Here is a 72,089-nt window from a genome sequence, read left to right as displayed (position 1 = left end):
TATATATATATGTGGAGGAGACACCGCTCGTGTCTCCTCCATTTCCTTGCCGCCCTCGTAATGAGCTGCGTCATACTTTCCGAAATCATGTTGTGCCAACAAACCCGAACTGTCCATTCGTCCACTTAAATGCGGACCCTTTGGACTGTATATCAAACACAAAGGACGTTTTTCACGCTCAGCATGACTTGCAAAACGCATCAGGTATGCGAGCTAACGTCAGGAAGCAATGGGAGGTAGATGCGGCTGAAAAGTTTAACTCGTAAAATATAGTTCCCAATATTTTGCCCCCTTGTCTGGTGTTGTGCAGCACGACGCACTCAATCGCTATCAAGAGCAAACGAAAATAAGATGGCCGCTGGGACGTTCCCACTGATACTAAGCATGACTGTCCAAGGTCGTCCCCTCTTAGCAGGAACACGCACGCAGGAGGCCGCCCTCTTCAATGTGGCATATTGCGTCCGACCCGCGACCGCAAAAGTAGCAGGCCATTTGCAGCACCACCGCCAGGTATACCTCTATATGCGCTTGTCCCGTTTTTCCCCAATGTCTGGCCGCGTCGGACTAATGAAGCTTTGACGATAGCGGTCACATGCTCGTGTTTTCGCATTAGGCGTTTTCAATGGCGAGGTTTCTCGGACGCTTACCTTCGGCACTGAGAGCAATGGTGCGCTCGGTCGGGCTTCACCTGCTGACAGTGTTCGCAGAAGCGTACTCCACCGCTGGGGCCTCGCGTCAGAATGCCCCTATGCTCCGCCAGGATATCGAGAAACTGTCCGCGGGCCTCGTCGTCGGCGCAGTGCTCTAGCAGCCGTTGGTCGCTCTCGCTGAGGCCGAAGTGGCGGGGAATGGGCGGCACTGTGGTCACGGTGGTCTGCACGAACGACCACAGGCACAGCAGCAGCAGCAGGTGGAACATGGCGCCGAAGGCTAAGCGCTGCGTATCGTCCTTTACCAGGGAGCCGCAGAAAACAAAGATGTACACGTAGTAGGCCCACGTGAACAAGCCCACTACCATGGCGACCGGAAGCCAGGCGACGAACTCGGAGTTTGAATGGCGGAGGGCCGGCTCTGAGCTACCCGAGGAGGTCGTCATAGCGCGTAGGGTGCTTAGGCACTGCCTCTTCCGACTCTCCTGTGGATTCAACGTGGTTGAGGGCAAGCGCGATCTGTTTCATCTTCATCTTCTCCCTCGGTACACGTGGCACATACCCGCATTGGGGGATTGGCCAGAGTTCATTGCACGTGTAAGAATAGAATTCATGATGTCGATTTAGACTGTATGATAGACAACTTATTAATTGGAAATTATTGTTGCTAAAATAGTTATTGAGGTGATAGGAATAGTAATCACTGAAGTAAGGATTTTTATTTTAGGAAAAAAATGCATTTTAAATTTGTAAGTATAATCCATACAGATCAGCGCTAATAAATCTTCCTGTAGCAATATTATAATAATGAAGCAAATCACACACCGGTTTTACGGCATACTCTTTGACGGTTGCACCAGGCGAGAGGGGGACAGAAACTTTAACGGCATTCCTAGGTGAGCAATAAGAATTTCTAAATGTACATTAAAGCATTAGTGTACACCATTGGTCAAGGGCAAAGTATGACTGCAACATCCTGTAAATGGAATAATGTCATCAGCATACACATATGTAGACACCTCTTAGACCTCTCCAAGGCTTTTGACAACATCCACCACAACTCCATAATAACCGCCCTTTCCCCGTTAAATATTGGACATAAAATGTATTCTTACATCCGTGCCTTCCTTACCAACAGTACCTCTGAGGTTCGTATAGGCCCCCACTCCTCCTCCCCGTACACACTTCAAGGAGTGGGTACCCGCCAAGGATCTGTAATATTGCCATTTCTATTTAACGCCGCCCTCATCCCACTCGCTGCTTCTCTCAACCACATGCCGCACCTCTGATGCACACTATACGCCGATGACATCGTCCTATGGACCACCACGGGAAACGATGGGCAAGTAGAAGGCACTCTCCAGCAGGCAGCTACCCACATAAAACAATCGCTCGCAATATTGGCCTCACCTGCTCCTTAACCAAATCAGAACTCCTAATCATACGCCCAAAACCTCGAACCCTCCCTACAACATCCATCAACATAACTCTGGAGGGCCAGCCTAAGCCCGTGGTGCTTACCTTGGTGCTTACCAGAGGTAAGCACCACACGTATCCTTGGGCTCCCCTTGCAAAACACCGGGCACAATAGTTTCACTCAAAAAGCTTAAAAGCGCAACAATTACACTGGCGCATCTCATCCGGCGCGTTTCCACCAAACACTATGGGCTTAAAGAAGATGACATCTGCCTCCTCATATCTAAAACTTTACCGGAAATAGACACCTTAGAAGCCCTTCTCAGAAAAGCATACGAAACCGCTCTCCATCTCCCCCCTCATACACAAACCTCAAAACTCCTACAACTAGGACTCCAAACAATATACACGAGCTTGTTGAAACTCGCAGACAAGCTCAATACCTACGACTTACTAAAACTGATACAGGTAGACACATACTTGATGGACTGCGTATTCGAATACTCGCCAATAACCCACAGCTTCTCCCACTCCCTAAACTCATATTCCTTAGCCTCCTAGTCAAACCATTCCCACGCAACACACACATCCCGATTATCACACCGCACGTAGAGCGGCCCGCGCACGCGCCCTCCAAGAATACTACGGTTCCGAGGAGCACGTGCCGTATGGGTGGACGCGCCTTGCGCGGGCACGTGCTCTGCAGGTGCGGTTGTGGATAACACGGGGTGCCCACTAATCTCTATCTCCCTCTCACCCACCTCCATCCACTCCAGAATCAACAGAGGAAGCTGCAATAGCTGCTGCTATTTCTGAAAGTACTGAAGCCGGTACATTCTTTCCAATTCCAAAACTGCGTTGCTAAATTTCGCCAGAGGCAGGATCCATGACACCGCATTCCGCATGCTATAATCGATTTCTCCAGGTGAACCTTCCCGCCAAGTGAAGCTGATATGGGTGCCTGCGCACTCAAGAAATCCTGGTAACGAGGCCGCCAATGTCCACGTCCGATGACTTATAAACAGGGCGGCGTCAGACTCGGGCCTGGACGACTCGAGAGAGCGCATGCATACCTTCAGCGAGCTGACGCAGGCCTATTGAGCCGAGCGTCAGCTCTACCCCCCCCCCCCCCATCATCTCTTACTATCCACCACCAAATCCTAGTGCGCCGTCTACAAACCCAAACCTTAGCTCCCCACGCCTTACTATCCCGCATGCACCCAGGTGCCTTCCCCCCATCTTGTTTCTTGTGCTTTCATCGCACCGCTACACTAACAGATATCCTGATGAAGTGCCCGGCTGATCCTCCCCCACCGAGCTCGGAGCTCTCCACCTGGGAGGAATATGGGAGGCCTTGCTGCGCGTGACGGACCCGCATCGGCAGAAGACCGCCATCACGCAGGCCGCGGATGTTCTGCAGCGCGGCAGCGACTGTGCAGCGAGGCCGCGCCTGGCCCGGGCTTGCGGCCCACACCTGTGGACAATAAAGTTCTCTCTCTCTCCTCGTTTCCCGCGGGCGCGAGGGATGGCTTGCTCTCGTTACATGATATAACTCGCCATTTTAGCCTGGGAAGGCGCATCTTTCCTCCCCCACATAATTCATTAGCAAGGCCCAGGAGATAATACTCTGGCGCCAGCTACAAACCCGCTCCTTCCCCTACCCCAACGTATATTCGTATATATTCAAAAAGCAGGTTGACCCTCAATGCAAAGAGTGTGGCGTCGATGCCACTTTAGACCACATTACATGTGGTGCGCGCCCTATCCGCCACCCTCCGATTTGCTACCAGCTCCATCTCTGGAGGAGTGGCAGGCCGTGCTGCGCTGCTCGGACCCGACCATCCAGGCTCGGGTCACTGAGTGGGCCGTAAAGATCGCTGACAGGACGCAACTGGCGGCTATCTGGCGCGGCCAACAATCAAACTGAACCCTCACCTCTTAAAACCGATTAAAATAAATGTTTTCCCATCCATCCATGTCCGAATAGAACTCAGTAAAAGGTTGAAAAGTACGGGAGAGAGAACCGCACCTTTGGGCACCCCTCGGGTTTGTCGAAATTTAGGTAAGGTACCCCAAGTTGACAGCAGTAAAATTTCCCGTCAGTCAGGAATGCTGACACCCATGCAACAAAGTAACCTGGGAAGCCTAGAACTTAACGCGAATACATTAGGAATAAAGAAAAGAACAAAGCTCCTGGGAGAGTGATGCTCAGCTCGGACCCGACAGCACAGCTTGCTCTCATCCAACTGGATACTTGGAAAATAAAGTTATTTCATTCAATCAACCTACTTTTCTCACCCTTTTTCGGTTGCACGCACCCTTTGTTTTTCGCTTTCGACTTCGGTGTCATGGCCAGTCGTGAAGCCGACGCCATTTTGAAGCCTTGACGACAACACCCTCAATGATGATGATGATGATGTTCTGGTGGCCGGCTCCTTTACAATGGGTGTACGCAGATGTATGTCCTGGCCAATCAGCGAGTGGCTATGTCACCTTATGACTTCCGGGCAAGCGCGGAGCCACCCGACTGTCAGGCGATGGAAAAACGTGTGCAAACATATAAAGAAATAATCGAAAATTGTAGATTAGGAAGACGTCTGATGCCGCCACCGGATCCTAGCTTAAATAATAAAGAGGCCATAGCCTGGCGGCGATTGCAAGCCGGAAATTTCCCGAACCCTGTCTGGTTGTTTCACACCCAGATAGATGAGAGAAAAAATGATAAATGTAAAGCCTGCGAAGCGAGGGGGACCCTCGACCATATACTTTGGGAATGCCCTAAGTCTACGGGTGCTAGGAACAGCATTAAAAGTAGAGAAGCCTGGGTAACCCTGCTGCGAAGCGACGTCCCCTCTGACCAGCCAGCGCCTCCTTATAATAAAGGAGGCGCTGGACCAGCAAAAAGCCGCCTGGCGGCTGAGGCCGTGAATAACCAATGTATATTCGCCATTCCTTAGTCGCGGAGGTTCCAGCCCCCGTTCCTTAGGCCTGCGTGCCTGGAGCGGGGAGTAGGGGGCCTCCTAAATCGGTGGAAATTAAAGTTTTAATCAATCAATCAATCAACCCCTGACAGAATGCGCTCATAGAATGTTCTCGCAAAAAATAACGGCATCAGTTGGCTGATGCCAGCGCATCGAACATTGTGGTGGCCTGCCCGCAGTGCAGAGTGCTTGAATGGACTAACAATCGCGGACGGGCCTCCAACAACCTACTGTTTACTGTACTATATAGTTTATTATACCTTTATCTTAACCTACCGTGCCATTTCTCCCTGTCGCTCATCTCTGCGATTTCATCTCCCTGTCCCTAGCTATCACTTTCCGCAATGGCAGTTAAGGTGCTTCAGGTGTTCAGATAACAGATGCCGGGGCTGAAAAATATATTTTTACTTGTTTTGTTTTATAATAAAGACCCACGTAATAGTACTTAACAATATCTGAACAACGCAAAAAGATGTGAATTAAAAAACTAGGTACTTACGAAGCCACGGCACGTGGCACCAAGTGGGCTTGCACTGAATCACAGCGCACAATGAACACATGGCGCAGCTACATTGCTGCCCGAAAACCAGGTCATAGAGACCTGCTCCTGTTTCCAGCCAGAATTTCCTCATCATAATAGTTGAGTACAATCAAGGGCCAATAAGCAAAACCACAGCTCCAGTCGTGCTCAGCTTCCTTCACTCAAAATGTCGGCACAGTCCGCCAATTAGCAAGATGAAAACAAGTAAAAAAAAAAGGGAAAAGCAACGCAACGTTCACTGGCGACAACTTTTTATTTAACTTTTTTTTCTTCGTGGACGCGCACGTGATGCTTCTCTTGGAACGCTGATTCTTTCGCCTGTCTCCTGTGGGTACAGAGAGCCTCTCGGAAGAACCTTGGCAAGACTAGCGACCGGTGCGGAGCTGAACGGTTAGAGAAATTTCAGGAATCTGCTGCGGCTGTGGAGGGTGGCTTGCTCCAGGCTCCGTCCCCTGCCCATTATCTCCTTCACGGCGCCCAGTGCGAACTGACCGAACCTTTAAGCGAAGCAGAACGCGGCGACGTGGCCGACTGGCGGCCAACGAACCACTCCAGGACGGCCGTCCAACTGCATTTCGGCGTGGTGGAGCCAAGATTTCGAGCGTTGCGTCGCTGACGAGGCTTGGCGAAGCGGCAGACGCCGCAGCCTCCTCGCTTGTGGCAGGATTCGGGGTGCGTGTTGATTCCGGACGGGCAGAAGGTACTTGGGGCGGCCAGACACGTCTTGGCGGCATGTTGGGCGACGGTTGACGAACCTAGAGAGGGTTTCCTGAAGGGCGTCCCTGCTCGACTGGGCGCGTCGAAGCTCCTTGGATGGAGAGCCCTACTCCAAGGTGTTCGAAAACGTCATCCGCGCTATGCCAGTCAGGATCGTCGGGCTAAAATCTGCGCGCACCCTCGCGTGCCACCGCTAGCCTATAGCGCACTTTCACTCAAACGGCTGTATCCGCCGAATTTAGGGGTGGAATTTAAAAATTCGAGCGCAGTTATTAAGCGAGGGCCCTGATGTGAAAGAAGCAAATATACGTAAGATACAAGAGAGCTATGATGTCAAAGAAGCGAATATGCGTAAAATACAATTTTAGGTTGTCATATATTCGAAAAAAAAATTAAATGAACCTAAAACAAAATGAATGAAGCCCATTCCGGAGCCCTCCACTATAGCATCTTTTTCTCTCCCACGTATACCCCTTTCCCCTTACTGCGTGGTTGTCCACCAAGAAGAGTTGCAGATACAGCGCCTTTCCTTTGCAGTAAACCAACCTTTAACCTACACTGACATCACATCATCTTCACCCGCGCTTAACCCGACCACGGTGGCCGCGTTTTGGTGGAGAAATGCAAAGATGTCCATGTGCTGTGCAATGTCAATGCACGTTAAAGATCCTCAGGTGGTCAAAATATTTCGGAGCTCCCCACTACAAAACATTTCTCCTTCTTACACTTCCTTCCCGGCCAGCGCGGTTAAGGCGTCCACCCAGAAGCTCGACACTTTTCCTCTAAACCAACCTACAGTTCTGTGAAACAAAATGGTGGTGGCCTGCTAAATTTAGCGGCCGCTCTCTGCAGTTTGGCTGGCTCAGCAAATCTGGTGCCTTCGTGCGCCACCCTATTTGAGTTGGCACCATGCTAAGAACGGCTTTCGTTGGAGGCTCTCTCTCCACTTCTGTTGTTGTGGCTGTAGGAAGAAGGAAAAGAAAATGCACGGGCCTGCTACTGGCTCTGTAGCTGAGCCACCTCCGCTGCCTCGTGCGGACAGAAGAGAAAAATATAGAAGAAAGGAAAAGGAAGAGGGAGAGAAAGACGCGCGCCGCAACAACAGCCGTAGTCCACCACCGAAGCAGTGGCGGGTGCAATGACAGCCTACAACAGATAAAAAATCGGTGGCTGGCTAGCCCCCGCCGCAAGCGGCATTGACCTACCGTCCCAGTCAACCTGCGAAGCGCGGTGTTGACTATCGTAGTGAAGCTTTTCGCTTCAAAAGGCGGCATGTTGAAGACGCTTCGTGTCTACTCTTATTTCAATGCCATGTTTACGGCTAGCATATGCTTTCGTGCCTAAAAACTGTAGATGCTTGGGAGTGAAAGTGGAGAGAAAGGGGAGTCGGTAGTGGAGGGCTACGGCGTAGTCGAAATTACTATTTCGACATCCAAATAGTGTCACGTGGTACTCGTCTTCCGGTGACGTAACCTAATTTCCGGTGGCGGGAAATTTGAAATGTTTAAACGTGAACAAACAGGAAATGACGTGTTTTGAGTGCACAAATGGATGGGAATGGTTAGAAAATGTGTAAAAAGGGGTAATCAACTAACTGCAGTCTGAAATTTTTCACGAGAACTGCAGAATCTGCAGTGCAGAAATGTGAAAGCCTGAGCGTTGCTGCTGCACACGGTAAATCGCGCACCCCTTGTCCAAACCACCAGCTTTCCGTTGAACACATCAAAGTTCACCGGCGTTCTATAACTGGTTTACAGGAAAGGAAACGGGCCATATCTGTCACTCGTGGAATCCCGCTGGCACACCTCGCAGACAACACAACAACGATCACGCTTACGCATTTCTCCACTGCAGATTCTGCACTGTTCTCGAAAATTTGTCTCTCCAAGTCATACAGCCGGAAAACCTGGACTTTCCCAGGACTGCAGTGAACTTGCGAAATATCAGTGACAGCTAAGAGATCGACTAGAGCGCACGAACTTGAGCTTGAACATCCGTTGAACGCGAACGCCCAGCGCACTGGAGAGATTGCTCATAGACCTTCACTTCACTTTTCACGCTTTGTGGCGACATTCTCCCCCGCGGCGGTGGCAATTTTCTGATCGGTGTCCAGTCCGCACAGCAAGATACTTGAAGCCGAAGACGTGGCCGCTCGACGACTAGCAAGTCACTGCGGGGCGGGCGTCCAAACGCGTCCTTGTACGACGTCGAAATGTTGCGATTTGCATAGGTACCTGTGACAGCTAACATGGCGCAGAGGAAGCTATGGTCTTACTTTTGTCAGTGTATCAGCCATATATCTGCTGTGCACAAGAGGGGATGTAGACCCAGAGGTGTGATATAGAGTGGTCATTAACCTCAAACGGATTTGCTGAAGGACGTCCCTGACCATCTTTTTGGCAGCTGCTGATGCTGCGTGCAAGTGCTTCTCCCGGGATTCGGGCACTGTCTTCATTTCTAGGGCGGGTGGTAGGGGTTGATATCAGAGCAGTAGTCGTTCTTGGGGGTCAGCAGTGTAAAGAAAATCCTTCACAAATTAAAAGGGCGCCTTCAGAAAAGCAAGCATTGTACACCTCTAAAGGTTGTATGTACGCAAACTCCTGGCTACGTGGATGTTGAGTCCTCTTACATGACAGGCATTTGCAGGCGGTCTCACGCATCACTGCCAGTCTACAGCTCCGCTTTTAACAATCGAAACTTTGCATCCACTAAGTCTGAGCGAAGCTGAAACATAATCTAGCGCAGGTTAATAAAGCGATGTATATGATATCACAGTAGCTAAAGTTTTTGAAGAGCTGTTAGCATAGATACCATGTAGTATGAAAAAGTGAGTTATAAGTTGATTTTGAAGCGATAGCTTCACTACGCGAGGTAAAGCCAAGGTCACCATGTGCTTCTGATGGCCTTCAAACAGCTTCGAGGCCAAGTTGGAACTTGTCACAACCACTTTGGGATTCTATGTTTACATTCTATGTTTACATGTATCTGATGATCCGGAAGATTGCATTGTGAGCTGAAAGTTTGTAGAGAAGAAGAGAAGGTGCTAAAGCCAAAAGACCGGCGGAAATGCTGGAACGTGAGGATCGTCTTATGAAATGCCACTGTGACAATGCTACAAGCTGCGAGCGACAAGCAGCACAGATGGCCGCCGTCGCTTCTGCGTCAACACCGACAGCAACAATGACCAAATTAAGCTATTGCTTCACACTAGGTTTAACCGAAGCTAAACCACAGCCAATTTTAATTCACTGCTCTTGAGTGCAGGTGATTATATTTCAATTTTCCTCATGTCTCACATGACCTAAACTAATCTTTCACATCATAACCATCGCTTGTGAAAGGAAAACATTTTGGTGACAGAAGACATTCCATTACAAAGCATTCAGCGATAGCAGCTGGCGAATACCACGTAGTGATTCATGCCTACTAATATCTTACGCATTGTTAGAAAGACGAAGTGTGCAGCCTAACTTTTATGTCTATATACTCCTTTAACATTCCAGAGTACATGCAGGAGGCACTGATGCACTGCTGATATAAGGGAAAGGAAACCCAAGCTCACGATACAGACGAGTCTTTCAACAAGCTTTATTCACAGCTTCTTATCATCACTTAATATAGTCCGGACCACAAAAAAAAAAAGCAGCAAGGAGCATGCCCATTTTACAGCACTGTGCAATACGTGAAACGCTAAGTAGTGATGTGCATGACAACAGAAAAACGGTCCCTTACATAAATGCTTCTACAACGAAGCATAAGCAATGCCTTTGGCCGCCAGCAGTCCCCGCAGCGCAGGCCCACAGGCCCACAATGTTTTTATCAATGCATGCTCGGCCGTAGTGTGGCCAGACGAGGTGAAGAGAATGACAAGAACAGCAAGGCGGTTTGCCAGGCACGCAATGAGCCTTGGTAACTTGTGTTGGTACAGTTCAAAATAAGACCAACCGAAACTAGCCAAAACACAAATACAACCAATCAGATTAGTTGGTTCCAATCGATTCCGGATTTGGGTCACGGCCCAAATAGTTGCGCTGATGTGGCAGTGATTCGTTCTGCCATCGGACAACAATAAGTCCGCCTTGCGCGGCAACAGCCCATTATGTAGCCCTTTTCCCAAGCATTTCACCCCAGAAGAGCCGCGCACCAGGCCGGGGGAAAGCTTGTACCCATTTAAAAACCGGTGGGTAACCGGCGGCACCAGAGATCGAACCCAGTACCTCGAATGCGAAGCGGATGCTCTACCACAAGGCCATACTTTTTGTCAGCTCCAATCGATCTCATTTAGCTGGGACGCGATAAAGGAAGAGCTTATGATGTGGGTGATCCTACTACAGTGACAGTGCAAAAAGCAAAACCTGCACTTCCCTCGCTGCATTGCCGTTCACTTGGTGCTCACTATTGCCCTGCCTGAGGGCCAAGCCTTTGTTCGCCTTCGTAGGATGTAAGCTTGACTCCCATGCATTTTTTTGTCACTCCGCACCAAGTTTCCGCAAGCGATTGCAACAGTCACACATACATGATGTGAGCAATGTCAAGCAGGCTTTGCTGGTGCTGCCCACTATTTCCCAACCAATGTTGGTGTGTTCTAAATATGATGTCATGGCAGCCCACAATGATGCCAGCGCCACCACTTGAGCTTGTGTGGTCTCTGGTTAAGTACTCAACGGTTTCCCACCTGGGCAGATCACATTGATTGTAGGTATCTGGTGAAGACGAAAACCAAGTCCACATGCTTTTGATTGCGCTCATTTATTGACTTTACTTCATCACAGCATGGCGTATTGATACATTTACACCTAGAGGCAGGAGTCAGGGTGCAGTGTACATGTAAATTGGAAACCTTAGGTACACTAGATGAACTAGCTACTACACACTGTTGCCGCATCTAGAGACAAGAGGTTGGTACACACAAGGTCACCAATTCCCATGTCCCCTACACCCTACTCTTGCCTCTAGGCATAACAGTATGAATATGCCATGCATTGATAAAGCAAAGCCAATAAAAGACTGCAACTAAATTTCTGCTGTGGAAGGGAAGCATCAAAGGCTAAATAATAGGGGTGCGCGAATATTGAAATCTTCAAATACAAATTGAATATGAATATGGGAAAACAAAAATGCCTTTGAATATGTCATCAGTGAAAGGAAAATGTATGTATGTATATACATATATATATATACACATAATTTGTCTTTATTTCAGAAATTACATGGCATTTGCAAATAACATCAAATTAAAATTGCACAGAAGTGCATACCATACTAAAAAAATTTTATATTGCATTTCGTGCATAAAAGTTTTGTAAAAGGACCTGCATAAAACCTGATGGAGCTGTCATATCACTGCTGAATACAATAAACTCGTTAATTCAACCTTTAAGCAACCAGAAAAAATGCCCAAATTAATCGAAAGCTTGATTTAATACACTGGTACTAAAAAAACTGCCGAAAAAAATTTGCATCCCAGTAATTGTGTGCTGAACACCTGCACAATGGTTATCTGTATATGAGAAAAAAACTGAAGTGAGAATGTTTTTGCCCTGGTTTCGTCATGTTTTGAGGGTGCTACACTAATGTCAACAATAGCCCTTTGCATTGCAGTAAAGTGCGCATTGCGGTGAATTCGAATACAAATCGAATAACATACATTCGATTCGCATTAGAAATTACAAATAATTGTCCGCCCCCTACTAAATAATTAAGCAAAAGATTTCCCAAGAGTCATGGTTTGAACCGAGCAGGGTCTTCTGTATTTTAAGAGTGCGAGCCCAGTTATGGAATGAGGTCCTTCCAGCTTTCAAAAAGTGCCAATTTAGTTCAGGGTCAATGCACCTTCACCATGGAACTTGGCAGAAAAACTCAGTGCCATCCAACAGACATCATATAAAGCACCTAATGTGTGATGATTTTGTGTTGCATAGTCCTACCAGCAGAAGTTACAAATTCTACACAGCCCATGCTACATGCCCCACATCACCTGAAGTTATCCCACTAATCAAAAAGATAAATAAAAATTCATGAGCAAGCTGTAACTGCCTTATGCAAGAAGTAATTCTGATTACAAGGTTTTACACCCCACAGCCACCCCAAGAACTTTCACAGCATTGCATCAATTATAGTCCACACAGAGTAAGCTTCAAATACGTTTTAAGAGTGAAGATGCTTGCTTTATTTTATTAATCACTACTGGGACCACCTTTGCAAAAACGTCATTTTTCTTGAACATCAGAGCTCTAAAAATTGTGTGGGATGATTTTCAAATCTCCAATTTTCACATTGTCATTTTTGTCGACAAAATTTCAGCTTAGGAAACCTATCGTTCCAATACTACTGATATCAGCATTGAAGCGGGCTTTCTGAAGCAATATTTCATGAGAAACCCAAACTGTGCCCTTAGTTCTATTCCTTCATGCTAAAAGAAAGATAAAAACGATGAAAAAAGTTAAATATGGTGACTATTCTAGTCAAATGTATTAAAGTTAATGCAGAATACACTGGCCGCTCCTTAGGCTACATTGAGAAAATTATTTTTTTCCGCAACAATATTTTGCTCAGCTAACACCGTCACCCTTGTCATGTAGGCCGCATTACATTGTTCACACTTATTCTCACATACTGAAATTTAGCAGAGATATAGTACCAGCAAAGTTGCCAACTAGCCCTGCAAGTACCAATTAAATAAAACAAGTGTTTCAAGCGTTGACTCTTAAATGTATTGTCTCCCTTTCAGAATAAAACATTTGAGAGAAAATTTACCTGTGCTAAACCCACCTTGCTCATATATTTTGGTTGATAAGAGTGGCTCATTAACAAGGCAACAGATGGATTCTAATCAGTATGTGTCGCTACGACAGTGTGCTGCTACCTATGCTACCTCTATACATTAATTTAAAAAAAAAACATAGCAATCAAGCAGGTCACTTTTGTTGTACACCATAAAGTATCACAAATGCCTTCAAATTAAATATTCATGGGATGTCAATTAGTTGATGCACAACCCCGTTGTGTGTCAATACTGCTCAGAGTTTGCTAATCTTGACATTAGACTTAAAATCTTATTTCGTGACAGTAAATAGCGCCGGAATCAGGGAAAGAATATTGTGCACCTTCATCCCGCCTATTAGCGCTTTATCAGCAGGCTCACCACACTGCAGTATCAAGTTACGAAGTCCTTCATCACAAGCAGAAACAAATAAGATTCCCCAGAAGCTCATAAAATGTGTTCAGATCCTGTAAGTGTAACTTTTCTTTTTTTTTTTTAACGAAACGTTAAAATAACCTACCAAGATCTTTCCGGGGGGGCTGTTCCCCTTTAGGTTTGTTTTTAGGTGATGTTTTTAATTCTTAATTGCCGCAAAAGCAGGCAAACCCTTACTAATAAAAATAAGACCAGTTTCTATTTCTCCCACGTCAACAAAAGCAACAGTCGAAGCAAGCCTGACAACAGTAAACTTAGTAATTTGTAATCGGACCACAAAAATTATATAAAGCAAGCCAGAACCATTTAACACGGCATTAGATATGATACTGCCACAGTGAAATGTTATCACGGCCACTGTCGCTCCTGGTGCCCGCAGAACTAGCTTGTACCGTTGTGAGCAGTACGAAAAGAAGCTGGGAAGTGCAAGGTAGATAGTCACAAATTGTACTTGCAGCCATCCATGGCAGTTGCTTTTTGCAATAAATTGGAAAGAGTGCAGCGGTCTTACCTGCTGCTGACCCACCTGCCAGTAGATGTCTAATAACATAACATTATTAAGGCTCGTTAACTGCATTAAGGTGGGTTAAAAATTCCAAGTATGCCTGTGGCAGGTGGGCAGTTTGCAGGTGACAAGGTCAAGCACTGATTGGTGGCCCTTGGATCCAGAGTCAGGTACCCTACCGCCAGTCCACGCAAGCAAGTTCATATGGCTTTGTTAAAGGTGAGGCTTTATATTTATGACAGGTGGTCTCTCCCCAAACATGGTAGTTTTTGACTATGCGAAAAGCTTCGCCAGGCTAGTCAACTCAGAGTCTCACGTGTGCTCCTTGTTAGAAACACATATAAAGCCCCGGTTAACCAAGCCGTATGAACGTGCCTTAGTGGCCTATACGGGTAACGTGAATGCAATGGTCCTGGCAGGCTGAGCCTGACATAACCGCCCCATGTCAAATGAGAGACACAAGTTGGCACCTCCTGCCAAGTGACCGCGGTCATGGACACGAACACGGCACACAGCAACGAGGGTTAGACCTGGCGTAGTATATTGCTTATGCAATAAAAGCCACAGCTGCACATGCGCAAACCACGTGACGTCACAGGAGAGGCGCAGGTGGTCGGAGCCGCCGCTGCCGCCGCAACCGCGACTCCGCCGATTGACCTTTAGCCAGTGCCGTGCGCTTTCACCGGGCTGTGTTTATGTCTACACCGAAGTGTAACGGTGATGATGATGTGGAATCAAAATAAAGTTTAATCTTATGTGATGTACGGCCGTAATCAAGGTTTCACCGTGATGATGAGCCATAGAATATCTATAAGGTGCAACCATGAACAACAAGGTAAGCCACAAATACACCAAGGAACCACAAGCTAAGCCATCACCAATTTTTTTGCCAGCACCACGAAGCATTTTCATGTGATAGCGTTAAAGGTCACGCAGCTGGCAGCTGGCACGACCACACACTGAATGGATATAGGGCTGCCTGGTGTTACACTTGGCAGGAACAGCCAACTTGGGTCTCTCTTTTCATATGGGACGGTTATGCCAGAATCAGCCTGCCAGAACCCTTGCATTCGCGTTACCCCTAGGCCACTAAGGCACGTTCGTACGGCTTGGTAAAGCGGGGCTTTATATGTGGGCTGGTAGCCTACGCTATCGCATCATATCCTTAAAGGCGAAGCTTAAATGTCCACCTTAACTTCATTTTATGCTATCATTACCAAAATCGTGATGCAGGAAAAACTAAGCAAAGAAACTGAAAGGAAGAAAAGAAAAGAAAAAACATTTATCGCTACAAATGCATGCACTGTTGGTAAATGCAGTACTACCTACATGTTACCACTACCCGTGGCTGACAAAGTGTCCCACATATACAGTCGACAACCAATTTTTCGGACACCCTATTTTTCGGACATACTTGATTATTCCACATGTACAGTTGACGACCGATTTTTCGGACACCCTATTTTTCGGACGTACTTGATTATTCTGACTTTTTGCCGACACCAAGACATACCTCGTAAACTCAATGTATTACATGGTCAAAATTTCTGACACTGTAGGGAGGGCTAAGAAAAGAAACTGAAAATGAACGCATGAGTTGTGGTCGCTGCCTCTGCGGAGCAAGCATTACTCAAAGACGACTGGCAGCACAAAACTGATGCATATGCCCACGTTTATTGCCTCAAAGGCCACAATGTGTTGCGAAATTATCTAGTTGACAGTCTAATTACTTTCTGAATTAATAAGCCAGAGTTCTGTTGTAAATTTTGGGACCACCGAAACCTTCAAATTAACCACATCTTTAATTATACTGATTTCAGGTGATCAAGGCTTTACTGTATGTACAGGAAGAAACAAGGTTAAAAAAAAATGGTCCATTGGGACCACATTCATTCGGCACCACCTGCTTCAGTCTTTTGCCTCTTCTGCCCACTGGCACCACTTTCAGCATCTGCGCTGCTGTCCGCCTCTCTCTTCACAGAAGAGGACGATTCGGGAGCAGCCGGTGCTTCTGCAGGACCAATCTTGGCATCCTTCTCTTCGTCTTCACCGTCTAAGAAGTCATCCCACTTCTTTAGCCGTGCCTCGAGCTCCTCTTCAGTCTCGAAAATTTTGTACTTTGTTCGGCCGTTCCACGTCTCAGCTGACAGCTGACGTTGTGCGAACCACCTGCCGTTCATCCGACTGATGCAGGCATCTGCTTCCTCGGGCTCTTTAAAAGTGATTGTTGCAACACCTTCGGGATTTCGCTGTAAAACATCGAAAGGCACAAAGGAAGCAAATTTGTTTAGCAGAAACAAACTCGTATGGCTCAGTCTTTTGCTGCCTTTGCCTTCAATCAAAGTGCAGTTGCTATTGTGCGTCCTCACTGCTTAAGCTCACACATGCTGGAATGCTCCGCGGCGAACTATAGTTGATCTCGGATATATCGATAACGTGATATATAAAATATGCCACAGACGACCTACTCTACAACCCAGAAATGTGAATGTGGTGTACGCGCACTCAGTGAGTGAAAGCGCGTGCACCAAATATTTGGTAGAGACAGACTGGTGCGCTGCAGCTCGCGCTGCAGCGCTTGGTACAACTGCTGTTGAGCTTGAGGCTCACATCAAAGCCATTGCAAACAGTGCTTTGGAGAAAGCCACCACTGATCATTTTGTAACACACGAGAGCTCTAATGCCCCTATCACATGGGCAGGGCTGAACTCCTTTCAACTCTTTTCACCCAAGGTCGTCTTTATCTCGAGGGAGATGTATGCAGTGTCAGATGGCAGTCTTTTAGGAAAGGAAGATCAAGGAAGTTCCTAGCGAAAGGTGATCGGTCACTTCCCTTGAAGGGTAAAGGGAGTACTCTCGTTTCCAATACGAGTTACTTTTGAGACACTAAACAGAGTAGAACCTCGATTATACGTCCCCCGGTTACAACGCATTTGACAACCCCGGCAAAATCTCCATAGAGATAATGTATCAAAAACCTCTATAATATGACGCAATTTTAGGCAGACCCCGCTTCATACAAAAGCTGGCTTGTACTGTTCATAAAAGAAAAAAAAAAGGAAAAAAAAAAAACGTTCTGGAAACGCAGGCTGGCATACAGGTGCACTGCAGCCAGTCGATAACATGTGCACGTTATCACTCCACCTATCAAGATACGTGCCCAAACCACTCCGGACGGCAACCGCAGCCTCAACGGCCATTTTATTTTATTTGTTTGCTGTTGTTGGAAACCAGCCCTCTAGCGGCGAAAATGTGCTGTGTTTAATGTTAGTACGAAAAAAAAAAATCAATTTCAGACGTAAGAAATAAAGGACACTTTGCGGGACCCTATAATATAGCATAATGCAACATTAAGAGGCCAGCTGGAAGTAAACTTAGGCCTGCCTAAATTTTATTTCTGAGATACGAAACTGTTACGCTCAACCACTCCGGATCAACCTGCTCGGCGCTGCTGGTAATCCACTCATGCCGATTATCCGAACGTGATCTGCGTCTTCCGAAGAAACAATGCGATTCTGAGCCCATGAGAAAAAGTGCAACGTTTTTACTTTGGATAGATTGGGATTTGGCTGATTTGGCTTCCCTGGTACCCATGTTGCCAACATAACATAGTAAAACCGTGGAAACCGAAACCGAGTGGTGGCGGACTCAATATGGCTGTACCCCAGCGCAGCTTTTACCAACCAAATCGCAGTATTCGATTATAACGCGAGAGTAGACTATGAGAGCCAGAAATCATGAAAAGACTCTCGTTACATTCGAGTAAATACAGTATGTGGGTTCGACTGTACATTCACAAACTCTTCTTAGACACTGTAAGCCACTTATGCTATCCCTCATTTGTTTCAGTTTATATGCTTTCTATGACCCTTCTAAAGATTGAAACCAAATTAAAACGCTTCAAGGAAAAAAGAAAAAGGATGTATGGGCACATTTGTCACTACATCTTGAAGGCACGAGAAATGCAGAAAAGGAAAAAAGTCACAATTTCAAACTTGAGAAAGTCTTACACCTAAAGCGGCAGCCTTCCGATACCTGCCACACTGCCCCCTGGCACACTTACATCATACACGACGACCTTCTTGACCTCTCCGAACTGGGAGCACTCTTCCCGCAGGTCCTTCTGATACTCCAGGATAAGGGTAGGATCCGACTGCAAGAGGACAAAAGGTCATGGTGTACACAAAGTAGTGTGATGTCTTCTATGCTGCAATTATTTTGAACATTAATCATCACAGTGTGAAATTTCATAAGTGCTCCCACCCCAAAATGATTATAACAGACATGTGCATAGTACACACGTCGGTGTACACACGTACACAGTGTTCTAGCTACAACAGCAAATAACTCCAGACAACAGAATGTCACCGACAAAAGGCTACAGTAAAACCTCGTTAATTTGGCCCCCGTTAATCCGGAAATTAGGATAAATCGGCATGATCCCTCCCTCCCTTCGAAAATGTACATAGGTCTGTTGCAGCAAACTCTCGTTAATTCGGCGTTAAATTGTGTTCGCACTGGTTCAATCAGACTAGAGACGGGCCGAGGCTGCCGCAGGAAATGTTTTCGGAGCATGCATCGCTAGAGCCATCATTTCTCAAGGACCGAAAAACGCCAGAAACTGCTATTTCAAAAACGTACGGCAGGTGGTGCTGCTCTACACTTTAAAAAAAACAAAAAAAAACATCAAAGGTGGATTTTGGGAGCGCGCTACAACCATCATCTATCCACCCGTAACTGCATGCTGCTAACGTACAAAAGGTGTCGCCGTGTGTGAAATGTGTAGTGCCCAGGGACTCTGGTAGTGGTAACGGTGCTACTGCTTTCTGTCAACGTGCAAAGTACTCGGCTAAGTATCTAGCAACAAAAGTGAAGATCCTTAAAGTGTTGAAGGACGGCGCTTTCACAGAACAGGTGATGCATCAATTCGACGTCAAAAGAAGCCCTCTATCAACAAACATCAAGAATGAAGCACAGATAATGGAAGCTTTTGAAGATGAGAAGTTTCACTTAAGTTGGAAGCGCTTGCGCCGCAGCCCATCCACCTTTGGAGAACGCATTATTGCGGTGGATCGCTGCTGCACGTGATGCGAAGGGTTCGTTTGCACATTTTGAACACAGGCATGGCCTTGTTTTTAAAGCCGTGCACGGAGAAAGGGGGGAAATGGACGAAAATGTGGTTAAAGACTGGCAGAAAATCCCGCTTAAAGAACACGTAGCAGCCTACAATCCGAGCGACGGTTTTAACGCAGACGAAACTGCGCTCTTCTGCAATGTCTCCAACCTGCAGGCGATTCGGCTTGTGTTTCTGCCTCCTAACCAGCGCCGCGCTTCAACCTATGGATCAAGAAGTTATCCAATGTGCAAAAAAAAAAGAATAATTAAGTTTAGAGATGCGCTTTCTGAAGAAACCCCACGCAATTCAATATATAATGTGCACATTGTCATGACCACACTCTTGCATGCTAACCATTCCAAGCCTAACCATTTCCTGAACTAAACTGTGCCAATGAGTGAAACTTGGTGAGGTGGCAATACAGACAAATGCACTCAATGGCTATCGGAATCAGAATGCTCACCACCCTCTTCAATGCGCAAAATTAGCACTTTTCTAGAAAGGAACACAAATTGTGCAAAAAAGTCTAGAATCTTGTAGTGATACCTCTTTAATTCAGTCTCTTGCAACACGAAGAATATTTGAATTAGGCATGCACTTAAACTGCCTCAAGAGAAATATAAATTAAAGAAAGAATAAAGAGTATGAAACGTTGAGTTCCATGCACCACTTTCAAGTTGCCATTGCTGCACTCTACATTACTTTGCACATGAAGCAGAGGCAACATGCCTTTCTCCATCCATCTAAGGCTACAACACCAGCAACAACAAAAAAAAAAAAAAAGAAACACTGTAAGTGCAATCATTTCATCAATGTGAAGTTTTGTAACCTGCATTGCATTACGCACACCAATGAGGTGCCTACCGCCAATGTCAATCCCAAATTTGCTCACCCTGTCACCAAGACAATGCTTCTCAGAGAAATTAGGGCCTGTTTAAACCTACGAAGCTTAGTTTGGTAAAAAGTCTCTAAAGTGAGCAGCTGCTACCTCCAGCTGCACTCCACTCACCACCTTCCTTACTAGCTAAAAAAAGAAGGCAAATGGAACTATGGCAAAGATGCCGTCATTCACAAACTCCCTGCACTACTGCTTGACACAGTGCCTTCATGACATCTTTAGGTGCACTTAAGCTCATTCATAACGCAGTAAATACAGTGAAGCGTATATGTAATAAATACACGTATAATGAATTATCGGCTATATAGAACTCTTCCAGAATATTTTTGCTACAGGCATGTATTCTTAATTTAGTATTGTGAACTGGAGTCGACATAAAATGGATATAACGAACTTCATGTTGGCCCTCTTCAGTGGCAGACGGCAGGCCTCGTTACACAGCACGAGCATTGTGTGGTGCAGCAAGCATTCAGGACTACCTCGCGGGCGCTGACAGTGCCACAGGAGGCTCACCAGCAAGCTGAGTTGAGAGCCAAGAAATAGTCCGTTCCTTGCAATCAGCGACAGCAGCAGCGTAACTATTTCTTGCTTTTTACTTTTTTAGCTGCAGGGCACTAGTCATGGCCGGTAGTCTGTGGTTGTGTGAAAAGTGTCCATGGAAGCGCTCTGTCACATGTGGCGTTGCGTGCCTTATCATGGCGGTGATTGTGAAGAAGAGAACGGCCTATTAAGGCGAAAGCTTTTCTAGGCTCATAGAACGAAATCTCATGCGCGAGTGCAGTGCTTGAGTGCTGCGCGCGATATCTGTGCGCAAGATCTGTCATATTCCGCAAGATTTGTTTTTGTCTAGCGTTCCTGACATTTTCAATACTACACTTAAATGCACACCAAGCGACAGCAGCGATAGTGTACCATCCAAATTCATACCGCCAAACGCATATGTGTGACAGATACTGTGCCTTTCCTTTTTTGTAAACCAATTATAATTATATGTAGTACTGCAATGAACAGCGATAAGAGGCAAACGATGAGAGGCAAAGGATAGGAAAGAAGGGGTAGACTTTGACATCTAAGAGACACTCTAATATTTTCTGCTTCCCGATAAGTACCTTGACAATGAACAACGTGGTCATCAAGACAACAAGTGCACAGCGTCTTCGGCGACGTGGAGAAGACCCTGGACAAATTTGATGTAGGGGTTTTTACGCAAACAAATACAAGGACAAGAAAGGCTGGCAAGGTCATGCTCATAGCCTTTAAGGACGGCGCAGAGTAGTCTCGATGGATGTCCAAAAAAAAAGGTTAAAATGATTACTGAAGCATACTACACCTGCTCCATTGCTGTGGAAATTGCAAGTGGCCATCAAAAATAAGAGATATGGCATGCTCGCTCATGTCACATGTTGCACAGATGAATTTGCAATTCTACCGCATACCCCTTATTCGCCTCATCGGACTTTCACCATTTCTTCAGCCATGAAGTCAAGTCAAAAACATGGCTTTTGGAACAACCCTTTGACTTCCACAACCAAGGTATCTACAGTAGCATTAAGAGAGGAGAGAAATATGCGTCACTGGATGGAACCTGTGTAGAGAAATACTAAACAAATCTGCCAAGTTTCGCCGCTCGCACTCCAAAGAGAGTGAATAATGGAAATTTTTATTGAACAGCCCTCACATGATTGCCTTTTCTAAGTTTTCTACGCTGTCCTCAATTTAAGATGAAAGCATGAGTAGCTTACTAAGCCCATGCAGAGCATTACAGGAGGCATTGAGCTCATGTTTAGAACAATACAAAATGATGAGCGAGAAAACGGGCATTGACTAGCAACTGGAAGTTTCCCACACATGGCGGTGGAAGTTGGCTAGGGAAGACCACAAAAATAGTACTTAGGAAGGTTGTTACCAGTAAAAGAACTCCGAGAGGTGGACAGAAAGCGCATGAGCAAGAAAAGAAGCGGAAGTGAGTGTAATACGAGAGAAAAAAAATTTCAAACAGTGCTAGAAGAAAAAAAAAATGAGAAGAGAGTATGATAGAAGCAATGATAACACAGACCACATGTAATGTAGGGAGCAAAAGTGGTGTACACCCCTCCAGCTTCCGTTAGAGTGCATTGCTGCGGCACTTTCTGGAAATGCTTGCTGTCAAGAGAGGTGAAAATGTAACCACATTTACCTAGAAGCATGTCGAAACTTACACCGCGATCTGCGGCCCTTCGATGGCAACAACGCCAGATGCTGACCTAAGAGCAGTGAGCCACGCAATGACGAGCGGTATAGCCCCTTCTGCTCCCGATATGCACACGCATGTCATGGAACAGCTTCACTACTGTTGTCATGTGCTCCTAGAAGGCGCAGGAGTTGGCACAGCTCTACCACTGGCTGGCAACCACTAAAGCACTCTGTTGTTGCTACCAAGATCCATGCAAGCTTGCATTTGGAATACACCACCAACATACAGTCACCCTTACGAGATAAGTCAAGGCTGAGCAGTTATGCACCCTGTGAAGCAAAAGAGCCCTACCTCAAAGTCCTTCGGCTCGAACATGTTCTTAAGGACCACGGTGCACTCGTTCTTGTCACGCATGCCCCGCAGTTTCTCCGGCCGCCAGTCAAACAACCTACACGCACACACACGCACAAGACAGGCTTAATGGTGGCCAAGGAAATGTGCCCAAGCACTAGTAAACTGGTACAACAAAGAGTACGAAGATGAAAACGCTGGCCCTTTCCCCATTGATACTAGGCCGAGATTACACAACACCTTCAACCTCTAGTCTCCAATACTCTGAAGAGCCAGCAGCATATGGCAGCATGTCATATTGCACCACCTGCTGCCATTACGCCTGGTTTAAAAAAAAAAGGGCTCGTGACAGTTCGAGCAATATCACTGCCACTGTCACTAAGCAGCAACCAACCACTTCTGATGCTCACTGTGATTTGAAGAGGGATGGCCGCAAATAAGTGTTAAACCACCTACAACAAACGAATCTTTGTCGACGCCAGAGAAACTCATGCAGCAAGTCCAGATTAGATGCACTAAGCCGCCGAGACCAGGCAGCCATTTTTACCTACAACAATGGCTTAGCTTCGAGGCCAACTGAGTGCAGTCAGAAATGCTTCGAACAAGGTTGTTAATTACATTCACAGCAATTTTAAATCCCAACTTGAAAGACCCGTGCACACACACAGACATAAGGGCATGACTGCAGTGTTGAGCAACAGCAGCGCATGAAAAGAGGGTCTTCAATGGACATTTTTATTCACCCCTTTCCATGTCGCATTCTTTTCCAAGAGTGATGCACCAAAAAGGAGACAGCACTTTCAGTGACCCAAACAATGTATGAAAACTTGTGAACATAAGGTGAAAGAAAGAGATAGAAGAGTGACACAATGGCCTTGACTGGGACTTGCCTCTGATAGCCATGAGCGAGCCCATGGAAGGATAGCAGTAAGGGCCCCATATATTTGACAGCCCGCAGCGGACCCAGTAAGAGAACAATAGAAAACTTCGACAAAGTTATAACAATGGCAGAAGCGACCTTGAGAAGCATTGCAGGCATAGGAGCCCTTGCACACAGGGAGCTTTCGCAAGTTGAACACAACTATGCACCACAAGAAATGAGGGGCTGGCATGGTTTGTCCCCAGTCAAGTGACAAACACATTGGAGAGATGATAATACAACAAGACTACAGAGACCTGCTACAGATGGCGGCATCACCTTAAGCGTGACAGAGTCACTGGCAGCTGGCCCACCAATTGGCCGATGCAGGTCGTGCAACTTCTCGTAGCCATATCCCTTCCAAGCGCATGCGAGGAATACACATCTCATGTCGGAGCTCCTTTTTTTCAGTGTTTTCATGAAGGCGACAACACGAGGATAATTCGAACTGCACAGCTTGATCCTTTCAAACTCACTGAAGTCTCTGTCCGCTGATGTCTACGTAGGATGCAGTTTCATCAATTTAAACACTTGTATCAGTTCCAACATTAATAATTCAAACTAAGCACCACCATTAAGAGGCTAGAAAACCAAGCAGAGCGTGACCATTCAGCGATGCTGTGCAACCTCTACAAATCATAAACACACACGCTGGAATTGTGAAGGTAGCACAAACATTTTAGTTAAAAAGCGAGGTCAGTCGCAGAACGGCCGCATGATGTTTTCATTTCCTCTCTTGCAACTCCATATTGCCCGAGTAGCAAGACAATGAACTAGATTAGTACAGTCGAACCCAGATGTATCCTTGAAGGAGATCGCGAGATAGTTTGATATATTGATAATTTGATATACAGAAATCAGCTTGAGATGCAGCTTACGATCGAGAAAAATGACACTGCACTTGTCACGCAATCAACCCACTCACATAATGAACACAACCTCCTCTGCTTTTGCCGCTGAGAATTAAAAAAAACAAAACAAAAAAGCTTTAGTCAGTGCCACGTCCCTCTGTTTCAGCCGTCATATCCACAGCTCATTTACTGGCAGTGCCAAGATGCTGCACACCGATAATGTCACGGCATGTTTGTCTTTTGATAGCTCCTGCGGTGGCAGGGAGCGAACTTGACAGAGTGCTCATGATGGCTTGATTGCACAAGCCTTATCACGCCACGCTTGCGGTGGGTGTAGTCCACTGCCACGAAATCATTGGGAAGCATGATACAGTCGAGTCCACTTATAACGATACCGGTTTTAACAATATATCGGTTACAACAATGAAAACCGGCTGTACCGTCCACTTTTGTATGTTTTCTATGGTAAAATAACCCGCTTACTACAATGCCCCCTTGCCACATTATCGGTTATAACAATGGAGTCTCCCTCCCGAGTTCTCGTGCCAAAAGGTAGTTGAATGCGAAATCTTTGAAAAGAAAAAAAAAGAAGAAAGAAATTCTAGCTGCTGCACCCTCCCCGCCACACGCTCATACAATAGAACCTGTTTTCTGGCCTTCTCCGCATTGCAAGCCCGCGCGCCTTTCTCCCGCTGCCCTTCCACCCCGCGCCCATAGTTCTGCGCTGCGCCACCATCCGAAACACAAATGGACTTCGCCAAAGCGCCGACAGCGCTGATCCATGGCCTTGGCTGATTCGCTGATCTGCTCGCTCACCCTCTCGCCCCTCATTTTGCGCAGTTCTGCGAACGGATTTGGTTGTTTGTGCAAGTTTATTGCGTCGAAGTCGTTCCTGGCTACGCGGTTTCTTCGTCTTGTTTGAATCGCCGCCGAAACGTAAGATGGCTGATCCATCCGCTGATTATCGGATGTTGCCGGTGAAAAGAAAGCGCGCGGCTATCGATTTGGAGACGACAAGTGCAGTATCGCGAAGGAGTACGCACTATCGCAACTGACGGTGTCGACGATCATCCGCTCCTCTGAGAAGTTGTCCTCGTTTGACAGTGGGTGCAACGCGTTCAACAAGGCGCCTGACGACGACAGTGACGGCGACAACAGCGACGATGACGTGGTAGGGCAAGCTGCCTCAACATTGTTTTCGCAAGAGGCCCTGCAGTTGATTCAGTCCCTCTGGGGCATTATTTTCGCGAGGGACCTTCCGCTGCACTATGTGGTGTACCTAGATGCCATGGAGAAGGATGTCGACACGCTTCGCGTGAGGCAAGCAAGGTTAACGAACATGGGGTTTTCTCGTGCTAGCCAGTGAGATGTACGTGGTGAGATGCTTGCGGCGATTTCACCCCAGGGGCCTGCGTGCTCCAACCTCCTCTGCTTTTAAATAAAAGTTTCGTCTTTCTTTCTCTCTTTTCACCCCAGCGTTACTTCGGGATTTCTCAAGCTGAGGGGCAGCCGCGGCAACCTTCTCGTATTTTTTACAAGACCCCTTTCGGGGCCACCAAAACGATGTCTCGGCGGAGCTCGCATGTCACTTGCCGTCCGTGACCCCTCTCTGCAGTTGTTATGCTTTTTTCGTGCAAACCGTTGATAACAATTATCGGTTATAACAATGGAAATTTTGTGGCACTTGAATATTGATATAAGTGGACTCGACTGTAGCTGGAAGTGCCATTTGAAGCACACAATGCTGAAAGCCGGTGTCACATTCGCAGCTGACCGCGTGCTTTCGTTGATTCATGAATGCAAGGATGGACGAATCTTGCAAAAAAAAAAATCAGCCGCTTCTTAACATACGCAGCCGCCATGGCTTAATGCTACGCAGCATGCTCAGCACGCCAAAGATGGATGACTGTCGCAAGAAAAAAAAAGTAATAAATCTGCCGTTTCATAACATCCGCAGCTGCCATAGCTTACGCACGTTCAGCACGATTACACGAGACGTGCATCGCACGTCAGCCGCCATGCGCAGAGGGTTCACAACACATGCTAGAGAAAGTGTCCGACACTCTGTCTGCTACGGGCTGAGCTGGCTTGGCGCATGCTGCTGCGAATGAAGACCGGGAAAGAGAGACGAAGGAGAGAGCAAGCTCGGCAGAAGAGTGGACACACCCTTGCGCTTCGCTCTATCGCGTTTTTCCCCTCTCCCGAACATCACGGCTGCATTGGCTGCGCTCGCTCCGTACCAACTGTTGCCAAACCAGTTCCCTCTTGTTCCTTCAAGCACATAGCTTACAAGCGTCACGTGCTGGTGAGCGGCAAACGACCACTGCAGATGTACATGCTTTGGGAAAAGGGTGCGGCACTGCCCTAACCAGCCGTCGCCGAACTGTTCCCACTCATTCCTTCCACGCGTGGCTTGAAAACGTCATGCGGCAAACGGCCGAGGGTGATGTGATCGTCTTTGGGTAAAGCGCACCTTCCAGTGCGTAGTGTGGAGTTTGATATATCGAACAACGGGTGAAATTGAGTTCGGCTTAGAAAAAACACGACTGCTGCTGCTCAATTTTACCAGAACAGCAGACATCATAGCTTGCTGAGAATTTATATATGGGGTTACGGGCTTCCAAGTCCACCGGGCTCGCTTCTAGCAGCCGTATTTATGCATAAATTGTTGCTCAATGAACTATGAAATTGATTGTTTCTCATTTATGTTAAGTATCTATTCACAATATTTTCAAACCCAGCTGTTCCAGCTATGGAAAAGTTAAATATAAAATGTATAATGACGTTGCGAAGGCGTCTAAACAGGGAATCGTGGACGCAATCGCAGTGTTAAAAATATTAATCAGAAAGTGGCTATGAAGCTTTCATAGCCTCCAAATACTTATTTAGGGACTCTACGATTAACTATAACCAGTAGTGCCACAAAAGTGAGCAGAGGTTTCCCATTAGTTGTTCAGTTTTGAAGGCAAAGAAAAGGCTTCCCACAATGCTCAGAGTTTAGAAGAAAGGGTACTGGCTGTTGCCTTCTGCGAAGAAAATTTATGGATTTACAAAAAAATATAGACTAGAATGATCTCACTACTGGAGTGCTTCCTGACGGCAGTGAATTCATTTGTGTTCACTTTTGTTAGTTTGAAATTTGGCCAACTTTAACTTCGATGACGTCCTAGGGCAAATTGAATTATATGGACTTTTAGTGTAGCCCAAACTCTGAAACCACAAGCTGTTTTTTTAAGTAACAATTATAGTTTCGCCTATCTCGCCCGTCAAATACAAATACAAGGGGGCACCCATAACGACCATCCTTTTTTTCCTGAACACTGTTCACTGAAAATTCATAAAATTCTCAAATATTATATAACCACATTTCAGCATTTTTAAGACTTCGTGATGTAGTTTGGCTGGCATGGTTGCAGTGTTTGTGGGTTTTTTTTCCTGCTAAGGTTTGCACTCAATGACCAAATGCAATTGTTATAACCAATAATCTACTGTTACAGCATTATTATAAGTGGGTTATTTTACCATAGAACCCATGGTAAAGTTGACGATGCTAGATTGTCCATTGTTATATCCAATATAATGTTCAAAGCGGTATTGTTATTAACTGGATTTGGCTGTAGTTTACATAGGTAAACTCATCGACACATGCGTCAACAAAGAAACAGGCCTACGCATTACGATATACTGGCTCCCTTGTCTACATAGATTAGTGCACAGTCGCATCTGCACCAAAACAGTACCAAGATCCCATTAAGTGTTGTACAGAAGGCCAAACTAGAGTTATTAGCAACCTTTGAGCAGGTAGGCCGCTCTGGCGTAAAGGTGAATAAGCTGCAGCTTAGCCGTGATGAGGTATCTACCGCATATTCGATGAGTCGGCGTCACTATCCAGCCTTCACACTTGACCGTGGTGGCCCACTGTTTACAGCAACCTTCATCAGCAAGAAACCTATGCAAGGTTACTAAACTTCCCTTCCTGTGCCTTTCAGCCCATGCCCTGGCAACGAAACTACTATCAGCATGGTGCTCTGTCTTTTCCTGGCAGCAGCAAACCACCTCACAATCACAATAGGCAAAAGCGACTTAAGTGTTGTTTTGTCTACCGCGCGAACGTCACTGACGACGACAACGCCACTGCATCTTCGTGATGCAGCCAGAGTGAAGGAAGTCTATAAAAAGAAATTATTTTAGGTTGAACAGATATGCAGCTGTAGTATCTGTGAAGTTTGTAAATTTTTAACAAAAACTGACCAAGAAAAAAAAAATGGTGGGCATTGCTTTTTGGACACCCTTCACATCTAAGAACTCATATTTAATGACCATAAAATGAATAAATTACGCTTGAACTATTTTCTTAAACACTGAATGTGATGAACTAGCAAGCACTTATGCGAGCTGGATGAAGCAAAAGTCCGGCTTATGAAACTAAGCAGAGGTTGAAAAAAAAAAAAAAAAAAAACATGGCTTGGGCCAATGTTTTGCACTATCCCAATTTGATTTACCGTAAAATTCCGAACAAGCGCCCCCACCCATGCAAGCGGCCCCCCCCCCCCCCTAATTTCACTGTCAATTTCAAATTTCCGCGCCGTTCCGGGAAAGCGCCCCCTCCCACCCGCCGCCCTTGTCACGCATCACGCCCAAGCAACACCGGTCTACCACATCCCGTCCAACAATCCAATCCAATCCTGCTTTTCAATCCACCCGCATGCATGCACGCATATGCTCGTTCGCACGCGCCATTTGTCGACTTGTTTTTGCTTAGAGAAGTTCGCGATGCCGATGCATTCGTACACAGTGGCGAAGAAAGTTGAGGTTGTGCAATGGCATCGGGAAAACGGAAGAAACGTGCACCAAACATCTCGGCATTTCAAGCTCGACCGCAAACGGGTACGAGAATGGGACAAAGATTTCGAGAAGTTGCTTCAACAAAACTATGGGAGAGCAAAACTCCGAAGAAAGTTGAGTAACGGCGCGCCAGTTTTCAGCGAGTACGTGGACAATGCGTTCTTCGAGTTCTTCGAGGGGGAAAGAGCGGCAGGACGTGCTGTTAGTAACCGGCTTCTTTCTAAAGAGGCTGTCAGAATAGCCAAAAACATGCAGTTGGAAAACTTCGTTGCTTCCAGCCATTACGTAAGTCGATGGAAGCAGCGGTTCGGCGTATCAATGCGCCGTTCTACGAACGAAAGTCAGAAGACGCCCGAAGAGTTTGCAGAGGCAGCTAGTGCCTTTCGATCTGCCGTAAACTCCCTGCGACGGCGCAACGACTACGCATTGTACAACATAGCCAATATGGACCAGACGATGGTCCGAACAGATAACCCAGCGAGCAGGACGAACAACGTGGTCGGCGAAAGCACCATACGGATAGCAAACACTGGATGTGCCCGACGCGGCTTCACAGTTTGCCTAGCCACATGCGCCACCGGCCACAAGCTCCCGGCCTTCATTATTTTCAAGGAGCCAACCGGGAAAATTCCAGCCAGGGCCTTCGCGAGCCTTCGCATACCAGGTGAGAATGATTTTTTTTTCTTCAGTGGGGCGAGGAATCACGATGTCGTAAAGTTCGTTCTATCAAAGCGCTGACTTTTTTTTTCTTTTCTTTCACTCGTAGGAAATGTTCGTCCCACCGCCACAAAAAATGGCTGGATGACATTTGAAAAGCTGCAGGAGTGGCTATCAAGAATCTGGGGCCCAAACGTCGATGACGTGCGGCATTTGCTGGTACTGGACCAGGCGCCCATCCACAAAACGCAAGCTGCGAAGAATGCTTTTAAGGAGCGCGATACTGACGTGCTCTATGTGCCTGCGGGGTGCACGAGCATCCTGCAGCCAGCTGACGTGTACTGGAACAAGCCGTTCAAGTCCACCCTACGGTGTTTGTGGGAAGAATATATGCGCGAAGAAGAGAGGACGTTCAAAGGAAACCTGAAGAAGCCGTCGCGCCAGCATGTGCTTGATTTTGTTGCCCAGGCATGGGCTGCTGTACCCGAGGAGACTGTGGCACGCTCCTTCAAGGAATGCGACATCACTAACGCACTCGATGGCTCGGAGGACGGCGACCTGCATGGCGGACTGGCAGATGTTGGAGTCGTGGTGCCAGATGACCGGGGTGGGCTTCAAGCTGAGTGCTGTGAACTTTTCTTTGTGACTGACTCGGAGGAGTCTTTTGATGGTTTTCAGAGTGATTGATATAGTTATCATAAATCTTTCACTCAGTATCAATGTAGTTCACATTCCTAAAGGTAAATAAAATTTTCAATCCATGTGCACTGCGCTTTTTTTCTTCTGGCGGGGAAATGTCGCCGCCATCTTGAATTTCGCCGCCGTTCCGGGATAGCCCCCCCCCCCCTACTTTGCCAGTGATTCGACTTGCTAGAGGTGGGGGCGCTTGCTCGGAATTTTACGGTAGTCACGTTTTTATTTTGAAGAAACATATCAAAATTCATTTTGTCACCTGCAATAAAGCCTGCTTATTTCTGCTGTTGTGAAGTTTATTTTTTTTACTTGGTAAAAACTAATCAAAGGCCCTGTTTCAGTGTGTAACTCTAACAACGAAATAAAACCGAAGCCCTTCTGTGCACCAACAGCCACACTAAGGTTCAAAAACAATCACCTTTGTACTTGTCATCTGGATGACTACACTCACTGCAGGATGACGGCCTCTCCCACTCTCCCGTATCCTGCCAGCTGAAGCCCCCTTGTCCCAGCAAATTCCTCAATGTCATCTGCAAACATAATCTTCTGCTATCCCCAGCTACGCTTGCATTCTCTTAGAATATAGTCAGTCACCTTTAGCAACCATTGGTTATCTTGCCTTCACATTACTTGCCCTGTCCACCGCTTTTTTCTTCTCGACTTCCACTATGATGAACATTTGTTCCCTGCCCCACTCAGCTCTTTTCCCATCTCCTTATCGTTGTGCCTGTCATTTTCCTTTCCATAGAGGCCATTACACACACTGCCTAAAGCAAATCATAGCCATAATTAACCAGAATACTTCTCAATACTGCCAGCACCTTCCAAACAGTAGGCGCTAGGAGTGGTGGGATCATGACCCAGTTTCCACAAACACCTTCTCAGACTATAGATATGAAAAATTTTCCAGTGAAGTGCTAGTACAGAGATTCGTTTCATTTCCTGCTCCCTGCCTCAGTATCAGTAAGATCAGTATTTGCCCAAGTCCTTATGAGACCCGAAAAAATCTGCTACCATTAGGCCATGTAGTTCAGTCGCTTTAAGACAGCTCATGGAATGAAGGAAGATGGGGTACAAACAAAGCAGATGAGAAAGGCACCGTCATAGAATACCCGCATACCAAGCTGCCTGATTATCAGTATATTAAGCAGTTCAAGTCAGAAAAAAAAGAGGCGAAGTCAAAAGAAGGGGGGGCTCGTCGCGCTTACTTCTCGATCTTCTTCTTGAGTTTCTCCTTGTCCTTGGCCTGCTTCTTCTTCTTGGGCTTCATAGTCGGATCGTAGGAGCCCTTGAGCTGGAACTGGGCCCGCTCCACACGGATCTCCTTATCTCGCAACCGGTAGCCATCAATGATGCGCAGCGCCAACTCCACCGACTCCACCTGTTTACGAGAAGGAAGGGGGGGGGGGGGGGGGGTAACTCTGCGTCACACCAAACAGGCTTGTCCAAACTCTGCGTCACACCAAACAGAGTGGCCTGTCCAAACTCTGCATCACACCAAAACAGGGTGGCTGCCCATGATATACGGTGCAGGCACTAAAGGCTAAGAGACGGTGGGCAACGCTTGCAACACTGAGATATGTGACTGCTTACACAGCACGAATTCCTGCAGCATTAATAATTAAACAAAAATAACATAAAGCCAATGCATCTGTGAACACATAATTTCGAGAAAAATACTAAAATCTGCAATTTTAACAGAATCATGGGAAACTGCAGTGCAGAATCATGTGGAATGATAAAAGCTAGCTATGGAAATTTCGCAATTGATTTCAGTTATGTTTGATTTCAGCACTGCCAACTGTTAGTGCTTACTAGTCCCAAGAAGGCATCATCGTCTTCTTTAGACGGCGCTTTGACAGGGGCTCGTGATAAGCAATCTACATTTGAATGCTTGAAGCCAGACTTGTAGACCCCAGTGATGTGGAAATCTTGAAGACACAGACTCCAATGAGCTAGATGGTGGGAAGGATCCTTCAAGTTGGCAAACCAGCCCGGAATGTGGTGATAACTTACAACCTTGAATGGCCAACCGTATAAGCACAGACAGAAATTAGAAGCGGCCCAGATGAGCACGAGGTACTCTTTCTTAGTCAATGAGTAATCGCCTTCAGCTTTCGAGAGCGACCTACTAGCGTAGGCGATCACTTGCTCAACCCCACCGTTCCTCTGAACAAGCATGGTGCCTAGACCGAGGCTGCTTGCATCCTGTGTCTGCATTTTCGTCAAATTGTCCTAGAATGGGGTGAACTGCAAGCAACACTGGAGTTTCTTGAAGGCTTTCACTTGCGGCACTTCCCATCTAAACAGCTCATCGCCTTGGCAAGCTTGGTCAGTGATTCGGCAATGTGCAATAAATTTTTCACAAAACATTTATAGAGGGCACAAAGTCCTAGGAACCTGCAAATGGCTTTCTTTTCGTTGGGTTGAGGTGGCAGGGCGAAAGCCATCTCCTGCTGGTCGGGACGTACACCATCTCTGTTAATTATGTGGCTAAGGAACAGCAGTTCTTGGTAGGCTTAAGCGACCCTTTTCAGGCTTAAGAGTAAGTCTGGAAGAATTGATTGCTTACAGTACTGCCCTCGGCCTATGCATGTTCTCTCCAAAAGTGGTCATGAAGATAATGACGTCGTCTAAATATACTACGCAGCTTTTCCACCTTAAGCCTAACAGCACTGTGCCATCTCCATTACTCACTGAAATGTCGCTGGTGCTGAGCAAAAACCAAACAGCATTACCTTGAACTCATAAGGGCCATCTGGCATGATAACAGCGGTCCTCTAGTGACCCCATTTGTCGACTTCTATAAACCAGTAACCGCTCTTTTGATCCATCGATGAGAGGTACCTGGCATTGAAAAGCCAGTCAAGTGTGTCGTCAATGCAGGAGGAGGGGTACACATCGGTCTTTGCTACACTGTTCAAGTGGCAGTAGTCCACACAGAATCAAAGTGTACCACCTTTCCCATCAGAATAACAGGTGACATCCAGGGACTGTTCGATGGTTGGCTGACGTCATGGGTACAGTAAGTGGGAAGGTCGGTTTTAATATCTGGCCGTGTTTACGTAAGTGGAGTGTGAGGAGGATAGTTCTTGTGCACAGCCTTGGCTCTAGCTTTCAGTCTTTCTCAATCACGTTCCACGTGGGTGTTTTTGGGAAGGCACCAGAATGTGCAGATTATTACTGACAGCAGTGGGAGGAGTTTGCGTGGCTGTGGTATGGGCAAGGAAGTTTATCCCGAGTCGACGTAAGAGTGTTTGCCAACCTCTTGCGGTATGTAAAAGCCTATGGTACTGACCTCTGAGATGCCTTCCACCAGCTTTTCAAGAGTGTCATCTGCATAGGCAAAAGGCCTGAATGAGGCAACGTGTGTGTGCTTCCCTCATGCCATAATGGCAATTGGAGAGATGCTTGCTTAATTAGTGGAGCGGCTACTGAAAATTGCTGTGCTGGTTAATTTTATGGTCTCAGCATTGGAGCTGTTGTCTGAAATATTGAGTCCCAGGATTTTGATTTTACTGACCCTGCAGACAGAAGTGCATGACTTGAACGTTAGGAGGGTGCTGTTCTTTTAGGTCCATGCCCAGAAGTTCTGATTTAGCTGCCAAACGGCTTAGGCCAATGCTATTGCTTGTGTGGCAACAGTGTTAGCAGAAAGCTGTGACTTTGATTCAATTTCGTCACGGCTACTTGTACAGACTCAGATGGTGATGTCATACGCAAAAAAGGAGTGACTGACCACAGGAAGCTTGGCAAGATTCTGCACTGACAGGGTAGCAGTAACGCTGAAAAGAAACGGGGGATGAAACTGCACCCTGGCGCATTCCGTTCCTTTTAAGCATGAAAGGTTCAGTTTTTACTGTGCCTAAGCCTAATTGTAGGCAGACAGATCTGTTGCCAAAAGAGGCAGCAGCATATCCCGCTTTGAAGCCTAACCTAGATGGGGGGGGGGGGGGGGGGTTCTTTCTCCATATAGCTCCATTAAGGCAATTTAGGACCATATGCTCCACGAGTTTGCCAGTGCTTGAGACGAGAAAGATGGGTCTCATGTTCATAAGGTCTAAAGGTGTCAGGCTTGGGAATGAAAGCTATCTTAGCTGACCTCCATTACAGGGGCAGTGATCCTTCACTCAATGGTGATTGATCTAACTAGTGAGAGGGGCAATGATTTAGCGTCGAAATTTTGGAGCCCTTTTCTAGTAATTCCATCTAAAGCTGGGGTGGATGTGGTGCAAAGCTTGCCAAGCGCCGTCTTTACCTCTGCCTCGGTGATGGGAGCGTCCAATTCTGAATTGGCAGTTTCTTTGTAGGTCAGTGATGGTTCCTGTTTTAGAACGGGGAAGTAGTATATGGCTTTAAGACCTGGTTCAAGGTCCTGATCTTGCTGCTCTACCTTGTGTAGAAGTTTGGTGACTTGTTTATTATTTTCCGAGCGGGAGGAGCACGGGTTTAACATATAGTGGAGGAGGAACCACGAGTTTTTCCCGCGTAGAGTGCCATCTAGTCAGTTCCATAACAGATTCCATTGCCGTAATGAGAGCTTGGCAGCGTGTCTGGTGACGAGCTGGTGCGTCTGCATCATTTTCTGTTTTAATTTACGATTATGCTTCGATCTGAGTTATTGTTTCTCCAAATTTGATATGCCTGCCAGAGGTGGAGCAGCCTGCTGTCTACATGGTCGCCAATATGTTCTGCCAGGGCCAATTTTCCACTAAACGCTACATCAGATTGGAGTTTAGAAGCCCAGTCAATGTAGCTCTAAATTTCTTCGGTCAGGTTGTGGTTCCAGATTTGCCAGAACTTGTACCAATCTACAATAAGTTTAAGGTGGAACTGTGACTGTAAACTGGCACATGGTAAGGTTCTTGTTAGGATGTGATGATTGCTGCTTGACTCCTGTGTGAGCCCAGTTCACTTGTCGGATGTTCTTAGCAAAGGTAAGGTCTGGGCTGGTTTTCCACTCACGTAAACTTTTCTTTTTTGCATTGTGGGGGAAGAGGCTCCTATACGATCAGTCTGTGACTGGTCATCTATATCAGCCTCCGATGTGGAGGGCGGGATAGTTAGGTAGGGAGAGGTCGTTGGGGGAGGAGGAGAGGGTGGTGTGAGTGTATTTAAACATTCCAGCACCAGAGCCAACTATCGCTTTAATTCTTGATTCTCTCTAATCAAACATTCGATAATCTCCTGAGCCTTAGAATTCTGTCTAGATTTTGGAGTGCGGTCTAGTAGAGTAGGAGGCTCGCTCTGCATAGCACACCTTTCTGAGTTGATTCCCCAGGTTTCGGCTCTTTGATCCAGTTCGTCCGGGACTTCTGCTTCTGCCACGGTTTCCTTCTTGAATTCTTAGAAAAGTCTCCTTCCCAAGCTGCAGCTTCTACTGCTGCTGTTGCTGCTATCTCTGTTGTGGACGGTAGCGACGACTATTGCCATGTTAGAAGCGTTTCTTGCAGGCTTTGTCAAGTGGGTGCCCCCATAGAACAGTTGGAGTGCTGGGGTAGCCCGACGGGTGCTTCTGACCCCAGCCTGGGCAGGTGCAGCGATTCGGCATGGGGCACACATCACCTCTATAGCCGGCTTGTCTGCAGTTTCGACAGGCCTCAATTTTCGGGGGGAAGAAAAAACTGGGTAAAGAATGCCAAACATTTTGACAAAAAGCAGAAGCTCTTCAGCTTTGAAGTGGATAAGCACTGAAGATGAGGTGGCTCTATGTCACTAGCCAGGACAATTGGTCAGAAGGGATTCACCAAGCATAATTCTCTAAGCAAGTCCCGCGGCGACTCACGGCTCCAGGCATAGCAGATGAGTCCTGGTCGAGCCCCGTCCGTGAAGAGATGAGTGAAACGCCATATTGTTGCTGCGTATCTTGAGATGCTTGACCTTGGCGTAGTTGGCAAATAGATCTGCGTTGGAATATATTCTTGGCCAAGTTGGTGCCCATGACTGTTGGCTGCTACAGCTGCCCGTAACTCTCTCGCGTTGTGTTGGGCCACATTAACACCCGCAGTAAGGTGGAAGCTGATTTTGAAGTCTTCGACGGTCAGCCGCGGCAGTGGTCTTTTGTGGAGACAGGTCACACCTCTCTTATCGACCTTTGAGCGAATGCTTGCCGCAGAGGCCGCTTTCCCTGTCCGCATCACTCCGGGTTCCTTGGATTGCTTCTCGAGCAGGCGCATTCAGGCGCTAAGCCCTTCACGCCCCTCATCCAGGTTGAATTCCATGGCAGGCAGATCCCGGCCTCTCGCTACGTTATTGCATTTCCTGCCGAAAAAGCTGGTAAGTGCGTGGAGCATAATTACACACTTCGAGTCAAACTTTTCGAAGTTCTGGGGAAAAAATAGGAGTTCGAGGCACTCACCAGCAGCTTTGGCGAGGTGTTGGCATTCAATCAAAACCAGTTGCGGGGTCAAAAAGCAGTTTTGCTGGTAAAAACTTCATCAAATGTGGAGCCCATGCAAGGCACAGCTTGCCTTATCGGCCCCTTAGCAGCAATTCTACCACAGTCCCACAGCGCCCCCCGCATGATTGCGCAACATTTCAGTGCTTCTATATCTCCAAGCAATCGGAATTTACTGTAAAACTTTCAAGGTATTTTTTATTATATCTAACTCGCATCTTGGTTTCCATTCTGCATAGGCTTTATGAGTATTCAATGGAAAACTGCACAGGCTTCCAAAGCACCGTCGAGTGGCGCTGCTGCTCCTGACAGGGAGCGCCATCTCTGACAGGAAAATAGAAACTGGGGATACACGCGGCGGCACCACCTAGGCATCCCGTGCAAGTTTTCTCCTTTCGCTCGCTCGCTTCCCCGCACATGCAGACGTCTCGCGCTGCTTTGTCGAGCGGACAGGAAAGCACGCACTGGACGCTGCCGGCTCAGCTCGCTGCCTTCACGGCGTGCGCCGTGCGCTTTCTCTCGCACAAGCACGCACCTTGACGCACCCCCGCCAGCGCCGGTGGGGATGCGTCAGGTGCGGTTACAAGGTGTCAGTTACAATGTTCGTTTCACGTGTGGGAAGACGCGTCAGGTTGCTCAATCAAGACGGAATGCAGGTGGCACCGCTACATGCCACCTGCATTCCGTCTTATTGAGCAACCTGACGCGTTTTCATGAAGGATACTTAATTATAGGCGGGAAACTTTTTATTCACGTCTGCACTGTAGAGCAGACAACAGAAGGGTATGAGTAAATATTGATTGTGAATGCGTCCCACATTAGCAAAAACGTAGGAGGCGCATCTCGAGGTAAGTCCGCTATGTAATTATATTGTCGTATATACAGTCAAACCTCGATATAATGAACACGCATATTATGAATTATTGAATATATTGAACTCTTCCGAAATTATTTTGTCAAACACATGTATTTTTAACTTCCCATAGTGAACGCAGTTCGACATAAAACGAATATTACGAACTTTGCGACGCCAAACACTACCTCATTTTAATAGCAGGAGGCAGGCTTCGTTGCACTACATGTGTGTTGTACAGCGCAGCAAACGTTCAGGACTACCTCGCAGGCGCTGACAGTGCCACAGATGCCACGACGCATTGGGAGTTGACAGCCAAAGAAATCCATGGCCTCCGAGATTACCCCCGCATGCCGAAATCATTCGCATCTCACAATTACTAACAGCGCCGCTTCAGCAGCGGCGCGATCGAAGGTTGCTTTTGCCTTTTTGGTTTTTGCGTCTTTCGCGTTTTTAGTGTTAGCAGCGGCGTCACGGCATGGCCGTCGTAGCGTTCGGCAGAGGCTGCCTCGGTCGTCGTGTCGAGTGTGGTGCGCGGGTGTGCGTAGTGCTGTGATGACGGTGAACGTGAAAAAGAGAGCAGCACTGACGTTAAAGACCAAGCTCAAGATAAAATCAGGGCCTTCAAGGCAGTTTACAAGAGGAGACTGATTGACACTCTTCTCATGAAGCTTCATGAAGCAGGACTTGAAGATCGACTTGCTGGGAGCATTGAAGCGGCATCGGACAGCGTGAAAGGCGGAACAATTGCCAACTACTTTGGGCACGCAGGTTTTGTTCCAGCAGAGGCCCGTGCATCAAGTGACGATGGGGACGATCCCGACGAAGCAGAAGCAGAGCTCCACGAGCTCGATGAGCCTGGAACGATTTTTTGCGTTTTGTTGGTGACATGCCCGCAACAATGATTGAGAGGACTTTGTAGGCGGCGATGACATCGCGGCGACCACGGCTGTACTGACGGACGCTGAAATCGCTGTGAAAGTTTCTGAACCTCCCGCAGACGAAGCTCAGGCTCCCCCTGCAGACGATGAGAACATTCCGACTTCACAAGAAGCGCTTGCAGCATTGGATTTACTGCGCCGCCACTGCAGTGCCATTGAGATCAGTGGGTTGAGTGTTTGCAAACTGTGGAACAGGGCGTAATACGGAACGCGATCAACACAAAAATGCAGGCAGCCATAGCGGAGTTCTTTGCGCGTAAATAAATGGACATGACCCAAGTAGGCACCCTCCGAGTTGCTGTGCCTTCTCTGATTGAATTTTGCTGCTCTTGCGTGTATTTTCTACGAAATTTTATATTACGAATTACGGATAGAGCGAACTATTTTCCAATTTTTTAACTGTTCGTTATAACGAGGTTTCACTGTAATATGTTTAAAACTGCTAAAGTATCATCAGTACTGCGAAATAAAGTGGCCCACTCGTTGACCATCGTTTTGGCCTGTAGCATGCGATCTATACACGGATTTGTTTTTTATTATTACAACGATACCAAAGGAAATCTTGCAGTAGAAGAATAAGTATATAGTCCGAAGGAGGTTTTTCTTCAAAGAGGAAAAAGCTAGCAATCTCATAAGCACATGCGTGCTCCGTGCGCTGCACGCGACATAACTGGCTCGCTGGCTCGGAAGGCAGGTGAAATCCAAGCTTGTACTACATAGTGTTTTATTTCGGTCCTTATTAAATGGTTGTGCTTCATTTATGATAATATTTGGTTTGCACTCACGAACCCTGTAACACCAATGGGGTGCTCCGTGCGAGTAGTGTCAGTCGAGCCATAGCTAGGATCACTTTTGTACTGCACTTCCGACATATCTTCGTTAATAATAATAATAATAATCATAATAACAATAATAATAATTGGTTCACTTATTGGCCAATTTGCGAAAATCTGTAAAAGCGTCTCAGCAAGGCATGTTTTCCAATGCCGCCCCTACCCCCGAAAAAAGAAGGCCTCGTTCCTAGATATTTTCTTGGTCAACAATCTAAAAATGAAAAGGCAGCTGTGGGCACTTTGGGCACATTCACACATCAGTCTCGATCGTGGACGTCGCATCTGTTGATTTGGTTGCTTTCAGAGCACTCACAAAGCAGGGAGAGAGCACAGAAAATCGACAAAACTAGACACGCGGGGAGCGAACAGCAGGATAATCTTCGATCCTCCTCACTTTTTATGCATGGTGTTAAACCAATGTACTTTTTTGATGCCTCTCCAAGCCGTTTTTGTCAACTGTCAACATTTCTGAGTTTACGAAGAAAGGAGAAATTGGCTCTTCTCGTTTCCACAAAGGAATGCGAGACTTCTCAGAACGCTGTCATGCGGTTGGAAAACAGGTCTTGCGGACACGCTTCCAAAGGAATCTGAGAAGTTTCACACATGAGCCTCGTCTTTTGGTGCTTCGCCTACTATTGTGGCTTCCCATGACACAATGCTACTTAGTACATCTGTTTCGCATCAGCGGAAGCGTTTTGTATCTCCAAATAATCGCCAGGCGCAACGCGATCGCCGCGCGTGCACAGGAACACGGCCGCTCGATGTAAGCGCACTGCTCCAGCGAAGCCCCATCGTTTCATACTTCGCCACCACGCCAGGAATGCGGCGCTGCCGTCGCGCGGCGAAACTTGAGCTTGGGTTCTCTATATAACTATACATTATTAGATATGCACATAACTTCATATATAATTGTGAATCGCGGGCTCTATACCATTTCATTAAACTATGTTTATCTGGTATTTGCAATTAGTCTTCTGTGGAAGATTATTTTATCGGTTGTCTTCATACAACATATACTTGGGCACATGTTAGGAATGACTTCTAAGAAGACAACCAAACTTTCTGGTCCCTTTAAGCTCATCTTAAAGATAGTCTACTGTTATTTTTCAAAGCAAGGTAAATTTCCGCGACTGTATTATGTATAACATCAACCTAAAGTGCAGAGAGCAGTTAGCACTCCACACCCACGAGGACATGCCAATGCCCTTGAAAAGCCCTGTAACAATCTCAAAAGCAGTTAGTTTCTGTACTCTTGCCTGAACTCCAAGAACTATCACCCTAATCATTTCCAGGGCTGCCCACGTTTGCCATCAAATATCCAACAGGCAAGTGCAGCTCTTTCACCTTGATGTAGCAGCAGAGAGCATCCCCCTTGAGTTCCCCTTCGCGCGTGCGGTACAGCTTGATCTTGTAGTTGCCCTTTTCGTCCTTCATGAGTAAGCCACACTTGCTCATCAGCTCCAGGAACTCCTCTTCGTCTATGTCGTCTGGCAGGTTGCTCACGTACACCCATGTGTTGTGGGCGTCGTCCAGCTCAAACCAGCCTGCATGCAAAACGGCACACTCAGCTGCCGTTTCCTTTAGTAGTCATTACCTGCAACGCCCACAGATGAACTTTCTCATTCTAATTTGATACTGTTTCTTTTTTTATTTTTTCAAAGAAACTCCCAAAAATTTTTCCTATTGCCTACATTCGACTTGCTACTGTTTACTTTTCTTTTCTTTTTTTTTTCACTATGTAGCAACTACTTGAGGGTCCCACTTTATTCTATGACTCTAATAATTAAGTTAAACAGAAGTTCTTCTTTTGCACCCACAACCATGGTAACTACTGCTGGGACAAAAAAACCGTAGCTGAATATCACAGTGCAGTAATGACGATTTAATCCACTATACATTTCACCCATGAGGTCCACAAAAGGCAGTAGCCTAAGTTTACACAAGACGCCTAAGTGGTGTTTTAGGTGGTGTATCTCAGTATGCAACAAAGCACTCTATGTCGTTACTACCGCATCACAGGACACTGAAAGAAATTCAGCATACTGTAAAGAACAGCAGCAGCTGCAGCCACTCCATCGGTGTTCATCATGAGACCAGAGAGCAGTGGCACGAATTCTCCTTTACACCGACAGTTTCCAAGTCTAAGTCTTTTCTGTTGGGGCTATTAAACGATTAACACTGAATATATTTATGCGAGGTTGAAGGTGAAAGGAATTTTTCTGACAAGATTCGAAAACTTCGCAGCAGTGCCTTCCCAATGACCATGTCCATTGATGTCAGCTAGACACCAAAACCGTCGTCAGAGCCCATTGCTTGCTTTAGCAAACTCAAAGAGCAAGACGTTACAATATTCAGCAGTACAGTTGAATCCCGGCACAACGAACGCCGCTTCAACAAAATTTTTGCCCCAACAAAGCATTTTGCATTCCCCGTGAAACCCCCATAGGACTTATTGTATTCAAATTTCCTCAAAAATAATGAAGTACTTTACGAGATCGTGTTTGCTTCTACGAATTTTTTTTGTGAATTTTCGCAGGTGAGTGGCCCCTCCGCCTTGTTTTTCTTCAGAAGTTGGGTGCTGAAGAGCGACTTTCCCGTTCCAGCCAATTATTATTTTGCATTGCAGAGCGCTAGGGGCGGGTGGGGGGACGGGGGGGGGGGGGGGGACACGCAGTCATACCACAGATCCTCCTTGCGCGCACCGCTCATTCCAGCACTCGAGCATATAGCAGCAGAGGCGTACTGCAACGTAGCACAACAGTGCAGGTTCTATTTCTGGCTGCAGAGACAGTCTTTCTGATACAAGTGAAATGCCGAAATGCCCTTGAGGTTTCTCTGCACATTAGACCTCAGGTGACCAAAGTTAACAATATTCTCTATACGGCGGACATCATCTCACAGCGTTGGCACATTACACTGCTCAAGCAATGTTTAAATGTACGCATAGGCTCTTTCCCGCAACTGTGGGAACATGCACATTGAGGCTCATCCTTTATATTTAAGAGGGAGTAAATTTGTACCTTAGAGGTCATGTGGTGCATTTCGATAACGAGTTCTGATAGATCATGGGGCCGCATTCCCGCTGCTGTTGCGCCCATTCGTGCAGTCCCAGCAAATAAAGCATAAGTAGTCGAGAGTTATTACGTGTCGATGACAGTTTCTGTGCTTTGGAGCCCTTGTTGCACTTAACAAAGCACACACAAACGCCGGAGCACCGAACGATCTCGCTGCAGTTCCATTACGGCCGTCGCAGCTCAACGACTGGCACAGACCCCTAGGCATGGCACTAGCTATCCAAGATCTGGCCACGCCACCTGGAGCAGTGAGTGTCAGCACCTAAATATGTTCTTACATCATGGCAAATGGAGTAGCCCGCAGCTGTGTGCAATCAACATATAGCCGACCCCTCGATCACTAGTCGTGCTCTACGCACAGGGATCAGTTTGTGATGGTGCTACGCGCACACATCGCAGGAGTCGTGATCGCCTGATACGCTGTATTCATTGTGAATAGTTAACTGTGGCTGAGTGGCCACAAATATATCCCTCGGCAGCAATAAACACATCTGCATGAATGCATTTCCGTGGCTTCTGCATGCAAAGAGGGTTTGTTTTGATGATACAAAATTTCAAATGATGATTTGGTTTATCGGTTTTAACAACTGAAAGCAAATCAGACTATGAGAGATGCAAGAAATTTCAGATGAGAAATTTTTTCGTGACCCAATGACATTGTTATCACCGAGGTTTTACTGTTGCACGTGCTCTAGCCATACACTGTGCGCTGGCGGAGTGACTGCAGCAGCAGCCAGTCCTCCTCTTCGGAAAAACATGGTGCTTAACAGTGTTCTTCATTCCTTTACTCTTGATGTAATTTTGTGCTGGGATTCTCATTTACATTCACGCCAGACTTCAATTTTTGTCTTTCACTTTTAATTCTTATTTACTATAGTGGATATGCTCCAGCCTGAACACCACTGGGTACCTCCATATGAATAAAATGAAGAAAGTTATTACCAAGCCTCCATGTTGTGTCGCTCCTGTCCACGCTTCACTGAGCTAGTCTTCAGCTGAATATGGAGCAAACTAGGCCAACTCAGCCCTCTGATACACACTTCACAATACCCCCTACTGCCCAGCTGCACAAACACACAAAGTGAGAGAAATTATATTCCTAACAGACTGCAAGCATTCTGACAAAAAAAAAAAAAAAATTGTGCACAAAGTTGCCTTCAGGCCTCAGGGAGCAAGTTCAGTATTTTTACACGAGGACTGGCCCATCGTAGGTGAGAAACCCTTTTTAAGACCTTGCATAAACACACTGCATTTCAACATGACATACATCAGGTCTGCATTACTGACTACACATTTCAATGAGCATTTGCTCTTAATGGCAAATCTAGAATGGTCTCCAAGGTCCCCTGAAAAAACAACAAATGCTGCCATACTTGGTTCACTTGGCTTAGGTTTGGCTGGCTTGGCTTGATTTGACTGTTCTGGAGGATGGTGTGAGCCAGCAGCTGGTTTCTCCGTCACAGAAACCGCCTGGCTCGAGCTACTGGCATCACCGGCCCCTTGACCAGTCGCCTCATCAGTGGCACCATAGTTTGCCTGGTAGGCTGCCAGGAAGTCCTCCGTCAACTGAGAAAGAGCAAGAGTTGAAACACACTTAAACTGGCTGCCTCCTATGCACCATGCAATATGAAAGGTTTTACAACTGACTCACATCTGAGCAGTTGTTTCACTTATATTTGACTCTGTTCTACACTTGATTCCCCCACATACAGAAAGAAGTTTTGAATATTAAAGCCTTAATGAACTTAATGAATACAATAAAGTATGAGAAAGGAAAAAAAAATGTACTACACAGCAAAAATTCTCTCTCTCTCTCTCTCTATAAATATATATATGTTTGACTAAATTCATGCAACAACGGCAATAACAGTTTTTCCTTTTCGAAGTCATAAAATTGCTGTCACACTGCCAGAGGGTCATTTAATGTGTTGTGCTAGCTGCATGACTTGTCACAGCTCATCTCATCATAAGGCCGAGTGAGAATTGCTTCAAGCAAAATGCAGCATGCACGCCACTTGGAACAGAGCTGCTAACACAGATCTACCAAAGCGCATAAAACCTTCCAATGAGTGTTCAGCATACAGGAATCTATTTTCTGGACAAGAAGTGACAGTTTGGATTGACTCGCATGCCTTCTACCCACTCTTTAAAGAAAGCTCTGATAAAAAAAAAAAAAAAAGAGATAAACATGCCTGCCACAATGTATTTTAAACTTGCATTGAGCCTGTGACCTCTGTTTCAATCTGCATGAGAAAATGTTACTCACATAAGTGCTACCTTAACTGCAAGTGCTGACTCTACAGAAGACAATTAAAAGCAGAAAATCCCTGAATTTCACTGCTTTATCAAAGGCCACCCAGCTTCAATGCCCTCTAACACATAAACAAACAAAAAAAAAAGACATTTAATTATATAGCCGAGTATTTTGAAGGATTCACAGCAGCCACCATCTATTGCGAAGAATTTGTCTCTTAAATCCACATCTCCCAGACAGACAGCTTACAAGGTAAGTATTTCCATTAACTTCCCCTGACTACATTTTTGGAGAAAGAAGCGCTACAATAGCCCTAAATTCCCCTGTAAAGACTGCAAGAAAACAAACATCACAATGCACATAATTATTGCTGCACATAACTCATTTGTTGCAAATTAAAAAACAGAAACAGGTGATGCAGCAGGATATGCAAGAGGCCTGCATTTGTTAGAACTGCAAAAGTATAGAGGAGCATGAAATCAGCAACAGCTCTATGGAAAAAAAAATCATAAACAAACACTAACTCATGCACAGTGCTCAAATCTGTGAGCATGTTTTATTTAGATGAGGCATTTATGAACGTTGTTTCAAAGGCACACCACTACAGACCACTCTATCCAATTCCTGTTCTTGGTAGAAACAAAATCTCTGGCTCTTTATGCCTATGTTGACATCTGACCAGCAGCAAAAAATGTAACAAGAAGCTTGGATTCAAAATCTTCCCGCCAATCAATTCAAGCTTGTGATGTCCTTACAGAAGAGGGCGGGTGCTGCTGTTTTGATGTGACTGGTGGTGTAGTGCAGCCTCCATAATGCATATTAAAAATGGTGTCGATGCAAGCACTTAACTTGCGGAATCGGCCGGTGAGGGCAACACGTGTATTTCATTTCCTGGTCTTTCGTAGGCTACGAAAGTTCCATTTACAGCGAGTCTTCTCTTCGAGATTTGTTCGTAGTACCCTTTCAATACAGGCCAACTTCAATTTGTGCATAGTGTCATTTCATACAAACGCCAGTTTCTATAGTTAATTTAATAAGCAACGTTAGCACTTGCAAATCCTACAGTTCATCGTGCGCAATTGGGTTCTTATAAAAAAACACTTGGTCAGAAATTGGGACTGGAATACAAAAAATTACGCAAAGCTATACTTTGACGGTCTTTCTTCTTTTTGTTAGTTTCTAAGTGATGGATATTTGCTTAGTACGGGTACCAGTGCCTGTCGGCAATCTGAGGGAATGTATAGGCACAGATCAAGGCAAGCTGTTCGTGCAAGGCCGTTTCGAGAAATCGGATATAATTTCTGCAAGCTGTAAACAAGGTGGCTCTGACTAGGAAATGATGAAAATGAACATCAAGCCCCTCGCCACAGGAACTTCACCGACTGAAACGGCCCGTCGAGTCGAGTGCACATATCACACCCCGCTTAATCTGAAGTCGCAAGCGGTCGCAGTTGCCCGATAATGCGTTGCTATTTTCGAGGCGGCGGTTTCTTGCCTCGCTTGTCGTAGTCGACGTAGCATGGCCATGTCGCTCGCCGGCCCTGCCAGTCGCGCCGAAAACGTTGGGCGCTTTATGCCGGCAGAGAGTCAGCTAAACATATGTGCCTCGATTAGGACACGCAAGTTCGTTCCAATAAGCAGCGACTCAGCGCAGAGGGATGATTGTAAACAGACCTTTGGAAACCATGCATGTTTCGCATGGTCCCACTCGTAAACAGTGCCGTCGTTGGGATCCACGTAAGTGTACGGATCGGAGCCGGACTGTTGGCGCTCTTTCTCCTTCTTCTCCAGTGCCAACTGCAGCTCGAATTCGTCGCTCATCCTTCACGAGGTGGTCACTGCGCAATCGCCTTTGAGCCCTCACGGAGCTGACGGCAGCGCAGTTTTAGTGAACACAACTGCTTGGTGGTTACAGAAGCATGCTCATCATAAAGCAGGTGCAGTGTGCACTTACTGCCGCAGTGAACTGAATCTAGTTGCGGGGAAAACAAGAGAAAAACAGTCAGAATCAGTCAGAATTATGTTTGTTTACGTCGGTGATATCGGTGAGAAACGCACGCCATCATCAATGAAAATGGCGGTTGGCGGTGAACAGTGTTGCTAAACGCAATTTTTCTGTTGCGTGAAAAGAATTGGCGTTATTGTTTTTATTTAAATGTATTACCAACAATTTATTCATTAAACAATATTTTTTTTTCTAACACCAATAATAAAAGTAGAGTTACATCATTCAAAGAATGAAAAACGAAACTGAAACCAATGATCGATGTCTATGCGCGAACAGGAAAATGTTTCAAATTTGGCGCATGAATGCGCACGACCATCTACATATCATATTTACCAGGTGGCACTGTAGCAGCGAAAAAAGTGCTGGTCGATGGTGGATGGAAAAACTTTATTTTCGTCAGAGAGCATGTATGGATGGTTCCGTGTTAGATGGCCATCAACCCATGGCTGACGGCGACCTGGGTGGCCCACTCCACGGCCCTGGTCTGGACGACCGGGTCTGAGCTGGCCAACACGGCCTCCCACTGCTCGAGGGAAGGATCACGCATAATATCCGCCGGTGGCGGTGCTATGCTACAGCTCCATAATATGTGGTCATAGGTTGCCAATTCCTGACACCATTTGCACTCCGGCTGAATGTCCGGGTAGATTTTGCTGAACACGTATGGGTTGAAGAAACATCTAGTCTGCAATCGTCGCCAGACGCATTCCTGCGCCTTCACCAATTCCTTGTCCGGGGATGGGTAAATCCTCCGCTCAAGTTTGAAATTATTAGTAATGTCCTGAAAGGATACCAGCCCATCTCTCGTGGACCTTCCCGGAACGTCCGGCTCACCTACTCGGCTGACGAAACCTAGAGCATTCATGTGAGCCGTCTCGTTCCCAGGATTCCCAGAGTGTGCTGGTACCCAGACAATTTCCGCCTCCGTAGTCCCTCGCCCCGTGGCCCGATTCAGCAATCGCGCCGCTGTGACAGATATTCTGCCCCTCGCCAAATTTCGGATGGCTGTTTTGGAATCGCTGAAGATCAAGTCAGCATTACTACTGGTAATAGCTAGTGCTATCGCCGCTTCCTCTGCAGTTTCTGGAGAGCGGGTTTTGACTGATCCGGAGGCGATCAAGCGTCCCCGCCCGTCCACCACCGCAATTGCAAATGCGTCCTTGTCTTTATACTCGGCGACATCTACATAGACTGCCCCGTTGTACTTCCCGTACTTAACATGTAAAGCTTTGCTCTTGCCTTCCTGCGGTCCTCGTGATGTATTGGATGCATGTTCTTGGACAAAGGTTTTATGTACAAGCCCTTGTGCATTTCCCGCCTAATCTGAATTTTAGTGTCACCAGCTGGAGCGTCAACTCCAATGCCGATCCTTTCCAATATGTCCCTTCCTGCTTTTGTTTTTGAAAGCCTACCGAGCTGCATCACCAAGTGCGCCTCCCGTAGTTCTTCTAGGGTGTTGTGCACCCCTAATCCCAGCAGCCTTTCGGTAGACGCATTGTGAGGCAACCCAAGGGCCGCTTTATATGCCTGCCTAATCATAGCCTCCACCTTGCCTTTTTCCGTCGCGTCCAACTTCAAATAAGGCGTCGCATACACTATTCTACTGAGCACAAACGCCTGCACCAGCTCACACAAGTCCTTTTCCTTAACACCTCTCTTACGATTAGCGATTCTCCTGATTAGCTTCACGGTAGCATTGACCGTATTTTTAAGCCTTTTCAAGGACTCGCTATTTTTCCTGTTAGTCTGCAGATACATACCCAGGATCCTGATCGTTTGGACCTCAGCGACCGGTACCCACTTTGACCTCTAAAGGCGGTGGCGGCACATAGTGCCTCGCATGTATCCCTCTTGGTTTGTCCATCAGCACAAAAAGCTCGGACTTGGGCTGAGAGCACGAGAGTCCTGCTTCCCCTGCTAGCTCCTCAACAATATCCACCGCGTGCTGTAGAGTTTCTTCCAAATGTGCGTCACTGCCTCTTGTTACCCAAAGAGTAATGTCATCCGCATAAAATGTATGTTTAAGTCCCGATATCCCTTGCAGCCTGGGTGGTATCTTGATCAAGGCGAGATTAAATAGGAACGGCGATAATACCGACCCTTGCGGTGTCCCCCTGCCCCCCTATGGGAAGGGATCCGATTTCATTTCTCCGACTATAATCTCCGCAGTCCTACCCTCCAGAAACGATCTGATGTACCGGAAGGTTCTACCCCCCGGTCTTATGTCCGATAGGTTCCTCAATATTGCCTCATGGGTAACATTGTCAAAGGCCTTAGTTAGGTCGAGCCCCAAGATAGCCTTGGTGCCCGTGCCGTACCCAGGATCAACCACGTCTTTTTTTAGCTGTATCATGACGTCTTGCGTTGATAAATTAGCCCTGAAACCAATCATTGTTTCAGGTATCAACTCCTTGTCCTCTACATAACCCTGAAGCCTGTTCAGGACCACATGCTCCATCAATTTGGCTAAACACGACGTTAGCGAGATGGGACGCAGATTCTCAATGCAGAGCTTCTTCCCTGCTTTAGGAATAAATGTAATCCTAGCATGCTTCCACTCTGGCGGAATCTCCCCGGCCACCCAAAATTTATTCATCAAATTCGTGAGTGCCCCTATTGACTTGAAATCCAGGTTCCTCAGCATCTTATTAGTAACACCGTCCGGACCCGCTGCTGACGTGGTACGAAGCTGACCCATTGCAAACTCCACCTCCGCCACTGTAAAGTCTGCATCTAATTCAAGCTTTTCCTCTCCCGAGTAATCCGGCAAGCAACCGCCCGCCTCTGCGTTTATGTAACGTCTTCGGAGTTCATGTATAAACTCCCCAGTCGTGCCTTGATACCGATGCACTAACCTAGCCATTTGCCCCTTCTGCGCAGATTTGGTTGCAGTCTGGTCTGAAAGGTGCCTCAACAACTGCCATGTTTTTTTGCACCCGAATTGCCCATTCATCCGGTCACAAATCTGCCCCTACTGTTTGCACTGCAACTCCATTATGTACGTTTCGATTTCTCGTTCTAACTTGGCCATCTTTCTACGGCGCACACCATTATGTCTTTGTTTCCTCCACCTCCGAAGGAGACTCGCATGTGCTTCCCACATGTGTAACAATCTGGAGTCAGCCGTAGAGTCCTCCTCCTCCGCTGGAACCTCTTTTGTGGTACTCTTCACGGCCTGCTTGATTGCCTCAACCCAGGCTCCTAAGTCCTCGATTTCCCCGGTCACTGTATCATTCCTGACTTCCCGAAATCGGTCCCAGTCCGTCACTCGACTTCCTTTCACCTTGTCTTTGTGCTTAGCAGCTCTAAATATCGTGGAAATGATATAGTGATCACTTCCCAGTGGCTGTCCCGTGTTTACCCACTTTGTATCCCTGATACCATTAAATGCACAAATGTGAGGTCTGGAGAGGTGTTTATGCTCACGCTGTTGCCTATCCTTGTATGATCTAGCGGGTTGTTCAAGATCGTCCATCGCAGGTCCTGGGCAACCTGCCAAAGTTTATTTCCCTTCTGGCTGGCTCGGATGTAGCCCCACTCCGGATGAGGCGCATTGAAATCCCCCACCACGATGAGTTGAGACCTAGCCGCTAGCCGTTGCGTCTTTATCAGGAGGTCTGGCAAGCCCATCCCCTTATCTTTTGGAGAAGAGTATACATTAAGAGCAAAGAGACTCTTATCGCCTTTTCTTTTGGGTAAAATCTCCAGCAGGACGTAGTCCTCCCTGCTGCTATCTATGGTATGCTGAATCACTGTGGTGTTACGATGGACTAGCATGGCCGTAAAGACGCTCGATACGCCCCCTCGATCAATCTCTGGTGCTGTAAATGTCTTAAATGGTCGAAATAGTTTCAAGGCGAAATCCTTTTCTTTCTCCATGCTATTATGGCTCGTGACTCGCTAGCGTGTCCGTCCGTGCGTCCGCGAGAAGTGTCCCACTTCTCCGCGAGATTCCGCAAGATGCCGCGGACTTCCACTTGTTAATCCTCCTGATAACGTTATCAGAAAAAGAAAAATCCTCTCTCCAGACTCCACCGCGAATCGAACCTCCAGCCCTCGGATCCCCAGCCAAGTGCTTTAACGAACTAGCCAGAATTTTTTTCTTCTTTATTAGCGATCATATCAGTACAGAACAATAAAAGGGAAAATGCATTTCCTTTTTTAACTTAAAAGACACACTGGTAATAATCAAAATAAAAGCAATGTTCTCTCTTCTCCGCCGACGACAACATATAAAAATGACGAGTCTCGGCGTACAATCGCGGTTAACTAGTAGAAACAAACGCAAACAGCATCGTTGTGTGATCAGTCATACACGAAACTGTAAGCTGCACTAAATATTTCTTGTAAATTGTAAATTGGTTTATAAAAAAGGGAAGGGGCCCTATCTGTTAGCTCGCGGATACCGGGGGCGGTATTACAGAACTGCGTTCAGTTCGCGTTCAGTTGGGAACGCTCTGTGATTGGTTGGAAGCACTTCCGCTCAAAGCCACTCAGAACCTGCCGTGACGTTAAAGTGTTCAGTTCAGCGGAAGTGCTTCCAGCCAATTGCAGAGAGTTCCGAAACTGAACACAAACTGAACTCAGTTCTGTAATACCGTCCCGAGTCCGTATTCCGAGTTTGCGTCGTTATCGAAAGTGCCGCTATCTCCATGACCTCGAGCACTCTACTTCCGGGAAGCCAAGGGACCTTCCAACGACTGGGGTAACGAGAAGCGGTTGCTAAATTAGGAGGAAATCAACTATTATCGATCGGCATGTAGGCTGGTACCCCACCCAAAAATGATTAACAAAGAAGTTGTTGCATGGAGGCACTTGGAAACTAATAAGTATATGGAATCCAGTCTTTACTTACCATATGTATCCGGAGACGAGAAAGCATAATAGGTGTTGTGGGGCGAGAGTGAAACTCGACCACATATGGGAATGCGCACACTCTCCCGGGGTGGGACAAAATAGCTTGTAGAGGGAACTGGGACATCTGCTGCGAAGCCTGGACCCTGCGCTCCAGCGGAACATCATCCACCTGGAGGAAGAGGCTGCATTACGCCAAGGCCTGCCATAAAGCCTTTTACGCGGCGGCCCCCATCTCCCAGACCTGCGTACCAGGGGCGGGGGTGACTGGCATTTTCTGGTGGCAAATAAAGTTTTTATATCAATCAGTCAATCGAGTCATCTGATTTTGTGAAAACGCCGTAACCGGAAGTGGTGGAAACCAAAGAAACATCAGTTTCCGGTGTTTCCAATAATCATGAGACTCGGGATCAGGAAGATAGCGACAGGTTCGATAACAGCGCAAACAGGATATGAACCCTGAACCAGCCCATGAAGGAAGGGAGGAAGGTGAAAGGGGAAAGAGTGAAAGCAGTACCGTAGTGGAGGGCTGTGGTGTAATTTCGGCCACTTGGGGGGCTTCATATTCTTTCTAATAATAATAATAATTGATTCACAGGAAGGGAAAGGCTCAGTATATGTCACACTTCCTCTGTGGACACCTGAACCGCGCCGTAAGGGAAGGGTGGAAGGTGGGAGTGAAAGTGGAAAGAGAGAAAGGGGAGCCGTAGTGGAGGGCTACGGAGTAATTTCGACCACCTGGGGATCCTAAACGTGCGCTGACATCGTCAACGCCACTGGCGGCGGGTGCTAGCCAGCCACCGAATTTTTATCTGTTGTAGGTCGTCATTGCGTTGTCGTTGTCGTGGCTGTAGGAAGAAAGAAAAGAAAATGCACGGGCCTGCTACTGGCTCTGTAGCTGAGCCACCTCCGCTGCCTCGTGCAGACAGAAGAGAAAACAGAGAAGAAAGAAAAAAGAAGAGGTAGAGAAAGACGCGCGCCGCAACAACAGCCGTCGTCCACCCACGAAGCGGTGGCGGGTGCAATGACGGCCTACAACAGATAAAAATTCGGTAGCAGGCTAGCCCCCGCCGCAAGCGGCGGTGACCTACCTGCCCCAGCCCCGGTGCACCCGCCACCGCTTAGATGGTGGACGACGGCTGTTGAGGCGCGCGTCTTTCTCTCCCTCTTCTTTTTCTTTCTTCTCTACTTTATCTCTTCTGCCCGCGCGAGGCAGCAGAGGGCTCCGCCGGGGTGGTGCAGTGGTAAGACGCCCGACCACTGTGCCGGAGTAACCGGGTTCGAACCCGACCTCGGCGGCTGCGTTTCGATGGAGGCGAAACGAAGAGGCGTCGTGTGCTGTGCGATGTCAGCACACGTTAAAGATCCCCATGTGGTCGAAATTACGCCGTGGCCCTCCACTGCGGCTCCTCTTTCTTTCTTTCCACTTTCACTCCCATCTTCCTCCCTTCCCTTACGGCGCGGTTGCGGTGTCCACAGAAAAACAAGTGAGACAGTTACCACGCCTTTCCCTTCCTATAAATAGATCTATTTATTTAAAAATAAATCGAGGCAGCGGAGGTGGCTCAGCTACAGAGCCAGTAGCAGGCCCGTGCATTTTCTTATCCTTCTTCCTACAGCCACACGCTTTGGGACGTTAAACCCCACAAACCAAACCAACCAATCCTACAGCCACAACAACCGCGCTGACATCGTACAGCACACAGACGCTGAAATTAGGATTTTGGGGAAGGAAGGCGCAGTATACTTTTGGATGGACACCACAGAATCGTACACCCACACTTAATTAGGTCAAGGTCACAATTGAAGGCCAAACTATCGGCTACGGCAACCTTGGGTTCACCTAGCGTAGTGAAGCTTTCACTTCAAGAAAGGTGCTACTTGGAGTGGAGACGCCTAGAGTGGTCGAACAAAGGTGAAACTGAACGACGGCGGCCTGTTAAAATTGGTTCACAGGAAGGGAAAGGCGCAGTAACTGTCACACTTGCTCTGTGGACACCCGAACCGCGCCGTAAGGGAAGGGAGGAAGGTGGGAATGAAAGTGGAAAGAGTGAAAGAGGAGCCGAAGTGGAGGGCTACGGAGTAATTTCGACCACCTGGGGATATTTAACGTGCTTTGACATCGCACAGCACTCGGACGCCACTTCGTTTCGCCTCCATCGAAACGCAGCCGCCGCGGTCTGGTTCGAACCCGGGAACTCCGGCACAGTAGTCGGGCGTCTTACCACTGCACCACCCCGGCGGGGCCGGCGGCCTGTCCCATTGCACACTTTCAGGAGCACTGCTGGGGCAGGTAGGTCACCGCCGCTTGCGGCGGGGGTTAGCCTGCCACCGAATTTTTATCTGTTGTAGGCCGTCATTGCACCCGCCACCGCTTCGGTGGTGGACGACGGCTGTTGCTGCGGCGCGCGTCTTTCTTTCCCTCTTCCTTTTCTTTCTTATCTATTTTCTCTTCTGTCTGCACGAGGCAGCGGAGGTGGCTCAGCTACAGAGCCAGTAGCAGGCCCGTGCATTTTCTTTTCCTTCTTCCTAAAGCCATAACAACAACAACAGCAACGAACAAGCAATCGAATTTCCACTGTGCTGCACGAGCCCTGTCCTCAACCTAGAGCGCAGCAGCAACGCTCATATTTTCGCATTTATATTCAGTGCATGTTTTGCAATGCTGTCGTGTGTATTTGTGCTGCGACTGTAAACGGAGGAGGAAAAGAAAATGCACGGCCTTACGAAATGACTTTAGCTGAGCAACCACCGCTGCATCGTGCAGACCGAGGAGAATTAAGAGATCAGAGAAAAAGAAGGAAAGCAAGACTTTCGTCGCAAGAGGCGTCGTCCGCCACCGAAGCGGTGGCGAGTGCAATGGCGACCTCGGTTCCCAGCCCGGAGTGCCGGCAGCAACCACCCTTCCCATTCCACAGTGCTCTCGAAAATTTTCTGTAGTCCTCCACTACAGTATATATTTCTCTCTTCCCTTACACCCAGTTTAAGTACCCCGAGAAATGTGACAGATGCCGCGCCTTTCCATTTCATTAATAATAATAATAATAATAATAATAATAATAATAATAATAATAATAATAATAATAATAATAATAATAATAATAATAATAATAATAATAATAATAATAATAATAATAATAATAATTACGAGGGACTTTAGCGACAAAAGTATTGAAAGGCGAAAGCCTGAGAAGCCTCATCTTATCTAGCGTTCCTGCCACCTGCAATCTCACACTTGAACGCGCGCCAAGGAACGCCACACGACAGCCGAAGCAAAAGCGGGACACACTTTCCACGACAGTATGAGCCATTGAAGGTTTTCGCCTTAAAATTAGAGGGTCTCTGAAAGCGTTCACTTCATATCCTATAATTTGCCTCCCATCGTTAGCCACTTGTCGGCATTTGTTGCAGTGCTACATATAATTATAATTGGTTTACAGGAAAAGAAAGGCGCAGTATCTATCACACTTTCTCCGGCAAGTGTGAGTTTGGATAGCACACCATCGCTCCTGTCGGGTGGCGTTCCTTGGCGTGCGTTCAAGTGTGGCATTGCAGATGGCAGGGACGCATCCCGCCTCGGCCAATCAGAACGCCGCAAAAGCGGGACACACTTTGTCCATGACAGTATGAGCCATTAATGCCTTTCGCCTAAATATAAAAATTTATTCACAGGAAGGGAAAGGCACAGCATCTGTAACACTTGTTTCTGTGAACATTTGATTGATTTATAGGAATGAAAAGGCGTGGTAACTGTCTCACTTGTTTTCTGTGGACACCTCAACCGCGCCGTAAGGGAAGGGAGGAAGGTGGGAGTGAACGTGGAAAGAGAGAAAGAGGAGCCGTAGTGAAGGGCTACGGAATAATTTCGACCACCCGGGGATCTTTAACGTGCGCTGACATCGCACAACACACGGACGCCTCTTAGTTTCGTCTCCATCGAAACTCAGCCGCCGAGGTCGTGTTCGAACCCGGGTACTCCGGCACAGTAGTCGGGCGTCTTACCACTGCACCATCCCGGCGGGGCACGAGGCAGCGGAGGTGGCTCAGCTACAGAGCCAGTAGCAGGCCCTTGCATTTTCTTTTCCTTCTTCCTACAGCCACAACAACCACAACAAACCTTCGAGGAATACAGCTTTCTCTTGAGCCTATCATATACGTACCCCGGGTGAATGTTCATTCCAATCAACTGTACACATACGCAAACTTTTTCTACACACACGTTTTAACTGCGCGCATTGATATTAGGAGCATTTGATATGGAAAACAAACATGGTTTTATCTTGCGTTGAAAAGCCTTTATTGATTCGAAATGAAGAGGTGAGGCTTTCTAAAGAATCCCGCTATGGGTGGAGTCCCTATTCCGGGACCCCACTGGCAAAAGTGAGCAGCATTATCCCTTTTGAATAAGGTCTTTTGGACATGAAACTTTGGGCAGCCAAGTCCCGGCCTCCCAGTCCCGGCGGGGGGAGAGAGCTCGGTTGCGATACCAAACCCACATCATGTGGTATAGGTCTTAGCCAGCTCCTGACATTGTTGGCACTTGCCAGTGAACAACATTGCATTAGTGAATAATCAGAGCAGAGCACGATCATTTGCTTTCCCCAATCTCTTTGCAGAAGACGAACTGGCCATGTCTATCCTTATAACATATTTTGATTGCATTGAAGGAGATTATGTTGCCGCTTTCAAATTTCAGGTGCTCAAGAACCAATGATAACGCCAGTGGGGATCCGCTCGGTTTGTGAGAACTCGGTGTAGATCATTCGCTACCTCATTTCCGTCAAGGCCTTCGTTTCTATGCGTTCATGCTATGCTATGTGAGCTGGAGAGTGCTCGCCCTTCCGTGAGGCTTTCCAGCAGCCTAGCTCAAGGAGGCTTGGTGGGAGTCCGCCGTTATACTTTCGATGATATCCCGCGTTGGTCTTGAGTCTTGACGGTGAGAGCAGTGATCCTGCTTCTGTAGGATTCTTCGCACAGATCGAAGCCCTATATAGCGCGCCTTTCTTGGTGTCAACCGCAGCTATCGTAGACCTGCCTGGCTTGGCATAGGTCGTGATCATGTAGACAGCTTCTGGGTCTTTGGGTAGCAGGTTTTGGACTCTGGCTTTTTTTATACCCTTCTGCCATTCGTAATGCATGTGTATGGGTGTCGAGCATAAGCGGATCTTCTCTCTTGTAGGATTTCAATACCCGCCTCCGTTCTTGTTAGGCTTTGTTTTTGGCTCTCAGTTACCGCTTCCCTGAGCTCCTCGACGGTATCGTGTACCCCGAGCCCCAAAGACTGATATGGTTGGTTGGAGGTTCACGTCCAGGAAAACAAATAGCTTCACTGCGTTAGATTTCCTCCCCAACTCGGTAGCTGGTTTCTTCACTTCGAAACTCTATTGGTTTATTCACGCTGCGCATCGTATGCGTCTTCATTTGCTCTGCCAGAGTTGCACTAAAAACTTAGACCTTCCCCACCAGCGAATAAAAACCTAAAACCCCCCGTTCAGTACTTGGACAGATGGCAAGATGCGTGGCAAATCATAGATATAAATAGCAAAGATTAGCTAAACTAGCCTAAAATTGTGCTTCTGCGTGTATATTTGTGTATAGCCAAGCTAAACCGCCGCTTACTATCATTCTTTTTTCGTTGCCAACTGTTTTGTGCGTTTCCACCTTCTGAAAGATGTTCTTACTGCCACTGTTAATGGTATGAACTCACAGACAATCACCCCGTTTTAAATTAACGCTGGCAGAATTAACTTGCTTCATGCGCGGGCAAGAACAACGTAGCAAGCTGTATTTCATTTTGTTGTTTACTCAGACTTCTTCCCCCACATTTCATCACAAAGGCCTTGTTTGGGCATCAACAGGTGAGGCATCGTTCCGTGCTCTGCTTGCACCCTTTCCCAAACTTACAGATGACAGCAACGACACAGGAGGTGTGGCTGGGGCTAAACGAAGTCAACAAGAAACGCGAGAAGGTGCAAACACTGGTCTTGTAGCCAGACGCAGGGCTGTACATACAAGGCGTGCGGGGTCTTTATTCTATCTCCACTCGCTCGGTTGTTGTGTGCCAAGGAACTACGGCACAATGGATCTTTAGTTCAAGAGGCGGGACCTCGCAGGGACTCCTCGAACGTGGGGTGAAGCTCGGATAGGCGTTCGGGTCTATGCACACACTCAGTCGCAGTGTACCACGGTCCCGAGAGACGGTGCGGTAAGAGCGCGCTCATGCAAGTGCTGGTGAGGGGGAGGGGGGGGGGGGGGGGAGGTCTGGGGAGTCGTGAGAAAACTTGACTCCCTCGCTTAGAAGACAAGAGGGAGCCGCCAGTTCCCGTGCTGAAAGTACGGCTGAGCGGAACTCAATGTGGCAGAGATGTGTTGAACGCCTCAGGTGCTGCTTTGTGCGCGAGATGTGAAGAACTGCACAGAAAGAAAACGAAACGCAGGGAATGAATTGATGACAAGAAGACGACTTCGCTTCTGTTCTTTTCTAAAGACTTGTACGGAGAGGAACTCTCGAGCCCTGACAAGACCTTTCGCATCAGTTCTCCTGCGCTGTCATCCCTAGCATATAGCGTCCCCGCATGGGGGAAAAAATGTAAAATATATTACGACGGCAAAAAATGCGATCGACCATGTAAGCAAAAGAAAAAATGGAAGCATCTCTAGTTGCCATGGCAATTGCGCTCAAACGAAGACATATGCAATTTGCGGATCATAGATACGACGGAAACGTATGAAGGATTCAATGAGCGAACATGGAGAGAAGCTAGAGCTGTCTTCGTCAGGTCAGAGATATGTCTCCTAAATCGTGTAAATAGTGATCCTAAGTCGCTGTCTGCGCAAGCAATGCGTCATTGGCGCGCATTTTGTTGTTCTTCTTTTTAGCTGACGTGGAGGTTCGAGTACTCACACTTTGGTTTATGTTTGCTATTTGTTAGGACAGTTACGTGACAGGAGCAGAAAAAGAAAGGAGGACTAATAAGTGAGCAAGTAGAAGGATAAGGGACGTGACATAAGAAATGAAGGAAGTCGGATGTGTCCAATAATTCGTCCGGAGGGACACATGTAGAATACAGATGGCCATTTTTCTATAAACGTCCCATTGTAAGCCACCACGGCGGGTAACCACGTGTGAAGACCTACTCAGGTTTCAAAAACCTTTCTCCTAAGATGCAGATGACTTAACCTATAAAGCTGGTTTCGGACATCATCGGAACTTTATATTCAGGCTCAGCTGCATACATACACCATTGGATAAAATACTCGTGCGGATAACGGACAATCTAAGACGAACGGAGGATACGAGCATGGCTAACGAAATGAATCGTATTGCATGCTGTCTCTGTTTGTTCGCCTGTGCAGGGGAACTTATATTACGTATTACGTCATGTGCTAAGTATACCGACTTTTTATGCGGCGCAGTGAAATTGGTAGCTTTTTTTCTTTTTTATGCGACGGCGCAAGCGTTCACATGGAGGCATGCTACATGTATACAGGGTTGTCCTGAATGGCAAAGAGCATGCTGCAGTATATTTATACATGCATAGGAAAATATATTTGCATACATCATAAGTTCTAAAAAGGGACGTGCATCGGGCGCTATAGTAACTGAATAAAGTTGCAGAATTCTTATTTGTGCATATAAAAGCAGTTACTGCACGCACATTGCAATGAAAAAATAGAAGCGGAAATAATGTCTGTCTGACAAAATGGGAACTCACGTAACCTCCGAATTTCTGCAACGAAAACGCTAGAAAGTATCTTCAAAATGCACCCGTCCAAAGGCCATTAAATAAACTGAGAAAACATGGAATTTCCTGTTCGTATACGCACGCGGTGCGCAGATGCGAAGTTCTTTCCTTCACAAGATACTTGATTTTATGCACTTCTTTTTCACTAATAATAATAGTAATAATAATAATAATAATAATAATAATAATAATAATAATAATAATAATAATAATAATAATAATAATAATAATAATAATAATAATAATAATAATTATTATTATTATTATTATTATTATTATTATTATTATTATTATTATTATTATTATTATTATTATTATTATTATTATTATTATTATTATTATTATTGGTTCACGGGAAGGGAAAGGCGCAGTATATGTCACACTTGCTATGTGGACAACTGAACCGCGCCGTAAGGGAAGGGAGGAAAGTGGGAGTTAAAGTGGAAAGAGAGAAAGGGGAGCTGTAGTGGAGGGCTGCGGAGTAATTTCGACCACCTGGGGATCTTTAACGTGCGCTGACATCGCACAGCACACGGACGCCACTTCGTTTCGCCTCCATCGAAACGCAGCCGCCGAGGTCGGGTTCGAACCCGGGAACTCCGGACAGTAGTCGGGCGTCCGAAAGGATTTTTCTTTTCAATCCGCCGGGTCGGTGCAGTGGTAAGACTACTGTGCCGGAGGATCCGGGTTCGAACCCGGCCTCGGCGGTTGCGTTTCGATGGAGGCAAAACGAAGAGGCGTCCGTGTGCTGTGCCACGGCCGCTTGATGGAAGCGCTTCCATCGAGCGGCCGTGGCTGTGCGATGTCAGCGCACGTTAAAGATCCTCAGGTGGTCGAAATTACCCCGTAGCCCTCCACTACGGCTCCTTTTTCTCTCTTTCCACTTTCATTCCTCCCTTCCCCTACGGCCCGGTTCAGGTGTCCACAGAAACAAGTGTGACAGATACCGCCCTTCTCCCTTCCTATGAACCAATTTAAAAAAATCCAGTATCTTTTACAAACGATGACTTCATATACTTGATGTTGGCAGTGAATTTGGAAACATATATTTAAATCTTTGCAGATAACAAACTTTCTCGCGGTATAGTTCCTTTACGGATTCAGAAAAAGTTATATTGGCCTAAATCCATATTAGGAAAGGTTAACGCTTTTGTCTAACCGCCTAACTGGTAACGTCTAAGAGGCTACACGCGATGGGTTCTGTCATATCTGCGGTACCGAAACAGCGCTTCATCAGTACTTTTCTGTTCATTTACTCTGCACGCCAACGACTTGCACTTTTGAGTCAGGCTCTTTAAGGATGATTGCTTGATTTATCACGCAGTATGAAAGTATGACGATGTTTGCATATATGCCAGGAAGATTGGCCCACTATTTTTTAACACTATTTTTCCTAACTACCTAACCTCTACGAGGATCGTGGCTTTTACTCGCGATTGGTTCCTGTCACCTCCGGTGTATATATCTAAAAGGGTGCTTCATCAGCACTTTCCTGTTCATTCCCCCATCCAACGACTTGCACCTTGAGTGAGGCTTTTTGAGGGCGATTGCTTGGTTTACCATTCAATAATAAATACTGACAACGTTTTCAATATTCCAGACGTTTACAATATTGCAATACCCACTTTTTGTGTCGCTAAATATTTGTTTCCCGTCCCTAAGCTATTTGTCTTTACTCCTGGCGGCGCTACATTGCATGCTAGGACACGATAATTTTAAGGGACGCCAGTAAACCTATTATTTTCTTCTCTGCAAGTCATCGCTCAACTGCTCAACCATGACGCGAGAATGATTTTCAGTGATATGAGAGAAGTTTTGGTTTTGTACAGCAAAGGACGTCTCTGGGCTGCATGCTGCTTGCGATAAGAAGGAACTCTATAGCTTATACTGACGCTTTCAAAACAATTCAAAATTACGCAGCACGTTTTATAATCCGTAGTGCAGCTCTTGCGACCTTTGGTAAGTGAGATTATAAAAGTGTGCATCGTTAAGAGACAGGGAGACAACAAGATGGACAGGAAGCAAACACCTTGTTCCTTGTCAAAATTCAGAAAAAAGCGAGAAGAAACGCAAAGGAATAGACCTCCGTTCTGCAAGATACGCAGTAGATTTCTAGGAAAAAAAATCGTATATCAAGTCGAAAAACGCCGTTTCTGCCATTGCAAGTTTGCATCGCAAACTTTGTTGCAGAAGCAGCGCGCCGCTGCAAAAAACAAACAAAAAAAAAAAAGAAAAGTTCCTTTTCAATCCAACATTCTGGCCCCAAGCATTAAGTTGTCATTAAATCTTCTTGTCTTTATTATGGGGCAATGTTCTTACCTTCAGATCAAATTAGAGGCCCTAGACCGGAAGGTGTTTTCTCCACAACGCATCACGTTCAGCCAAATTTCTGAAACAACATAAAAGAGGACCACTTTGACTCCAATTAAAAAAAATATACCATATTCGATTTCTATTAAAATCAACCCTCAGTACCTCAGAATTATTAGGAATAAAACGGCCTGTGTTGCGTTATATTGTTTGTATAAAAATTATTACAAAACTGAGAGCTAGTGCTGAAAATTATCAATATTTGCAATGAGGATCTTGGTCTAAGCTAGTTGGATCATAGCGCTTACAAATTAACACAACGCAATGAAGCAGGACATGAGAAGAACACACAAGAATAACACACAACAGCAAGAACAACCCAAAACGGGACAGCGCCTGTCTCCTGTGTTGTTTTCGTTTCTTGTTTCATAGCGCTGTGTTGATCTGTCATATTTAGCTCTATACATTCTGGAACAATCCAATGAGCTGTTGTCATTGAAAAGTTTTCTCTTTATTGCGCAGGTCTTAATATTTAGTCCTACAAAAATTTCTAGCCCTGCAGTTGTGTGTTTTTTCGCCATATTATTTTGAAATTGGTCAAAATTCAAGAATATAAAATGGACAACTTCGATTCGAATTTTAAAAATCGCATTTTTTCTATTTCGTTACAATCGCGTACAAACCATCCTCAGTCCTTCATAAATATCAGGCACTAAGAAAGTATATCGCTATGCAAACTAAACATAAATATAAACAATACTGAGCGCATATTTTTATATTACAGAATTACTTGGGCCTTCCGCTTAAGGAGTAGGCGACAGAAATTCGTAATATTATTTGCTGAATTTAGTAATATTTTTTTATGCAATATCCAAAGCCTTCTCAGTGCTTATCAAGTCGTTTACAGCTTGTTCGCATGATTGATGAAAGTTTAAAATGGAATAACTTCGCTATTTCTTGCCATTTCATAGGAAAACACGAGAGACGCTTTAGTTTTTAATCTATCTTGTAAATTTATTTTATTGAGTGGTGCAGTGATATTCAATTCAGCTCTTAGTTATATTGTTTCCTGTCTCGGTTACGATAAAAATTAACAATGATATGTTTTTGAAGAAGATTTTCCTAAAGTGCACTTAGGTACTATCATACGCAAACCGCTCTGCATCATGATAGTTTGGGGGAACTATACCGGGAGTCCAAGCTAGCTTTAGCCAAGGGGTCAAAACTAAAACTTTTGAGATAGGCCAGAAAAGCCACTTGCATACAGCTGCCAGACATCTGGCGCACCACAGGCGATGTATTTTTTTTTTTCAATGAACTAATTAGTAATTAAGATAATTTTCTTATTTACTAAGTATTGCCTTTAGACAATAAATGTGATTTGCTAAGTTGGAGAGAACCTTCTGAAACCCCTATTACATTTATATCCGGTAGAAAAAGCCTCACACGTATCGTTTTGCTAAGCTCTAAAGAAAGCCCGCAAAATACGAAAAATATGTGACTAACGCATTCGTCCACTACGATCGTGGTGCTCTGAGACGTTGACTGAACGAAATTAGCTGCCTCTCGAGTAAGAACAAGTCGGATCGGGTTCAGGTATCTCCCTCGGGTTGAGTGTAAATATAGGTGGCGGAGCGGGTCGAGTTAACTCGCTTTCAGGGGATAGTTAACTCGCTTCACTCGCTTGCCTAAAAGCATATAGACGCTGTCGAGTCAGGGAGTCGATATGGGGAATTCTGGGGTCGAAAATTAAGCTTCCGGCGCGGCTAAGAGCATCAGCGAAGATGAATGCTTTCTAGCTGTCATGAACGTTAAAAAAGCAATAATCGAAGCTCTCGATAGTTAAAAGGCAACGGAATCAAACACGAGCAGGAACCTTGCACAATATAACTTTGAATCTCGACGCTATAGGCGCTGCATGCTATATAATTACTCGTTGGGAGCCTACATGTGTAGGCTCTCTACCTACTTGCTAGAAGCGGGTGTGACCTCGCTTACTCGACGCTGACTCGACCCGGTGCTGTCGAGACGCTACTGCTGTCTAGAAAAGAACTAAGAAATTGAAAACAGTGATACACAAATATTTCCTTCAAGTCAGAACAGAAAGTATATGCTGACAAAAATGTCAGATGAAAGCTCGCAATAGCGTTACACAAAAATTCTGCAACGCAGCTGCTAGAAAATTTCTGTTGACACTTTCTCCTCTTTTCTGATGCTATGCTCAAACTCATTTTCTTAAGTCCTTCAAGCTGCTGCGCGGGATATTTATAACGAGGCACCACGCACGCAAAAAGTTTCACACAGATCGAGTGCCCTTGTGTTCGGGCCCGCTTCTTTTCTGTACATGCACAGCCAAGGCGACGTCACAAACTTGGTGAGCTCGATTTCAGTAACCTGCAGCCTCGCAACGAACGTCTTCTTAGCCTCCGAGGGGCCCCGCCAGGTCAGATGGCTGCGACGCGTCGGAAATTGGGTGCCGACTCTTCACTTCTAAGTGCTGGACTCGAGGCTTGCAGAGCGCGAAAAGCTAGAAACTCAATGAAGCAAACTAACAAAATAAGTGCATGACATAGAAAAGGTCGTTTCCCAACACCAGAGGAGCCCGCATTCAAGAAAGAGGAGCACTTCTACTGCGAACCGTGCGAACAATGAACATCGTCTAGGTGCTATAACGGGTTTTTTCCCCCCTGGGAATCTTTCACTCCTGGTTGCTTCTTAAGCAAGGAAAAAGTGACTGTTTTTTCTGCTGCTCGGGTGCGTTTCTAAGAGCGTCAGCTGATAGTTTGCGCAGCAAAATGGAAAGTGAAAGCGAAAGTTTTGAATGTCTTCCGACGCGCGGTGACAGATCCACTCGACAGTGTGAAAGTAAAAGTACGTGACAAGAAGCTGAGAGGACGAAGCAGTTGTTGGCCTCTAGTGCTGGTGTATTCAAGTTTAATCATTTTCGCCTCGCTTTCAAAGGAAGAGCGAACCTTCCCTTTCTGATTTCACTCCTTCAGTCGCTAAAAATAAAGAAAGGCTTTAAATGGTGCACCGAGCAAGTGATTACTCTTGCGATTCCAAGCTTCTTCATCCTGGTTCATCATCTTTTTTATGCACTGGTCGACGCAATTTGCTAGATTCCTGACACTTTCATATCTTTAAAATATACCGATGTTGTTCATGCGATCTTGTTTATGACTGAACGGCTGGACTTTGTGAATACAAGGAACACCTTCCGCTCCGTAGCTCGCAAGAGATAAAGAAATTAAAAAATAGGATTAGTAATCAGATTAACGCTGAAATCGGTAGTCTTATATCTGTGGAAGCTTTTGAATGCTGGTTTTTATTTGTTGCTAGATGAACCGTTGTTGTATGTGAGGAACTAAAATATAGTGCGTGTTCAAGCATGGCTTGAACCTAGTTATACGAGCGGAATCTCTTAAGTTTATAAAATAAATGTAGCCCGATCACGTTCTCTTTGCCAGGCCAGCGTAGCCTTTCGACAGGCTATATCAGCTGGAGGCTTAGATTCAGCTTGACATTTTCGTCTTTCTGTATTAGAGATGGAGAGACAAGCCGAGGCAGCGCTTAAAAATGATCCTCATTCATGGCTGTGAACAGTGTGCGTTCGAGAGCGACTGTGAGCTCCTTGTCATAAGCTAGGTCATAAGGTATAGTGATGCCCATGTGAGTCACATGTGGCTACACCAATGACGTCAAAGGCCAAGGTCAAAGGTCAAGGTCGGGATGGCCAGAGGATACGTGCACTGTTAGAGTCATACCACACCAGACATCATTGCTAGGAATTGCGAAACGACGAAGTCCCACAATAACTGATTTCGCACCTGATTTCGTTCGCTCAAACCACGACTGAGAGCACCACAATCGCGGCGCACAAATGCGCTAGTCACGTGGTATTATTTGTATTTCGCGGGCTTTCTTCTGATCCCGGAAAAAAAGATACACCTGAGACTTTCTTTATCGCAATTAATGGAATGGGGTTTTCTGAAGGTGCTCTACAACTTTCCAATTAACATTTTTGGTCTAAAGTCGATATTTATAAATTAGAGAAATTAACATAATTAGCTAATTAAGTAATTGCTAAACAAAAAAATGCCTGTAGTGCGCAGCGCAAATAGGCTGGCAGTTGTATGCAATTGGTTTCACTGACCTACCTCAAATATATTATTTTGTAACCCTTGGTTCAAGTTCGCTGGGACACCCGGTACATATATATATATATATATATATATATATATATATATATATATATATATATATATATATATATGTGGAATTATTGTAAAGCTGCCCTCACTAAGAGAATAATATTCCCCGAAGCTGTCGGCGAAATACACTGTGATTACGAACACTCGCATCGGTCGTAGTTCGTTCTACTGCATTTAGTAAACTGACCGTTTGAAAACTACAGGACACACACACACAGATATATATGCTCAGTTAGTCACTTTCCTCCTTCATTTTGCTCACTGTAATGTATTCGCCACGTACCAGCATCAAGACAACGGCAGCGAGCGTGTTACCGCCTAGCTCGACGGACAATGCCGCCTCCTCACCCGGCACTTGGTCGGGAGCCGGAGGCGGTCATCCTAAGACAAATACAAACCGGGTCACTCCTCGCCCCGGCAGTGCTACATACATACATACATACATGCATACATACATACATACATACATACATACATACATACATACATACATACATACATACATACATACATACATACATACATACATACATACATACATACATACATACATACATACATACATACATACATACATACATACATACATACATACATACATACATACATACATACATACATACATACATACATACATACATACATACATACATACATACATACATAATCATTAGTGTATACCATTACACGAAGCTTGGGCAGAGTTTGATGTCGACGTGTTACAAGTAGCCAGTGCCTCGTGGTTGTTGCGACTGCAGGAAGAAGAAAAAGAAAATTCACGGGCCTGCTACTGGCCCTGTATAGTTGAGCCACCTCCGCTGCCTCGTGCGGACAGAAGAGAAAATAGAAAAGAAAGCACAAGAAGAGGGAGAAAAAGACACACGTCGCAACAGCCACCGTCCACCACTGAAGCGGTGGCAAGTGCAATGACGGCCTACAACAGATAAAAATTCGGTGGCAGGCTTGCCCCCGCCGCAAGCGGTGGTGACCTACAGGTCTCAGCCCCTTAGGGCCAGAAGCAGCCACCCTTCGACTGCTTAGTACCTCCTGGTAGGACTGTTTAGCAAGTTATAAGCTCTTTCTTCCGACAGCTTGCCTCATGGTAGGACTGCATGGCAAGTTAAGAGCGAGCTGTCCGAAGAAAAAGGATGGATACGAATTTGCGACTTCCGCGCCAAACATTTACTGCTCTCTCGTTTTCTGACAAAGGTACAAGGTAAAATAGACAGGCATTTTATTTATTGGATTTTTTTTTTTTTTTTTGATTCCTCAAAGGCCCCTGGTATGGAGCGTGACATGAGGGATGCAATACTTTTTAATGGCTTCGGGCTCTCAGCGTCATCGATTTGGTGCTCGACTCAATTTGAACTGCCTGCATAAATTAGCACGAAAGTGTACGCTGGTAAATTGGCAACGTACGCAGTTCTCAAGTTTCAGTGGCGGTAACAAAATGTCTGATAGTGGCTTTGCAATGTCGGTGCATAGCGCAGTGAAGCAATTTTTTCTTCTTCCTTTATTTCTTTCCTATTTGAACATTAAAAGGGTAAATTAGCGCTGAATGATCAGGGGCAGGTATTTGGATTTCTGCGGGGTAGCGACTGGAGATCCATTCAAGGTAAACCAGCGCGAAAAAGGCGAGGGCAGCAGAGCAGAGAAGACGACAACAATATGACACAAGTGCTCACTCGCAACTGAATTGTTTATTGGAAAAACATCAATAATAGCACAACAAAGGAATCGATACCGAGAAAACAATACTACAGACGCACCAGGGATCATAATCATGCAGGACGTGGAAGCACGTACACGACAAAACCTAAAGCAAGAACGTTCATAGAAAATCAGCGCGAGGTAAAATCACTTGTCGTCAAGGGATGCAATTTTAGGCCCTGTTAGGACGACTGAAGGGGTACGATTTTGCAGTGTAATATCTTCCTTAATTAAGTGACCGCTTGTGTAGTATTGTCTTCTCTACAGTCCTCGCCTTCTTCGCGCTCGTTTACCATCAATCCATACCAACTAGCCAAACTTCTCACCTTAACGACTGGAGATCGCCTAGTCCAAGTTCAACGCCTGGTCCAATATAATCATATTATAGCGTCACTATATAGTCATACAGTTTTGAATTGTGTTCATTTCAAGTTATCTTCATTGTAGCTTTTTAAAAGACTAAATTTACAAATATTTAGATGAGGGAGAATATATTTTTAATCAGTATATGCCTCATGCATTAACTTATTCATACTAACATCATTCACTGAACAACACCTTGTAATGTTAATTTTTTAAACGGTGGTTTCAAGAATGCAGACATATCCGCAAAGTAAGCATGGATGTTATCTTGTTTTTTGTTGTTTTTTTTTTTTCGGAAATGAAGTCATGCCTTAATACTGGCAGCTTGCGCCTATGTTGTGTTCCGCAGGTACAGAAAGGTCGAGGAAAATATTTGCTAACAAATAATATGCTCTCCAGCGCAGCAATCAATGTTTTTAGTGGTGATACCAACATTTGGAGGTCAATTTTTTCAGTAAGCTGCTAACAGTTCTAATTGGGGAATGTTACTTAAAGCAGTAAAGAAACGATACTGAATTATCTTATGAATGTCTATGGCGTGTTGCTCATGCCTCACTAAAGGAATACAATTACTAGTGTATAGTTTCAGGTTGGGATGAATTAATTGGCCAACGAGGCTAAGTCTTGCGAGCTTACCACACCTCAATGTTCATATATATTCGCTTTTCTATTTTTCCTAGTTAATCAGGTATTCATGCCAAATCATTTCTCATCTCATGAGTGGTGTTGACAAATTGTGGGCAGGACGTTTCGGCAGAGCGTGTCCGCGAGCGAACTGTCAAAATATAAGAAACCATTGCCGCGACTGCATGGGTTTCGATCGATCATGCGCCAGAACGAACAGATCAGTGTTCCAGGCACGAAAGCAGTTATCAAACCTGCAGATCGAGCACCTTAACGACTCCTGCACATTGAAACCTTAGAACCATTAAGATAATTGTTTTCAAGTTACGTCACTCAAATACGGCTGGCGGTTCATGTGCAGATATTGTGTATAGTGAGTGCAATAAAATAACTCTATACTATCGTCGCAGGCGATCAAGCCTTGTGTAAAACTGCAGCACACCCTTGCGCTGAGCAGTGAACATTGTTGCCTTCCATATCTGCGCCGCTCTTTCATTTAGGTAAATGCGCCATACGCAGTCTTGGCGAGTGCGAGCGAAGTCCGCGAGCGTAGTACTGAGCGAATCCTCCAGAAGGTGTAACAGAACAGGTAATGATTTCACATTTCAGTATATAAGGAGGTTTAAGAGCATCCGTGCAATTTTTTTTACCTGTGAAATAATGCCTGACTGCTTGTATATAAACTATTTTGAGTTTGGTTATATTCAGATTAATATTACGAAAGCAAATGACGATATCTTCAGGAACAAATCTAACCAAAGAATATAAGTTGAGAGTTTAGATTAAAGAGAGGCTAATCGCAGCATTTTGAATAAAAAAAAAAGCATTTTTACAGAGGATGAAGTGATTCCGTCCTCATGAGAATTCGATTTTAGGCAACGATATTTGTTGAGCGACTTGCTTCAGCGATGTCATTGATAGTGTTATGAAATTCTTTTTGTGCTTCTTCTTCGCTATTGTCATAATAAAAAGTTTAACAGTGTTAAGTATCGTCTGTCAGACGGCGCATCATAAAGCTCAAAAGTGCTAATTTTATGAGCGTGTCACTCTCAAATTTTGAATAACCGTTGATGAACTTTATTTTAGTAATACATTACTGATGATCTCGTTGGTTGGTAAACATTTATTAAAAACAGTCAAGGAGGCGAAGGTCCAGATCTAGGGGTCGGCCAAGACTCCTTGGAATCTGGCAGCCTCTAGAGCGAGACCGATAAGCGTTCGTTGGTCGTCCAGGGTAGAACTTCTTATGTCTCAGCCACTGACAAGCTCTCTATAGAAACCTCTGTTAAAAGTGAACAATAACAAGCATGGCACAAAAGAAGGACGCAAAAGCTCTTTTCCTGTCTACATGTCCTTTATTGTGTGTGTAGTGTTGCTTTAACGCAATTTCCCATGACTTCTGAAGACTATCAGCAAATGGCCCGACAACAGCTCTTACTAATGGATAATGTTGCTTGCTTATATGTATTAAGGCGGCTGCTAAGGCAGCATAAACCAATGGCCCAGTATTGGAAGCTTGTTGCCAAAGTTCCACCCTTACATAGGGTCAGTGCATTGCCAACACCACGACTAGCTTTTTTGAGTCGATGGTTCGTGCTACCTGTGTACAGTTGATCCATGAATTGCTCAGCATCCTTAAAGAGCAAGCCTTGCAGATATGGTTATCAAGCGTGCGTACTTAATGCACTCACCGGGTGATTTCGAGCGCTGTGGATTACGCCCCTGTGTGGGCTTCCTGGTAGCCGGCCCACGTGCATATTCAGGCCGGGGACGCTGTTAAAACGAGTGCAGTCGTCAAACTGCTGAAAAATGTGTACGCTTTTTTTTAATATTTATTTCCTGTCCTTGAAAGCTGTATTCTTGATTTCGGGTCGGTGCCTCCTCCTTGTCGTTGAAAGTGTTTCGGCTAGCTTAGCACACTCGACAGCATACGACACAGAGGACAATGCACGTACATAGACATGTTTTCAAAGCGCGCTTCATTTGCGGCGAAAAAAAAAAGAAAAGAAAAACTCGCGCATGTTGAAGGAAGGTCACCATTGCGTATTACGGCCCATACCACCCAGCAGTAAACTAAAAGGCGTCCCTCTCCTATCGAACCAGCGGCGTCGACAAATGCAAGGAGGGGGCAGCGAGTGCTGGCGCAGCAGGGTATCACCTGTGGTCGCACACCTGGATGAAGACTTCCCTGGAATTCAACACCTCTTCTTGCCCGCACACGGCGTTGGGCGCTAAGCGACGGGGAAGAAATATGCAGTCGGAGCACAACGAGATGTAGGAAAGACGAGACCGGAGGAAGAAGTTTGTGGGGGGCCGCACGATTGAGGCGGCGACCGCAAGAGGAACAGCAAAGGCCCGCCTCTCTCCGACGGTGTCTGGTGTCGAATAGTCTCTCCCGGCTTTCTTCGGCACCTCGCACGCTCACAGTGGTCCCACGTCGCGCACGTGGGCACTGCGGCGTCACGGTCGTTGATTCGAGAGGTCGGTGGGTGGGTTCGAGGTTGGCGGCAGTGGTTTTCGCTACGGCGGCGCACCTTTTTCGGAATGTGAATCCAGACACCTTCCTATATGTCCCTGGTTGCTCCCTTTTCCGTTATGGTATTTTCTTTCAATTCATAACACCATTTATTTTCTTTCGTTTCCGTGCTTTTATGTTGTGCTGCATCGTGAACGTTGCGCGCCGATGCGGCAACGATTATAAGAAAGATAATGTGAGGCCACCCTCGTTTTTGTGGCGTGCCCAGGTGCGCTCTTCTTCCATCCCCTGCCTCCTGAAAACTCGTCGCTTCGTCGAAGAACAAGAAGCCCGAAAACTTGACCTGGGGAGCTTTACAACTCTCCGCGTCACGAACTCATCCGGTGTCATCGTTGTGGTGCAGTCTTATATCAAAGCACTCTTCGCATTCTCACCACTGCACTTCCGCCGGAGTTCTGTCTCCAGCTGCGACCGCTTCGTATTCCGGCTCGCCAACCCAGGAAAGCCATATGCGCCAGGCGCGCTATTCGCACGGCATGAACTGAATGCAGTTGAACTTGTTGTCGCATCAGAACAACGGTAGGACACTTTGTTCTGAAAGTGTCGATGGCATATTCACAATTGCGCGCGGTGCGTTGAAAGGCATGCATTAAAAATTCCGGGCAAATTATTAACAGCCGATTGATTGATTGATTGATTGATTGATTGATTGATTGATTGATTGATTGATTGATTGATTGATTGATTGATTGATTGATTGATTAAGTGAGTGAGTGAGTGAGAGAGAGAGAGAGAGAGAGAGAGAGAGAGAGAGAGTGAGTGAGTGAGTGAGTGAGTGAGTGAGTGAGTGAGTGAGTGAGTGAGTGAGTGAGTGAGTGAGTGAGTGAGTGAGTGAGTGAGTGAGTGAGTGAGTGAGTGAGTGAGT

General features: G+C 46.2%; 1 protein-coding gene across 1 annotated transcript; it reads right to left on the bottom strand.

Annotated features, from left to right (window-relative positions):
- Positions 1-15,663: 15,663 nt before the first annotated feature.
- Positions 15,664-46,945, bottom strand: barc (RRM1_TatSF1_like and RRM2_TatSF1_like domain-containing protein barc). Its single transcript, XM_084590312.1, has 7 exons — positions 46,538-46,945; positions 43,983-44,175; positions 40,880-41,079; positions 31,720-31,892; positions 22,547-22,643; positions 18,072-18,161; positions 15,664-16,257 (listed from the first exon to the last, which is right to left on the bottom strand). Exons 1-7 carry the CDS (start codon positions 46,682-46,684, stop codon positions 15,898-15,900), a joined length of 1,260 nt encoding a protein of 419 aa, XP_084446438.1. The 5' UTR covers positions 46,685-46,945; the 3' UTR covers positions 15,664-15,897.
- Between the last annotated feature and the right edge of the window lie 25,144 nt (positions 46,946-72,089).

The sequence above is a fragment of the Amblyomma maculatum genome, chromosome 1, assembly GCF_055883805.1.
Source record: "Amblyomma maculatum isolate TAMU_Amacu chromosome 1, ASM5588380v1, whole genome shotgun sequence".
NCBI classification, from domain to species: Eukaryota; Metazoa; Arthropoda; class Arachnida; order Ixodida; family Ixodidae; genus Amblyomma; species Amblyomma maculatum.
The sequence above is the reverse complement of the archived record's forward strand: the minus strand, read 5'-3'. Positions and strand labels throughout refer to the sequence as shown.

What these genes read in the sequence shown, in the direction of transcription:
- barc (XM_084590312.1), bottom strand. Translation starts at nt 46,684, where the DNA reads ATGAGCGACGAATTCGAGCTGCAGTTGGCACTGGAGAAGAAGGAGAAA. An exon ending in CTCAAGAAGAAGATCGAGAA is followed by an intron (nt 22,644 to 31,719) that starts GTAAGCGCGACG and finishes GTGTGCGTGTAG; the next exon opens with GTTGTTTGACTGGCGGCCGG. An exon ending in AGAAGGTCGTCGTGTATGAT is followed by an intron (nt 16,258 to 18,071) that starts GTAAGTGTGCCA and finishes GATGTTTTACAG; the next exon opens with CGAAATCCCGAAGGTGTTGC.